Raw genomic sequence first — 72,089 nt, forward strand, 5'->3', positions numbered from 1 at the left:
ATACAAGTTGGTTCACCCTCATCGTCCACCAAAGTGGTGTCAAACAAGTTGGTAAACCCACATCTTCCACCAAGGTGGTGTCAAACAAGTTGGTTCACCCACATCTTTCACCAAGGTGGTGTCATACAGGTTGGTTCACCCACATCTTTCACCAAGGTGTTGTCAAACAAGTTGGTAAACCCACATCTTCCACGAAGGTGGGGCCTATCGAGAGTGTCAACCCACATCTTTCATCAAGTTGGGCTCGAATAAATTGGTTCACCCACATCTTTCACCAAGGTGGGGTCTAATAAGATGGTCAACCCACATGTTTCACTAACGTGGGGTCTAATGAGATTGTAAACCCACATTTTTCACCAAGGTGGGGTCTAATAAGATGGTAAACCCACATCTTTCACCAAGATGGGGTCTAATGAGATGGTAAACCCACATCTTTCACCAAGGTGGGGTCCAATAAGATGGTAAACCCAAATCTTTCACCAAGATGGGGTCTAATAAGATGGTAACCCACATCTTTCACCAAGGTTGGGTCTAACAAGATGGTAACCTACATCTTTCACCAAGGTGGGGTCTTATAAGATGGTAAACCCACATCTTTCACCAAGGTGGGGTCTATTAAGATGGTAACCTACATCTAATCCAAGGTGGGGTGTAATAAGATAGTAAACCCACATCTTTCACCATGGTTAGTATTTCATGCCAATGTCACTGTGCGCCGGAGATGCAATTTAAGCATCTACTTCGATTCGGGGCCTGATACAGCATTGGTTTCAATGAAATTTACAAATATCAAATCAAGATGGGAAATTTAATACTGTCAGCCCGAGAACATATCGGTCGGCCACGGGCCTACGGTCCAATGTCTATTTCGAAGATAGAGTACAGAGGAGATGACTTTGTTGACGAGTTTGGGTGGATAACTGTTGAAGTGAGTGAAGACTGGGGGGGCTGTTCGATCGCAGGTTAGGGTTAGCAGAAGAAAGGTTGATGGCTCGTTTGGTGAGGGTAGAGATGAAGCTAGTCTAAGGTGATTGTTGGAGTTGAACTGGATGTACTGATAAGTGTGGGGTGGGCTTCTAGTAGACACTGGTTTGGATTTTGTTGGTTGTGGTTCTGGAGACAAGGACATCTAGGGAGGGTAGCTGGTTGTTCTGCCCTGTATTAATATTGAACTGTACTCGGGGGTGTTGTTCCTGGTCTTGGCTTAGGATGACAACGGTGTCGTGGACTTTTCTATACCAGCAAATGGTTTGGATGGGTGATGTGGTGGGGGCTTGCTGTTATAAAATTATATAGATTTCATTTAGGATTGGAGAGAGTAGGGATCCCATTGGCAGGCCATGTATCTGTTGGTAGTACTCGTCCCCCAGGGTGAAGGAAGTAGGTGGAGGAGATACAGGCGGTGGTGTTAATCTCGCTCATGTATGCTGTTGTTAATCCTCCACCTATATTCATTATTCAGCCTTGCTTGACAACAGTAGAATGATCTAGGAGAAGGACGGCGACTTTAGTGAGTGAGTGAGTGAGTATGATTTTACGCCGCTTTTAGCAATATTCCAGCAATATCACGGCGGGGGACACCAGAAATTACGGCGACTTTAAGTAAATACAGAAGTTGTTATCCATAAGTTGTCTACTTTGTCATGTCGAAATGTCTTAGTTTTCTGAAAAAAAATGTTTTCCCCCTTGTACAAACTTCAGCAAAACAACTTCAGTTGACAAAATGTTTATTTCTTGTCGTTATAGCGATCGCTTTTGTTGACGTCTGAAGCTGTCACATTAAACTGTAAACCACATAAAGAGGTGAGTCACAGTGTCGTGGTTCTATTTGCTTATTTGTATGGCACTGGTTGTTGCTATCAGTATTTGTTATTGATATTCGATTCACCACTAAAGACAAAGAAAATAAACACCACGTGCCTAACAACTGTTGTATATTTAAACCATCCGCGCAGGACCAACTGCGTACTTTCGTCGTCATCATCAACCATGAAGTACCTTCTCCATGTCACAGGTAAGTGTCTGTCTGTCTACTTTGCTGTGAAACACTTAAGATTGAATTCTGTGAACGGGGATGGTTTTATCGCTGCTTTTAACAGTTAATTCACGGCGTGTTATATTTAACTTCCAAGACTCTTACCATGGTGAAGAAGTGATGATGGAGTAATACTTTAAAATAGAGGCGATGTTCAAGGGACGAAGTCGTACGTTCATACACGCTGAAGTGAAATTAGCAGAACCCTCACTATACAGTTTAACATGATGGTTGGGCGGTTTCACTTCATTTAACTGCATGTGTTAGCTGAAACTTTATAAGTGTCATTAGACTTCTTTCATCTCTCACGCATCCGTTTCTATTCTGTGTGTGTGAGTGAGTGTGTGAGTGAGTGTGTGTGTGTGAGTGAGTGAGTGAGTGAGTGTGTGTGTATGTGTGTGAGAGAGTGTGTGTGAGTGTGTGTGTGAGATTGTGTGTTTGAGAGTGTGTGAGAGGGTGTGTGTCTGTGTATGTGTGTTTGTGTTGGTGTTAGTGTTAGTGTGTGTTAGTGTGAGTGTGTATGTGATTTATCTATTTCTTGATTGATTACTTATTTACTATTGCCTTAAATGTTGTTACCCTGATTAAACAACTTTTCGTATGACGCTCTTTGAAATCGTCGTAGAAAGATCATGCTCGATTGAACCTCAAACGTAGGAGACATGTGGAAATGTAAAACACCAGAGGCTGTAGCTGCTAGAATAGTGCCCGACATAAAGTTAATGACTGTTGGAAAGTTTGTCTCATCCCTTTCTTAAATAGTCTTGTGTAGGTTTTAGTCACTTTTAAACTTTCTACAAAGATCTAAATATGAAGCAGATGGGGAGAAGTCGTTGGTCTCTTATTTCCACTTCAGGTGGGTAAATTACGAATTCAGCAAAGTGGCTATTTGACTATAACAGAACGTTATCAGATTATCGATCTACCCGAAGCTTACCTCAACCTTCTTCTCCAAATTCCCTTATTCTGCTTTTGTCATCCGATCTGAAATTCAAACACAAAAAGAAACAGGTCAGAATTATAAGTCCTGGCCATGGAGATGCCATGAATCGAAGACATTGCCTTAAAGGCGATGAAGAAAACAATAAGTTGCCAAAATAAAGTAAAACCTGCCAGTATTATTCCGGAAACAACCGAAAGTTAATGAGGAGAGTTGTCATTACGTGTCGTGACATTATAGCGGATTGTTGACTTGAGTTAGGACCAGACAATCCAGTGTTTGACATCATGAGCATCGAGCTACGTAATTGGGATTCGATGACATGCATCAACCAAGTCAGCAACCAGTACATCGCTCTCCACCGACAGTTAAAACATTTTTTATTTTTTTTAAAAACAACTAAATCCGTCTCTTCTCATTAATAAACGATAATAAACATATACCCCAACCAAACCAAACCAAACAAACCCATAAACTGATACCTTTTTTACCTTTATATTTATCGGGAAAATATATGGCAAATACATGTACATACTACTCGTTTTTTCTTCTTAAATTAATGGCTAAAACACCTTCATTTATATTAGTTACCCTGCTTTACATATATGGTGTAGTGAGTGAGTAAGAGTATAGCTTTACGCCGCTTTTAGCAATATTCCAGCAATAACCACTAGGCTACCCGACCGCCCCTGCGGTTCATCCTGCGTGTTTTGTGATTAAGGTAGGCCTTTACCCCCGAAAATCGGAGAATAGGTTTACCAAAGTTGTGCCAAATGTATTGCCTGAGGATTGCAATCTGATCAATTTAAATGGTCCTTTGTAATAATTAAACGATGGTAGTTATTTTTGAAAATGAATGCAAAATTTTGTTTCGTAACCAAGATATTCATGGACAGATGCATTAAACACAGAAAGGCATTTCCAGTAGGTTTCCATTTCTTTCATGTTTAGACCCATAAAAAAAATATTGGGAGAGACACCACTCTATGCAAGACTTTGTATAATAAGAGGGATGACTTCAGCCTTCTAAAAATCAAGCTTCTCTTTGTGTCGAGCAAAATATTCCTGCTGCTGCAGCCTTCGGTGGTTACATTTCACGACTTTTGAGTACAATGAAGCATGCTTTTGGCACCAAGATTTCAAAGAGCGTCATGTCACTTTTGATAAAAAGTTGTTTAGTCAAGGTTACAACATCCAAAACCTCAATGAAGCTTTAAAAACTTGCTCAGGCAGACATGTGGAGGACATCTCTAAATTTAACGCATCAGTGACAAAAATGATGCCCGTTGCAGTTCTTTATTTGACTTGTACCACATGTTCCCATGTTTTTTTAGGTGAATAATTGACTTGTATTTGCATGTGTTTGTGACGGATGCCACCGGTGGACATATTACGCGAACACCTTGTATTATACCTATATGATAGCGATCCATAAACACCTGGTCATGATATAATCGGAATCGTACAATCGACTCTGCTTTTAGCAGAGTTTCTTATGAATATTGATTATGGTTCTGTCGCTTTTAATTTGTTTACATGTATTCATGCGCAAGTTGGTATGTGGGTATGCTTTTCTATATCTAGTGACATAATATATCGAGCAAATTAATGACAACATATGTGACAACTCCTAAGTATCCCTTTCCTTGTGTCCCCCGCCGTGATATTGCTGGAATATTGCTAAAAGCGGCGTAAAACCATACTCACTCACTCACTCCTAAGTATCCCGAGGATAATATCAACACAAACTGATTTTGGCAGATATTTCTTATGAATATCGCAAGGGTTTTGTCGCTTTTATTCTCTCCACGCTGACATCGATGTATATGCAAACTTTCCTCATCGCTAATAGTCCTTTCCAGATGGAAATTTGAAGATATGACTTGTACTTTTGTTTGAAGAACTAGTACACCCCCACGCAACGAACCATAATACTCCATTTCATATCTTCAAATCACTTCATCGCTATGCAGATTAATGCACTGTTAACAAAGGGAAATCGCGGGCGTCTCTCCATTGTGACGTAACAGCAACAGCTCCGCCTACAACTAGAATGTCGCTATACATACGCACTGGGGGTGGGTCAAGGCAGTTGCTTGTTGCTTTTTAGATAACAATGAAATCACACATGACTTTGTTTTGGGTTGGTTGGATGGTTTGTTGTTTTACGCCGCGCTCAGCAGTATTCCAGCTATATGCCGTCGGTCTGTAAATAATCGCGTCTGGACCAGACAATCCAGTGATTAATATCATGAGCATCGATCAACGCAATTGGGATCGATGACATGCATCAACCAAGTCAGCGAGCCTGACCACCCGATCCCGTTAGTCGCCTTTTACGACAAACATAGTCGCCTTTTGCTGCAAGCATGGGTAGATGAAGACCTATTCTACCCCGGAATCTTCACGGGTCGACTTTGTTTTGGGTGTGAATACTAGTACACACAATGCATGACTATTAAAAATGTTTTAAACTGTTTTGATGCCATTATTGTCCTATCCCCAAATCGCACAAATATGTTATCTATGGGAAAGTCAAGCAGCTCACACAATGTTTTTTTAGTTAACTTCAGATGACACTGAGACATGGTTCTGAACCTCCAGAGATCCAGATGAACAAACATTCAACGTCCTCCTGAGAATGTCAAATGGTCTGCCCTTTTCAGATAAACAATGACTTATTTGCCAGTTTTGATGATTGAATACATGTGACGATTAAACGCTTTAAGTACAACCATACATGTCTTTGATGTCCTTTCATACTTTATGTGTAGCGCTGATATCGGTGGCGCTTGTCACCTTTCAAAACGTAACGTCCTCAAGTACAGTGTCCTCAAGTACAGTGTCCTCAAGTACAGGGTCGACTGCGACAGAGTCGACTGCGACAGGGTCGACTGAGACAGGGTCGACTGCGACAGGGTCGACTACGACATGGATGAGCAGCACTGCTAATACCACCCAAGGTAAACTGACCTGATTTATGTACGAGATATAGCGCATTGCAGCGTCTCCTAATTCAATTTCTGAATAGTTGTTAAGTGGACTAAATCAAACGCCATGTCTTTAGGCACTTTTGCATTCATATATTTCAACCATATAGAGTAAGGAGCAAGGATATAACTGTCAGTTATCTTGTGAGTCTTGACATGTTTAAATGTGACGTGAAATGGGGTTATACGTCGCGTTCAAAATTATTGCACATATATAGCGACGTGCAAGCACTGTTGTGTTGTGCTACACGCACGGAAACAACCAGTACCATTTTTAACGTCTTTTGGTATGACGCGACCTCTAATTATGGTTTTGTTTCAGAGAATGGAGCTCCTCTTCGTGACTTGTCCATCCTCTTGGGGCTGGCTGCAATCTCCTCGGCCATGATCTTGAAATGATAGCTTGGCTTTGCTCCTGAGATAATACAGAAATAATTCGTGTTCAACTATAACTAATTCTTGACGTCCATGCAGTGGAAAGTAACCATGGTCTGAACAGCTGTCCTGTTCCATTCAAGATTTCTCCTCTATTAACACATATAACTGTAGGGCTGGGTCTAGTCCAAATGGTGTGTTCCCGTATATATGTTTTGAATTTAGTTATTATTTCCACGTCGTGAGTTAATGACATCATGGCTAACTGTCTTGATTCAAACTAGTCTTATCATAAGACATTGACAATGTTGACGAAAAGTCCTCGAAGAAAACTAGTGACGTTGATTTTCCTGAACATTTGAACCTACAACAAATCAGTCACGTATTTTATGTCATTGCTCTTCAACACCTGACATTGGGTATTTCTATCACAACGCGCACACATTGTACTCTCAGCCCTAACAGCCGCTTAATGTCTGTCGCTGCTGCTGACAATATTGCTGCTATGACGTGCACATGGACAACACAGTTTGTGTCTCTGATTGCATTATTGTCAAACCCTTTGAACGTATATAAACCTTATTGCATGTTTCAAGTGAACTGTGTTGTGTTTTCTATAAAACGTGCACGAATCCAGTATGATATGAGTTTGGAGTGAAGAACGTAACATTTCCAAATGAATTCATGAAATCCTTTACACAGCGGTTCAAAGATGTATACTTGCTGAAATAATCTCAGTCTGTGTATTTATCAAGCAAATGTATCTATTTAAAAATCATGAAACCATACATTTACAAAGGACATTACTTATCTGATCTCAATCAAAATAAATTTCGGATTGCTTTAGCAAGGCTCCGATGTCCATTGCACGATCGTTTTATTGAAACTGGACGCCTGTATTAAATGAGAAATTTTCAGCTAGGTTACTTACATACCGTTGAAGATGCTCACTATCTCGTATGACCAGTTAAATCTAATCTAAGAAAGACTTGTTACCATGACTACTGTGTCCAGTTTATAGATTTTATTTATAACTATAAAATTTTACTATTGTCTACGTTTATCTATGTGGAATCAAGATTTTGCTTATCTATACAGTTACTGAAGCGAATCTGATCTGATCCAAGCGAAGGTTGTGAAAAAACTTCAACTGGCCAGTACCAGCTCTTGCTGTCAAGAACATGAGACAATTGCACAGTGGTGACTTCGTTGTTCATCGTAAAATGGCTGATCAATTGAGGGGGGCACGGGTGGCCCAGTCGTCTAAGGTGCCGTGATTCACTGTGCAGAGTTGCATCCCTTGGGCACGCCAGAAACCTATGATTGTGGGTTCGAATCCCGGTTCGCCCCGATTATGTTTCTACGTTTGTCAGCACCATACCCGTGCTCGTGGGTTTCACCGAAGTGGTAAACGTCTGAGACCTGCATCACTTCGGGCTTTCCTCCCACATTAAGCTGACACGCCGTGATATAACTGGAATACTGATAAAAGCGGCGTAAAACCCAACTCACTCACTCACTGATCAATTGAAAGCTGCATTACTCATGACAATCGTGTGTGATATTCCATTTAATGTCACACACCTAAAAGCCTCTCTGAGAGTAAAGGTATTATTTAAGACGTGGTAGCACATGCCCTGTGCACAGGTCACAAATATTAATATTATTATTGCCCCCTCTACACGCAGCCCAGACAGCGAATGGGACTTCGCCCAGGAAACGCTGCCTTGTCGAACCCATCCAGACCTTTTCGGAGAATGTGAAGACTCCCCAACACTGCAGCTTTCTGCATTACCCAGATTGTCAGAAGGGCTGTATTTCTGGCAGCAAACCCGGTTACTCTCCCAATGTCAGTCAACAGATTGGGAGGTACCAAACCTAAGACACCGAGAACAATGGGGAATCGAACAACTCGGTACTTAGGATTCAAGCGTGATATTTCGAAAGCGAGGTCCACATATTTGCTATGTTTTTTCCTGAATCTTGTCAATCACATTAGTGTCAAAAGGGGAAAAAATCCAATAATATCAATAATTTTTTATTTGATTTATGAAAAGGGACAAGATCAGATTTGGTAGCCAGGATAGGTCTGAGGCTGTATACGTGCGTTCCTGATCGTGACAACTAATTACTGCCCAAATGCAACGCAATTAACTTTTACTGAATTTCAACAGAAACAATGTAATACAGTTACAATAATTGTTTGTTTAACAATAAAATACACTGCCATATCACAAATATTCCTGCCCCCCCCCCCCCCCCCCCCCCCCCCCCTTTGGAGAAATAACGTTTGAACACAGTGAGAACTTTCTTCGCTAATGAAAGTACAGAAACTGATAATAGTGATGATACCAGGTGTTTGCGAAAACACTTGCGGGATGAGGGGGTTAATGTGGGTATTTGGACAATATCTACTCTGGCCTTAACACTTGAAACATCATCAACAGCTTAGTTTTCATCATGAACCTTCGGGTATTGATCACTTCCCAGCATTTACAAAGACATCCTCTCGTCCTTTGGTCCAATGGTCACTTACCAATTTTAAAGTTTATATCAACAGAGTTATTTCGACTTTGAGATGCGACATTAATACCAGATGGTTTAAACGAGGATATTGATACTACCAATGCAACGTTACTTCTGAAGCAGTTGCTGTTGCTAAAAAAAAGATATCATATACGCTTGGTTGCAAGTGATATGGTATCCATTCTTCGGCAGATGTCGTAATAATGATAATAACAATCAAGTAAATTTGACATTTAGATACATACTTAGATATTAATTAGTCACCTCTAACTAAATAAAGAACAGTGATACACAAATTCAAATATAATAAATATAAAAATTCAAGTTTCAGGATACCCATTCATAGAATGGCTGTCAATCTCGAGTAGAGTCATGACAAGAACTGAATGTGTCGCCCAGAGAGAGAGAGAGAGAGAGAGAGAGAGAGAGAGAGAGAGAGAGAGCGAGAGAGAGAGAGGGAGAGAGAGGGGGAGAGAGAGAGAGGGAGAGAGAGAGAGAGAGAGCGAGAGAGAGGGACAGAGAGGGGGAGAGAGAGAGGGGGAGAGGGAGACAGAGAGAGAGACAGAGACAGAGACAGAGAGACGGGGACGTAAGGATAAAAGACGGGATACGAGTCACAGGGAGCTGCAGTGGTGACTATGTGGCCAGGGCCTATATACAGATTTTACTGCTCATCAAGAGAACCCATCAAAATAGAGAAGCAACAGTAATAATAGCTTCATTAACTTTTTCTTTGGGAGTGAGTTGGGTTTAACGCCGCATTTAACAGTATTACAGTTATATCGCGGCGTGTCAGCTTAATGTGGGAGGAAAACCCGATATGATGCACGTCTCAGACGTTTACAACGTCGGTGAAACCCACGAGCACGGGTATGGTGCTGACAAACCTAAAAAACGTAATCGGGGGGAACCGGGTTTCGAACCCACAATCAGATACAAGGGACGTTGTTCTTTTGGAACGTCTCAGGCATCAAATGATAGTTAATAGACATTGGCTTTGTCAATTATGTGAAAACATTTTATATGACTTGTGTCGCAGAAACTTGGTTGGATAATGTAGAGGATGTGAAAGACACTTTCACGGACTTTACTCTTTACAGTAAACAGGATGTAAGACTGACTAATACAGGCAGACTTTCAGGTTGGACAACAGTACTTGTAAAGAAGCAACAACATCGATATATTAAATGGTTTAAAATAAAGAAAGTTTGTGTATGTATTGTTTTGTGGCAGTGTATTTTAGTGTTGTAGCTATGTTGCATTGTTTCTGTCGAGATTCGGTCGACGCTCATTGCATTGTATTTGGACAATGATTATTCATCAGGAATGAAGTACTATTAATGTAAGCAGTCGTCAGGAAGTTACTATATTTAGATGCTTATTGTTGTGTGTTAACTTCCGGTATACTGCGGACGGTCAAAGTGAGTTATAGAAATATGAGGAATGTTTTAGTGGCGCTATACTTGGTGAGAGCACTGTGTAGAAATTCCAGGAGCTTGTTTGGCTGTATATAAGGGGGACAAGAGCGTGTTTACGCAACTTCGATTGAAGAAATTAGAGTTCGAAGGAGAAAAAATGGCTATGAAATTTGAATTTTGGCTTAGAGAAATGGAAGCAGAAAATGAGAAAAAAATTCGTCTAAAAGAAATAGAAGTTGAGAAATATATAACATAAAAAATAAAAATAAAAAGTGAGAAATGAAGCTTAGAACGAAAAATTGAGAATGGTAGCTGATAAAGAAAATAGTCTAAAACAACTTGAATTACAGAATTCGGACATTCGCTAACTCACAGGGTTAGTTTTAAGCCATAGTAATTGTTGTGCAGTAATTTGTATTGATTTTGTAAACCTAGTTAATTTTGTAATTCATTTGTTTATTATTGCCTGTTGTCACTGTCCGACTGAGACACCACTTACCTCCTGACGTAATATTTGTTAATGCGCACATTCCAGGAAACTTGTAATATTTAGGTAATGTTTGTGAGAGATGGGAAGAGCGTTTTCGAACACAGAATTGAAGAATGGCATTATATGATAAACAGTTTGTATTTAGCTCGCCAAGGTTTGCTAAATACAATGTTTATTACAATACAGGATATTTACCATCCCCAAACCTCTATGTACGGAGGCATGAGAGGAATTAACATAAAAGGCAATTTATGGAGAATAACACTAAGGACTCAAAGAATTTCTTGTTTCTGATTAAAAGTTGGAATAGTAAGAATTATGTTCTTAAGAATATTAAGATTGCTAACTGTTGAGATTTGATTGCCGCTGGGCAAACATCACCTGTGCCGGGCGACTTTCCGAGTATTTTACAAGATGATTGTACCAATGATGATTTCACATATATCAGAGGATAAATATAACAAAATATTTCCAAATTTAAAATGGAACAAATCTCCAGGAATAGATGACACCATTTCTGAATTATTTATAAATTCGGCTGATCTAATTGCCCCATAGAATTTTTATATAATGTGATGTTTGATGAGGGATACTTCCCGGAAACATGGTCTATTGGTATTTTAATTCCGCTTCATAAAGCAGGTGCTTGTAATGATGTCAACAACGACAGAGAGATAACTCTGATGTGGATCTTCAGTAAAATATTTATTTGATTTTATTAATAAGAGTGAGTGAGTGAGTGAGTTTGGTTTTACACCGCTTTTAGCAATATTCCAGCAATATTCCAGCAATATCACGGCGGGGGGCACCAGAAATGGGCTTCACACATTGTACCCATGTCGGGAATCGAACCCGGGTCTTCGGCGTGACGAGCGAACGCTTTAACCACTAGGCTACCTGACCGCCCCTATTAATAAGAGGATTGTGTCTTGGGTCAATACTATGGATAAAATTTCTGAATCGCAGGCTGCATTTACTGTTGATAATGTCTTTATATTGGAACCTCTGATACAGCACTATATCAGCAAGACATTGGGGAAGTTTTATGCATTATTTGTTGATTCTGTACACAGGTGTAAATTATGGAGATTATTTACTGTACGTGGACTCAGCTCCAAAGTGTTGAAAGTATTATGTAGTATATATGAAAATGTTTAAACGCGCGTACATTTGTTAAAAGTCTATATACCTTAATAATGCAAAATGTAGCCATAGCACCTCTCTCATATGTACTTTTCCATGTGACCTCTTAAGTGCTGGCTGACTACCTATTGTTGAGATATCCACAAATTTTGAATTAGTATTTACGACATTATATTTTCTAACATTTCAGATTAGGTCAAACAAATTGGAGGATGTAGATTTGGTGAACAAATTATGACAGTATTTCCTTTCAAAATATTGCAGCTGTCGTAGGTCCTGCGCATCTTGATATTAAAAATTCCTTCCGATATATTTGAATGATAATATATATGAGACAATACATCATAATCATATATACTCATAGATATATGAACTAACGCATTTTGTTCACGAGCAAACATGCACGATTCGCATGCATGTATCTTCAATCAACGTTACATTCGAATTGGTCTGTTTTGGGTTGTAGTACTACCATAACGAAAATAACCTGTTCGAATTACAGATAATTGAATTTTGATAACATCGACGTGCGTGCTTTCAGAGGTCAACTTAAAAACAAATATCAAAATACAACTGAACCTCACTTGTCCCGACACTTGCGTTTTTTGTTTTATCAAATTGGGTGATGTGGGTATGGAAGATCCCTCTCATGAATTCTTAAGAGGTTACCACGGGGGTCTAAAAACAAAACAAAAACATAGATGCTAGTGATACTAGGTTCATTCACAGCATTATTTGCCATGTTTTATTTGTCTGTATGAACAATTTGTTGTTTCATACTACACAATCATATGCATAAACTGTTTCCCGTTTAACTATAACTATGCACCATTATGCATAAACCAATACTCTTAAGAAATATTGACGTTTCTTAACATTACAGTAAAGGCTGGGCACTGCGACCGCGGTTCTGACCATCCCGAAAGCCACCCCTGCACCAAACAATACCGTTGCCATGCATGCCACCATCCCACACCTTGTGGACCCAAGGAAGATCATGGTCTGTCTTGCTTGTCATGCGGGCGGTCGGGTAGCCTAGTGGTTAAAGCGTTCGCTCGTCACGCCGAAGACCCGGGTTCGATTCCCTACATGGGTACAATGTGTGAAGCCCATTTCTGGTGTCCCCCGCCGTGATATTGCTGGAATATTGCTAAAAGCGGCGTAAAACCATACTCACTCACTCACTTGCTTGTCATGCAAAGGATGGTTCCGAAATCAGCGCTGTTACACTCGCCATGTTCAGTCACCCCCAGAGTAAGGACCCAGTGCCTGTCAAGCGACCTGTTTTCAGCGTGTCCATGTCTTGGTGACACCCATGGCCCAACACGTGTGCTGAGAAGACCGTCCTCCATGTCAAGTGTGTCAAGAACCAGTGACCCCAGAGCATCGATGCTACATTACACCCCTCCGTGAAGCATGGATGGAGCAAACAAACCCAGCGAGACAACACCAAATTCCTCTTCTATGATTTTGAATGTATGGAAGACACGGGTGTGCACATCCCGAATTTGTGCGTAGTGCCATTTAGGATGTGGATGGTGCATGGGTCAAGCGACAAGCGAGTTGTGCGAAAAATGTCCATGGAGCCAAGAAGGTCAAGGTCCCAGCAGAGTGAAAGTGTTTCAAGGTCTCACCACGTTAGACGATGTGCGTGCATGGTTGCTGACCCTGGCCGAAAAAACCAAGATGAAGAACCCTGAGGAGGAGGATGAAGCTTGCAAGGGGGCAGCAGCACATCCTCCCATGGAGGCAGACACGTCCGCCCTGCTTGTGGAGGAGGCGGAGGAGGTGGACCATCCTCCCACCTCAAGGCTACCGACCCGAGAGAGGCTACTCCCTGGCCTGTTTGCACTGGTTACGAAGAAGACCACTCCAGATCTGCACATTCAGCATGCCAGAAATGGGGGTGAAAGGACTTTCATGTGTGCAGAGGGTAGCCATCATTACAGTGTGGATGGATACGATCCACCGACAGGCACCGTCTTTGGATTCATGGGCTGTTTCTGGCATGGGTGCCCCACCTGTTACAAGACCGCACGTGGAGCACCTCATCCCGTCCTGGGCACGTCTATGGTCGGACGCTATGGCCAGACTCAGTATCGCCTGTCCCTCTTGAACCTACACCCTGATGTGAAATGTATCATTACCCTGTGGGAATGTGACTCTAAAGCCCAGCAACGGGCAGATCCAGCTTTGGGTGCTTTCTTGCATGGACCCCACTGTGACGACTTACCTGACCCGCTAGACCCTTGTGAGGCCTTCTATGGTGGACGAACCAATGCCACTCAATTGTACTGCGAGGCCCAAGGAGGTGAAACCATCCGGTATGTCGATGTCTGTTCGCTTTAACCCTACATGTGCAAGTACGGTACCTTTCCCACAGGACACCCAACCCTCCGCGACCATCCTCCTGTGGAGACCTTGTTTGATCTGCACGGTCTTATCCAATGCTGTGTTCTACCCCCGACACATCTCTACCATCCTCTTCTGCAATTCAGATTGGGTGGAAAACTGCTCTTTCCTTTGTGCCGCACTTGTGCCAAAACCCAGTCAGTGACGTCCTGTGAGCACACGGACGAAGAGAGAGCCTTGGTGTGTAAGGTGTTGGTGATCATGAACTATACCCCCAAGAAAGAATTCCACACGCCACATCCTAATTCCAATGTTGCCGTGGCTGCTTGGGTCACCACACAAGCGCGTCTCAAGCTGTACAGCATCCTCAAACCACTGGATCGCAGGTTCTTGTACTTCGACACGGACAGTGTCATTTACGTCCATCATCCAGAGGAATGGAATCCACCCCTGGGGGGTACGTTTGGTGATTTAACAGATGAGCTGGACGGAAACACCATCAAGACGTTTGTGTCAGGGGGTCCCAAAATCTATGCCTATGATTTCATGCACAAAAGACCCGTTGGAACTGAAAAGTGCGCGGTTTCACCTTGAATTACAGAGTCCTACAACACCTCAACTTTGACAACATGAAAGGCCTGATTGTTGGACAACGGTCTGGGGATAAAATCAGGATGCATCACCCTCATCGGATCATCCGTGCAGGACTTCACCACAGGAACGATCTCCTGACCCAAGCCACCACAAAAGACTTCCGCATCATCTTCACCAAGCGACGCATTCTGTCCCATGTGGGGAATGTGGGGAATCGAACCCGGGTCTTCAGCGTGACGAGCAAACGCTTATCCACCGCCCCAACTCTGTAAAGCGAATCGCGTCGCCTCAGACGAGTAGGCTAACCTTGGACTTGTAATAATAGTTGATACGAAAATATGTAACAAGGACAAGATATGATTTATATACATTTAATAAGGATTATAACAAAATTAGTACATGAAAGGACTAAGAACAAATGCAGTCTATAATAGTTGATTGATATACATGTTGTAACAACAGAAAGAAGCCAACTGTACATGACGGGATACTAATCGACAGTGCTGATGGATTTATTAGAGATGACAGCTGCGGCGTGGAGCAACGAGTCTACCTTAATAGATATCGATGGGTTTGAATCCTATTCTAAAACTAGAAAAAGGAAGAGGGGTGCTAAACGAGATTCTGGTGGGTTTTTAGTTCACATTTCATCTGATGGTGGATGTGTTCCCAAGGACTTTGTTGTGATACCTCAGAATTCGTCAAGAAGAGGCGTGAACCAAGGACTGGACATCTGAGAGTATCTTGCTGAACATACTGCTGAATATAGGCAGAACAGAGACATTATTGTTGTTGGAGATATGAACTCAAGAACGTGTTACAGACCTGATTGTATTGAGTATGAGACTCTAACTCATTATGAACTTTTACCATTGCCACAAGGCTGTATAGTGGATGATTTAGAAGCTGACAAAACATTTCTTAACTTATGTAATTGTCTATTCAAGCGATGTTCCAAAGACACTATTGTTAATGAAAATGGTCAAAATTGTTAGACTACTGCAAAATGTGTCAATGTAGAATAGTGAAAGGCCCTGGTTGGAAAAGACAAAGGGATTGGTAAATGCACCTTCTGCAACAAACGAGGTCAGAGTGTTATTGACTATGTTCTTTCTACTATTGAAATGTTCCCTAACATATCTGAGTTGGAGATTGGGGAATGCCCAGAGTTTTCAGATCAAAATTATGCTAATGTGTCTTTGTACACAAATTCACATGAATCAAATGAATTCGTGACTTAAAAAAAAGGCTTTCAAATGGAAACTGAATAAATTAACAGTTTCGTAGAACTGTTAGACTCTGATGCCACAGCAGATAAAAGTTGAGGAAATATATAGTATCCTAGACAGAGAAAATGTAAACATAGCTGAAATTGACAACTGTGTCAACTGATTGACGGCGATTTTAGAGAATGCTGGGAATTATCCCGTGGTCGTGACAGAGGTCCACGTGCAAGTCATAGAAAGGCATAGTTTGACGAAGAATGTGATAGGCTGAGGTCAGAGTTCAAGTTTGCCGAGTTACGTTATCGGGATTCTGTTAGAAATATCGATCGCTGTCATATGATGGATTGTCGGACTTCATATAAGAAGATGTGTAGATATATGTGTAAGAATAGTTCCAAGGAGAACTAAGTAGGGATAATCCTAAATAGTTTGGGATGAAGAGAAAGCCTAGTTCTTATAATTGTAACACTCCTGTTGTATGTAATTTTGCTGACTATTCGAGAAAATGTCTAATGCCGCTAATGTTCCAGAATTAGGGAGTAGGGATAAAGACGATCTAGATAGGTTTTATTATGTAAATATTGAAAGATGGGTAAATGAACTTGATGGAAGTGTCATGTTGAGTGAAGTCCATACGGCAATAAGAAATAGGAAGTCTAATAAATCTGATTGCTATGATGGAATTTAAATTGATTTTGTCATCACAGTGAGAATGTTTTGGCATCAGTTTAAATTGTTTAAAATTGGTCAGGAATTAACCTAATGGGGCCTTTACACAGGATGGCGACCTTTGTGCCTCCCGTGTGCGACCATACAATTTGCCAGGTCGTCGTTGGAGGCTCAAAGGAGGCAGAATGGTTGCTTAGGTCATTCCAAGGTGGTACACGGAAGGTTCAGACATCGCCATGGACGCCATAGTCGCCGTGAATTTTTTGAACATGTTCAAAACAGTCGCACAAAGGTCGCCGAGGCGGCTGGTTGCTCAAAGGAGGCAGAAGGTAGGCACAATCATTGCCGTTGTTGAACGAAGGCACAGTGGTCGTCGAATGGTCGCCAGGTAAAAGATGCGTTCTGTTGCAAATTTTCCCCGTCAATCTGGGCGATGCTTCTGCCTCCCTTGTGCCTCCTTTTGGCGACCAACAGCGTGCATTGAACAATGACTGTGGCGACCGCTGTGCCTCTATTCGGCGACCATGGCAACCCTTGAGACACCATGGCAATACTCTTTTCTGCCTCCTTTGAGCTACCTGTAAAGCCTCCTCAGCCTGCCTATAAATAGGGGGTTTGTACCTGCAGTGTTTCACTGTGGTTGCAGACGTTGAACAACTCGAGCAGTTACTGCTGAACAACTGCTGGAGCAGTTACACAGATACATTATTTTCTGGGTTCAGGCGACCATTGAGCTCCCTGGCCAGTTTTTGATCGCTCAAAGGTTGCACAAAGGTCGCAGCCTTGTGTAAAAGGGGCTTAAGAAAATGGACAGAGTGAGTAATTATTCGAATTCATAAGAAAGGTAGTAGATCTGTCGCGGGCAATTGGAGAGGTATCACCCTTCTGTCGTGTCTTAGGAAATTATTTGCTAGTTTTTTTAATAAAAGAATTAAAGAATAGTGTGATAATTATTCCTCATTGGTTAAGTACAGTCTGAATTTAGAGAAAACTATAGAACAATGGACTGTATATTTCTGCTTCATGGTTTGATTAACATAACTCGAAGTAAAGGTATTACATTATAATGTGTTTGTAGATATTCGTAAGGCCTTTGTTTATATTACTAGACGGGAATTATGGTACAACTTATATACGTTAGGAATAAGGTCTACGTTTTAAATCTTATTCGAAATACCTACAGTGACGGAAAGTCGTGTGTATGATGGTCTGTCCTAAGTATCAACGATATCTACTTGATTATGATCATGTATTTAAGTCTCTGAATATGCTAAAATTTGACAATTTATTACAAGATGATCACCCTGGAACTCTTTATAATTTATCTAAATTTGTATTTTATATCTTTAAAGTTCGAGATAATTATATTAATTATACTTGGCAACGAACTATAGGTGATATCCATATTATCTAATTTTGTCGCCAGGGATCGAGTGTATAGGTGGGTCTAGAATGTTAACAGTAACTTCTTTAAGTGGCATTTACAATTTGGTATGTTAAAAGTATCCACATATGTATGACATTATCTACCCCAAGGTGTTGCTTTACTTCATTTGACTCGAACAACGATCAGCTCCTGGCGTTCTCCATAATTTCTGCACGTAAAATCAGAACATTGACAATGCAGAGATCGAGGCCATCTTTAATTATTCACCGAGCATTGATTTTGCTCAATCTTCAAGATTTAAGCTATCAACATGTACTTGCTTTGAGCTTGAAGGCGTCTTTGCAGGTATTTATCTTTAGATATATATGTTACAGGAAACAAGTATAATCAGTGATTAAGTCTAATAACTGGAAATTTCAGTGATTATGTCTAATAACTGATTCACTCGGTGGTTATGTCTAATTACTGAAATCTTCAGTAATTGGACATAATCACTGAAATGAACCAAGGGATTTTATACTTGTTTACTGAGTACTATCCCTGCCGTTTTATAATTACTTGTGAGAAGGCTTCATAATCCTGTCCTAAGCCAATCTCCTGTAAACAAACAGAGTCATGTGTTGTAACAACATTTGAGAAGGCTTCGCTAGTTGTCCAAAGAAATCAAAACAGAACATGCTTCTCTTAAAAAGCAGAAGCAAGTACTATCATAACTTGTGAGAAGGCTTCATAATCCTGTCCTAAGCCAATCAGGCAAACACATATAAATGGTTCACCTTGACCAGATACCCTACTACGATCAGTAGCTATCACTAAAATTCAAACTACCTGGGACAGCTGGGCCCATATATACATTGATGGATCCAAAAATCCTATCAACAACAGTGCTGGTTACGGGATCCATATCCACAGCTCCAAACCCCAAGCACATTCAGTTCGCTTGCCTGATGGTCAGTCAGTATTCACGGCTGAATCGGAGGCAATTCATCATGCAATCAAACTCATACCGGAACTCCCGGAAGCAAAGGCAGTCGTCCTATCAGACTCGCTTAGTGCACTTCAGGCCATCAGTGGGAGAAACTCCAAGCCAAACACAGTCAACAATATTCTATACGAATATACAAAACTATCGGACCAAGGGCAACAGGTGGAGCTGTGTTGGATCCCCTCTCACATAGATATTCATGGAAATGAAAAAGCAGACTCACTGGCGAAGCTAGCTCTAGACAAAGCGGATATACAGCCTATTCCCTTTAGTAAACTAGAGATAGAGATAAAAATCCTCCATAGCAAAAAGATGGCAAGCCCAATGGGACGCAAGTAAGATCGGCAGATGGCTATACAAAATTCAACCCAAGGTTCAACAAAAGCCAAACTCAAATGAAAGGAAAATTGAAACTGCTATCTCACGCCTCAGACTTGGTCACAAAAAGCACTATGACAAGGTTTGTTCATCTTGCAATCAGGCTGAAACCATTGACCACCTGTTACTAGAATGTCAAGACCATGCCCCAGCCCGGGCTAGGTTAAAACAAGAATTGCAGTTAGATCCGCTATCTGTCATAGATCTCCTAAAGCCAAGAGATTCAATAGCGAAGGCCAAACTAACTCTATTTCTGAGAGATGGACAGCTGCTCGAACGTATATAAACAGAGCAGCCAAGGATAAAAATGAAATCATATCAATATAAGAAAATAGAAATCATATCAATGCAAAAACAGAAATTATGTGAACACCGAACTCACAATAGATATGTGAACCCTTCTCACACACAGGAGTCCCAAAGAGGGACAGGTCAGCCGAAATTGCCTAGGCAGAAGGCGACCTCTTAAACACCTAATGCAACAACAACAACAGATTCCTCCTCCATCCCCTTCAAAACATCTAAGACAGGCAAACCGACGGTACCATGGTGGAATGAGGAAATAGAACAGACTAGAAGAAAACGTAAATCAGCCTTCAATAAAGCAAAACGCGACTACAAATTTTTAAACATAGCCCACGAACTAAACCACCAGGTTCAAAACTAGTCCAAATAGCCAAAAGTAGAGACTGGAAAAAATTCTGCGAAGGTATAAATAACCGTACAGATGCCAGAATGGTCTGGCGCAAAATCCACGCCATCAGAGGCTTAAAACGACATAAAAAAAACCCCTAACATTGACAACTCAACCAACCCCGCCCAAAAAGCAAATAATCTCGCCAACCCTTTTCGGCCGTTAGCAGTAACACCAACTTCAGTAAAAAATTCCAAGATAAACTTAAAACAGAAAACAAACCCACAAAAGAACCAAACAATAACAATCTAGAAATAAATCAACCCTTCAAAATGGAGGAGCTCCGGTCCTCTACGTAATCCAAAACAGGAAAAAGCGCACAGCCCCAGGATTAGACCTAACTTCTTACCAAATAATTAAAAAACTCCCCCTTAAACTACTCCAGGCACTACTCAAACTATACAATCTCATCTACCTAAACGGACAGGTTCCTACTCCCTGGAAACAGGCCCTAGTCATACCAATCCCTAAACCTAATAAACCAGCTAATCAAGCTAACTCATATAGACCAATATCCCTAACTTCAAACTTATGTAAAGTAATGGAATCAATGGCTAAATATAGATTACAACATTACTTAACCCAAAATAACATCATAAAGCCAGATCAAAGCGGTTTCACTCCTGGCCGCTCAACCCTAGATAACCTCGCCCGACTAGAACAAGATATTAAGACAGGACAACTAAATAAACAATATACCACAGGCATCTTCTTAGACTTCTCTAAAGCTTTCGACATGGTATGGCACGATGGGCTAATACAACATCGACATGCAGTCAATGAGTCAAGGCCAGTATAAGTGGATCATGGTTTACCAAGATCATCTTACCAAGTTTGTTGTGTTGCGTCCCCTAACGTCTAAACGTGCTTCTGAAGTCGCCTATCAACTTTTGGACATATTTCTCCTACTTGGCGCTCCTTGTGTGCTCACAAGTGACAATGGATCTGAATTTACAGCACAGGTTGTAACTGAATTGAAACTTATGTGGCCCTCATTGGTGATCGTGCACGGAAAGCCTCGACATCCCCAAAACCAAGGTTCTGTAGAGAGGGCGAACTGTGACATTAAAGACATTCTAGTTGCTTGGCTTGGAGACAATGACACCAGTGATTGAGTCATTAGAAGGGCCCACTCCATCATCCAGTGACGCGTCAGAAGTATCTACTCAAACATCGCCCGCCTCCCAGGAAGATCAAGTAGCAGCACAACTTAACAGCATCATGCAGAACAGAAAAAGTGCCAGAGAAGAACAAGAAGAACAAGCCCAGGGCATGGTGAAACGCAGCAAACGTGTTTTTCGGCCTGTAAGTGTTTGAGACAATGTACCTGTTCCCAACCCCCATGTCGACAGAGGAAGAGGTGATCCACGTAACATAATTGGTGTAGTTATTGCGTGTAGTCACAAGTGCAGTCAAGGGTGGTGTGCTACATGGGAAATATTTCCGTAACCAGTTTGATGTATGTGTCACCAAACTGTATAATGCTGACGATTTCAATACCGATCGAACACTCTCTTTGCGTCAAGCGGTTCAACTTGACTCAGTCTGTGGTGGTCAAGGCTTTGTAAGGTGTAATTGTGTTGGAACTAAACGGTGTCAGACCAATCGCTGCAAATGTTTTAAGGCCAAGATGCAATGCAATTCTAGATGTCATTCAAGTCTTTCATGTGCAAACAAACATTCCTGAGTGTCCATCTGACTGCTATTTGTCATACCATTCATGTCATACCATTTTATGAAATAACAGATTGAACTGTTTAAGCTTATTTCTGTGATTTTTGTGTAAGGTATCTGATTACAGGAGGTTGTATTTACTTTGATAGCTAATCTAATTTCAAAACTAGCACACATTATAAAAACAAGGCAGGAATATGCTTTCAGTAAACAAGTATAAAATCCCTTGGTTCATTTCAGTGATTATAAATTAATAAATGACTGACGTTACAAAGCACGGCTAATACGTTTCAGAGATTCGTTCTCAGATAATTTCCACTAGTTTGGCTTCTACATCCAATGGATACTGTTTGGACAGATAATGGAGTGTGAGTTTTCTCTGGTGTTTTATATTTCCAAAGTGACGACGTCAAAACATTACAAAGGAAAGGGAAAAAGCCACTAGCGCAAAATACGAGTTAATGCAGTTATATTGCCGTAGTGTTTGCATCCTGTCGACATCCGCCAGTTGAATCTGGTTTAAACTGGATCACGATGAAAACGTAGGTGAGGAGGGTACCGATGATCTGTGTCAACAAAAAAGCAATATTAATTGATTTATAATTTGCTCACTCAAGTTACATGACGGGGGTCTGTAAAATAATCGGGTCTGTGTGTGTGTGTGTGTGTGTGTGTGTGTGTGTGTGTGTGTGTGTGTGTGTGTGTGTGTGTGTGTGTGTGTGTGTGTGTGTGTGTCTGATTGTATTAGTCCATGCTAATGTCAATTTTATAGTGCTTGCCAACTGAGATACCATGCCGCAGTTTAACATGAATACTCCACTCAGACACAGTATACGGACTCTGAGCTGACCAGTCCTTTGTTTCTACCCTTAATGCCGAGCGCCAGACAGGGTAACAACAAGTACCATCTTTTAACGTCTTTTGGTATGACGCGGCCGGGCAACTAACCTCGGACCTTCCGCTCTCCGGGCGAACGCTCTTCCACTAGACCACGGAGGCGGTCTGTTGACGAGCGAAGAAGACGAGTGATGAATGTCCTTTTCAGTATTTTCCAATGTGGCTGCTGGCAGCAACTTTTGATTATCTCTATCTATTGGACCACACAGGCGGTCATTGTGCTGAGGTGAAGCTACTTATGGATATCCTGAAAAAGGTTTCAGTGGAGAATAGAATTGTATTTCATTGTGAAATATGGCAAATTGTGGACAAATATGTTCAACGTACCGTTAGGATCGTGTCCTTCGTGATGGTCATTAGGCCTAAAGCACTGATTCCGATCTGACGTTGAGACAACTTGTAGGCGAAAAGTGTTACCTGTGTGTACAGTTAGTAAGAAAAACATGATTGTGACAACACAACATAAACATTTCATCACTTATATATTGTTTAATAACAACATCCAAATATGTTTTTCCAGGAACGTGAGTCAGGTTCTCATAACATTGATATCATAGTTCATGGTGTTACACGTCCACACACCACACAGGATGGTCATCTCCAACATTAGATGTGTCCCCAACACACGAGCGTCTCGCGTTGTTATATTCATCAATCCCACGAAAGACACGTCAAGTTGATGTAAATTATAAAACAAAGTTATTTATAGCCAGTTTATTAAATTTGTGTGAGTACAGTTTTACGCCGCTTTTAGCAATATTCCAGCATTATCACGACGGGGGACACCAGAAATGGGCTTCACACATTGTACCTATGTGGGGAGTCGAACACCTTTTAACCACTAGACTACCCCATTAAATCTATTTAACTATGTGCAGGACCCCTGAAGATCCGGGGTAGAATAGGTCTTCAGCAACCCATGCTTGCCCTGAAAGGCGACTATGCTTGTCGTAAGAGGCGACTAACGGGATCGTGTGGTCAGGCTTGCTGACTTGGTTGATGCATGTCATCGTATCCCAATTGCGTGGATCGATGCTAATGATGTCAATCACTGGATTGTCTGGTCCAGACACGATTATTTACAGACCACCGTCATTTAGCTGGAATACTGCTGAGTGCGGCGCTAAACAACAAACGAACGAACGAAAGAAAGAACTTCACATGTATGTGCAGGCTATTCCAGTGCCTCAGTGTTATACATAAAACCAGCTTGGCAGTGCCTCGTACGTGTCACGGTATCGGTCAATTTCACAATCGAAGTGTGTAGTTTCTAGTGAGTGAGTGAGTTGGGTTTAACGCCGCTTTTAACAGTATTCCAGTTATATCACGGCGTGTCAGCTTAATGTGGGAGGATAGCCCGAAGTGATGCAGGTCTAAGACGTTTACCACTTCGGTGAAACCCACGAGCACGGGTATGGTACTGATAAACCTAGAAACATAATCGGGGCGAACCGGGATTCGAACCCACAATCATAGGTTTCTGGCGTGCCCAAGGGACGCAACTCTGCACAGCGAATCGCGGGGCCTTAGACGACTCGGCCACCCGTGCCCCCTGTGTAGTTTCGATGTTGTCAATTGTATGTATTTAATAAAAATAACACAAAAACGTAATTTATTACCACTGGTCGTCGTTGACCTTTTGGTGTACAGGCAGTAATGACTATGCTGGATGTTTACAAAGGCTACCGTGTCGCTGGTCGGTTATTATACACTACATATCACTTTATTTACAGTGCATTTTCCATCTTACGTTTTCACGTGAATCCACCACTGCCTCGCACAAACGCAGCCGTTTGCAGGCTCTGTAATGGACAAGCTCGTTTAATGTTATATTCTTTGAGAAAATGTTACTTTCTCTTGCGCATGAATGTTGAGTGATCCGAATGGGATACTGCGGCAAAAATCTGTACATTGTACCTCAGGGAAACCTTTTTCCTTTGTTTGCATCTCAACAATATATTTAAAGATTTGTCCCTAAATGGATTGTTATAATGTTTTCTTACCAGTCCAACAACTCTATCTGGCATATTTCTCCCAGCCAAGTCATGCAGAATATTCAGGGGTCGGTGTGCCTGCATACAAACAGTTTAGTTATTTCATTTAAACTTATTTAATCATAACACAACATTTAAATTGACACAAAATCGGATTAATAATTCATGTTCTGTAACAAAATCACTGGTGGTCCAGTAGTTAAATCTTTCGCTCGTCACGCCTACTACCTCTGCAATACTCACCTCCATTTGTAATTCCACAGGAATTAGTATTATGACATGCATTTGACTTGAGAAATTGCAGAATCATGATAAAAGCTGTTTACCACATAGATAACTGAAAAATTATAGTTGAAACCCTGCTAATTCTAAAGGTCCAGACACACTAACCATCGTAACACTTTTTTTTCTACAGACATCCATTTAGGTCTAACGGGGTACATATTCCAAAACAACATTCTAACACTTACTGCTTTGTTCAGTCTGATACCGATATAGGTGAGAGCGATGAGATGCAGAGTGGACATGTACACAGTTCCTCCAGTAATGCTCAAGTTCACAAAGGACTTGTCGTCGTTGATGACGCTGTACAGGCAGAAACACACAATGAGGAAGGAGCTGACGTAGCCAGCAGCCACGTGTCTGGACATCATGGAAGACACATGTTCCACAATGTCTGTTAACGATGCATGGTAACCTCGAATGTCCTCAATATCCTCTTCTTTGACGGACCCTTCAGATGCCCTTAACAGCCTCAGCGTGCAACCATCATACTCGTAGGTAAGTAGAAGGGAGATGGACAAGAACAGAAGTAATGACGCATGGCTTAGCAGAAAACTATAGCTATTAACTATCAAAGTTAAGACGAGTAAAGGCCAATAGAATTCACTGGATGTTTCACCCATCATGCTTCCAACGAATCCACCGACCAAACAGACCAAACAGACCAAAGCCGCGAGGACCACAAAACAAACCAATGCCCTCGTCACCCTCTGCCTCAAAGTATTGTTTGTAACAAAACTGTTGCAGTTCAATCGTGCTTCACACAGACGTTCGCAGAATATGCGTACCTTGCTGTGGATCTTGGTACTGAGACCAAAATAGGTTAGACACAACAGAATAAAAATGTTACTTGCTGAGGGGATAATTGTGTCCGTGAAGGATTCAGCTTTCAAATAGGAGCGTATCATCTGGACGAAAATTAGAACATAAAATATGCACACCAAAATTGAATATACCCGGGAAGCTACAAACAAGACGTTACACGATTTTGCTTTCTTCGAGTGCTGATAGTCCCATGATAACCCGGACAAAGCTACGAGTCTCTGAACACTTGTCAATGTTTCCTGTACATCATCTGTATCGCTGGATGAACCAACGGTAATTGGGGAAACCTTCAGCATCTTCGACAGACTAGATAATAAATATGGTGCGTTCTCTTCGTAAGCTGGACCGTCATATGGTTCTGTTCTCAACTCAATCTAAACACTATTAGTCATAGTCTCCATGACAGAGCATCCGTCAAACTTGTATTCCGATCGTCCTTTCAATTCCACAAGAGGTTACACACGGAACGTGGTGAGGCGAGCCATTATGTCATCCAGCGTCATTAAACACAACACTATTTATTTCTTTGCTTGCACTTACCTGGCATAAGCTGTAAAAAGCTTTTAATGGACATTCGGTAGATGGGATTATCTAAATTGATTAATCAATAAAGCTATGCAGCATAATGTTTGGTGGAAATATTCTATAAGTATAATATCAAACATGAAGTTATATTACAGTGTTTGAAAGGTAGGAAAACGATGACTGCGTCAACTATTTATTTTGAATTTGACGATGTAGAACACCGCTCAGTACTCAGGTTTAATTCCAGATGTAGTGTTCATCTCTGCAGGGTAAACAGAAAGGGAAAGGAGAAGAGAGAGACAGAGAAAAAGAGCCAGAAATAGATGTGACTTATTCAAGACAAACATCGGTAGTGTAATGTAATGTTTATTACCTTTTAAATAGGTTCCTTCGGGTTAAAGTGTTCGCTTGTCACGCCGAAGACCCGGCTTCGATTCACAGGTACGATTCCCATTTCTGGTGTATCCCGCTGTGATATTACTTGATTATTGCTAAAAGTGGCGTAAAAAGAAACTTACTTGTACCCGATGAAATATTTGATCAGAAAAGTTTGGAAGGGTAAAATAGTTTGGGGGGAGATTTTCGTTTTCAGCGTCTCAAGCGATTGTTGTCTTTCTTGATAAGCATCCTATCACTTTATGATGTATTGACATTGATAATAGTTTGTTAATGCGTAACTTGGGAGAGCTGTACAATGGAAGAATTTACCTGGAAATGTTTCCCCTTTTCCCAATCCATGACTGGCGTCCGCTAGTTCTTGAGTGTTACTGAAGCCAGATCTCGGATCACAGTGACATTTAAGTTGCATTTTCGCTGAAGATGTAAGGTCGTTCATTCACGTAATATTTGTACAGGTATACATGTGTGAAGCGAATAAAGATTTTTTTTACATTGTTTTGAAAAGCGCTCATTTCTATTTTTGCGTGAGCTTGGTTTTAAAGCCAATTTGAACAGTATTCCAGTTATATCCCGGCGTGTAAGCTTAATGTAGGAGGAGAGGCCAAAGTGATGCAGGTCTCAGACGGTTACCACTTAGCACGGGTATGGTGCCGACAAAACGAGATTTATTGTTCGGGCGAACCGGGCTTCGAACCTACAAGCATTGGTTCCTGGTGTGTGCAAGGGACGCATCTCTGTAAAGCGAATTGTGGCGCCTCAGACGAGTAGACCACCCTTGGACTTGCAATTGTAGTTGACACGAAAATATATTCTAACTGGAAGTTCGAACAAGGACGGGAATTTTATGGACTTCTTTATTATCCCCCGCTACGAAGTGGGCCAGAGGATATAGGACCGGAGTTCGTCAATCCGTGCGTCCGTCCTTACGTCCCTCCGTCCTTACGTCCGTCCGCTTCTTAAAGGGGACAAATTTTCTCAAAAACTATTTAAGTCAGAGAAATGAAATTTTACACATAGATTTTACTGGTCACGATCTCAAAGGAGTCCGAAGACTTGTGTCGTTAATATATTTTTTACAGAATTATTGTCCTTACTCCGTGCTTTTCAACTTAATGCATACTGTGTGAAATGGGGACACGTTTTCTCAGGAACTACTGAAGTTACTTGAATGGAACTTTGGCTGCTTATTTAAGAGATACTTGTCAAGACAGAGTTCGACAATTGGTACCGTAAATTATCTTTTGACAGAGTTACGGCACTTGATCAAAGTTAGTATACTTAGTGCATAGTGTCTGCAATGGGGACAAGTTTTCTAAGAAACTATTGAAGTTATCTTATCTCATAATTAATTATCTATGAAATACTTATGAAGGCTGAGATATTTATTTCCAGAGAAGGGGCTTTTTGTGTGTATTCATTTTACATTTAATATTTTTTACTGATTTACACAAAGCGACCCAATGCAAGTTCTCATCTCTTCCTTAGACTTTATAGGACTCTTTTACTGTTTACATTTACTACTATATGAACAAACAAATTCTAATCTCCCACAGGGCGGTGGATAGTGTTAATGCTTTTTCTTATTCCATTATGATGTGAGGTTTCTGCATAGATCCTTATCCTGTTGTCAAGTAAGAGTGAACTAAGACAGCACAGTATAGGCGTATATGTACTAGTATCTAATTAGGATAAACAAAAACAACAGGAGGGTATACATGAAAGGACAAATGCAAAGGATAATAGTTGATTGTAATAGCAACAAGAGAAGAAGCCAACTGTACATGACGGGGCACAACTATACAGTGCTGATGGATTAATTAAAGATGATAGCTCGAGCATTCTATTGTTTTATCAATTTATTGTACCATTATAACCTAGAAACATTCGGGGCGAATCCAATTATTGAATTTAAATACAATGTTGACAGTCATTTTTTAAGTGGCATTTAGAAGTTGCTATGGTAACGGTTTCCACATATGTATGTTATTGAACTTATACTCCAAGGTGTGGCTTTACTCGAACTACGGTCAGCACTTGGTGTGGTCCATGACTTCTCCACGCAAAATCACTGAGGCGATCGAAGCTATCATTAATAATTCACCGAGCATGAATTTCGATCAAATCACAATGTGATGAACCTTTAAGACGTTGTCCTGCTATCAACGTGTACTTGCTTTTGGTTTACTGGCGTCTATCTGTCTATCTATCTATCTATCTATCTATCTATCTATCTATCTATCTATTGGAAAAACATTGGGCAGATAATCTAGGGTGATTATTCTCTGGCGTATTATATTTCCAAAGTGACGACCTCAAAACAGTACAAAGAAAAGCTAAATAACCATTAGCGCAATACCCCCGTTAAGTTCACTACAAATACCAGATGATGCAGTTATATTGCCGTAGTGTTTGCATCCTGTCGACAGCCATCAGTGGATTCCGGTTTAAACTGGATCACGATGAAAACGTAGGCGAGGAGGGTACCAATGATCTGTGTCAACAAAGAAGCAAAGTTTATTCATTTATAGTTTGTTTAAAGCCACAGGCAGCAATGTACCAACTATGTGATGGGAGTCAGGAAGAAATCGAGCATTGACAAGACAATCCAGTGACTAACATCTTGATGGATTTACGATGATATGAATCAACCAAGTCGGCGAGCAAGGTCTGCTGACATGTGTCATCTTCCTAAGGCAAGAGAGTTAACTGACTATAAAAGTCACATTTCCACCCTTGCTGAACTAGGCTGGTATTATGGAGTTACATTTTGGGTGGAATAACTAGTCTGTGCATAGTCTAGTCAAATTCGCGCACCGAAATCGAAATCCAGTTCAGAAGCTGTCGTGCAGATTTCGGTCGATTGCAGGATTTGCAAAACCTCAGCACCGCCAACTCGTTGTCAGCAGATATTTTCCAAATCTTTTCATGTTTTTTTATCAAGGTGTTCGCGTGATTTCATGTACTTCCTGATGTAAGACCCGTTTTATCACAATATATAGATCGTGATTATCGATCAGAGCGTCTTGACTGGGTGCCGCCATTTTGTTTGAAACAAATGCAAGTGATGGAATCTGATTGGTCCATAGGAGAGGCTCAGAAGGGACGTAACTCATAATAACCACTGGTTGCGCTACGATCGAGCCAAGTAATTCCAGCCTAGTTCGGCAAGGGTTGAAACTGGACTTTTACAGTCAGTTAACTCTCTTGCCTAGGGAAGATGACATGTGTCAGAAGCTAAGTAATAGGGTGACAAGTACTCTTTTAGGCTGTAACTGATTTTCTGTAAATGGCGTCAGTGGAGAATAGTATTATGTCTTATCTTAAGAGTGACAAATGTCAGTGTTGACAAATATCCTTTCACCTATATTTATTCAACGTTATTGTGTCCTCAGTGGTGGTCATTAGGCCTAAAGCACTAGTTCCAATCTGACGTTGAGACAACATGTTGGCGAACAGTGTGACCTGGGTGTTCATAAGAAAGATATGATAGTGACAACACAGGAAACATGTTTGTTCAGGAAGGTAGCGTATGGTTATGATATTATAAATAAAATAAAACTGATAATATTACATTCAAATATGCTTGACACAATATAATTTATCATAACATGTACACCCCATTCACAATTGTCTTTCCCAGCACAACTTTTTGTCACACAATAACCCGTTAAAAAGACCCTGGATCCGCCTCTGACAGATCATATATAATAATATATCCCGTATAATCTTTTTCACATTGTAATTTACCCGAAAAGCTTCCTAAGGCAAATTGAAGTATATATTTCGTCAGTGTATTTGGAACATTTTCAATTTTTTATATCAACAAAATGTGTGTGGTGTAGTTGATGGTGTATATTAATCATCATTATATCAATATTGATATTAAATATTTCTCTCTCATTTTCTTAATTTAATTAAACAAGTTCCTTTAGTTAACCTGGATCTCTCTCATAGGCATAACCATCAAAATGCAAGATAAATCGTTGTTATTTTTCGCTTCGAAATTTGAAGAGATGACACTTGGTACTTTTTTATAATGAATTTGTACAACCCCACATAAGACATTATGTTGTATATAAGAAATAACGGCAATGCTCGATGTTTATAACAGCTGTCGTCTCGCTGGTCGGTTTATGTGCTGTATATAATTTTGTTGGAAAATTGTTTCCCATGCTCTTATATATCTTAAAGTTCCATTTGAATTGATCACTGCTTGTGCTAGCTCTGTAATCAATAAGCTGGAGTGTCACTTCCTCTTGACTTCGAGGGTAGATTGATGTGGTCTGAGATATTGGTTAAATGTCAAGGTGAATTGTTTTAACTGGACATGGACATGCGCAATGACAAACTAGTGACAAACAGAAAAGCATATTTCTCTACTAAGAGAAAAGGGTCCGAAGTCACCACCTGCCGCTGTGAATTCACCTCAAGTTCAGTTGACCAGCAATTCATTAAAGACTTGAGTCAAACAAGTAGTCACTCGGGGAGGTCAATACATTCCAGTGACCTCAAAATCCATTCGGGAGATACAGAACCATAACGTTTTCTGTGGTCTATCCAACACATTAAGAGGTAACGATGGTAAGTTTTAAACCTCTTTTTTTTTAAGGATAATTTTTTGAACTAGCAATTGATCATTACAAATCCATTATCCCTTTCTGGTTCCTTTCTGCTCCATGAATAATGCCATCTTAAGGTCTGTAAAACACCCTGTAAATATTTTGTACTGTGTATTCAGACAAGATTTTAGGGTCAATCAAATCACCTTTCTGTGGGAGAAGTATTGTTTGACCTTTGCAGAACCAAGGTGGAAATCCCCTGTATCCACAAGAGAATTTAAACAGTGAAGTAATGGTGTTGGGACACATGGGAACCAATTTCATTAAAATCAGATCTTAGTTCTCGCAACCGCTAAACAAAGATCTGAGCACATCCCATTAGGGGTCACGTCAGAACGACCTTTCAACCGACCAATCAGAACGTCGCTTACCTGATCATGAAAGTGACAGTCGAAATGTGATTTCTAATCATGCAACCTCGAAAACTTTAACACTGGGTGTTGCGAACGATAATTACGGCTTTAACGACTGAATACATATAATCTAGACCATCTATTAGCCATTCCCGAAACTTCTTTCGTTCAGGTTTCATATGTTTAATAGAGAATTTGTCAGAATATGTTTCGAAACGTAGTCGCCAATTTGAAATCAGTGCCGTAAAGCACGAGAAAGCTGCCTTCTGATTGGCTAATGTCGACTTCTTGTCAGTCATTCCACTGGTCGGTCAAAGGTCGCGCAAGGACGGTCTAACATGAGCCGTAATGGGATGTCCTCAGATAATTTTTTAGCGGCAGCGAGAACTAAGATATGATTTCAATGAGACCGCATGGTGACAGTTTCCAAAACCGGTTTCGAATACCATCATGCCCTTGCCCCGTAACAGACTGGGACTTTTGAACTTCCTTTTTCATTCATTTGGGTGTAATGAAACACAACAATGGATACTTTATTTTGTCATGTACATTATCATTGTAATCCCCTACAAATGCATGGTCCCCCAAGGTTGCAGTTGCCGGGTACAGACCACAACTGTTTCCAAAACCTTTCACTGAAATACATGGTGGGTCTTTCCTCATTACTGCCGTTTGTTGCATTTCATTACCTTTTAACTGTTTTTTATTGGATTTGAACAGTTTATTTTGGTTTTTGCAATTATTTTCTTATCCCACTTTCTTTTTCTTTCAGTCCCAACCTTTAACTTTGCCTTCAAGGAATCAAGACTTTGATTAAGAAATTTCTCTTTTGTTGTCTGTTTTGTTTTTCATTTTTTCCAAATTGATGTTTGGCGTTTTGACATTGGTTAAAGCACAGTTAAATCCAGGACTCCTGGCATTGTGATGTACAGACCTCTTAAACTTTCTTTATTATTATGTACAGATTAAAATAACAAATGCAGCAAAGAGAGTTTGGGTGATCCTGGCACAGTCAGGCTGGTCAGGCTCATCATCAGCTCAGAGCCCTTGCCCCCTCTACACGCTACCCAGACAGCGATTTGGACTTCTCCCAGGAAGCACTGCCTAGTCAAACTCACCCAGAACTTTTCAGAGAATGTGAAGACTCCCCAACACTGCAACCTTCTGCATAACCCAGATTGTCAGAAGGGCTGTATTCCGGGTAGCAAACCCAGGTACTCTCCCAATGTCAGTCACCAGATTGGGAGGTACCAACCCTAAGGCACCGAGAACAATGGGAAGTCGGACAACTTGGTACTTGAGATGCAAGCGTGACATTTCGAAAACGAGGTCTGCATATTTGCCATGTTTTTCGAGAATCTTTTCTATATATTTGTAAAACTCCATGTGAAGCGACGCACTTTGTTTTATTAATTTATGGTTAGATTTTTCAGGTTAACCTTTGCTAAGGTTGCTTTGACTGTCTCATATGTGTGTGCGTGCGTGCGTGTTTCCAGGATTAGTCTTCATGACCATGCATCAGTCAACAAGTACATTTAAATCCCCAGAGGTAAAACGTGGAACATGGTGAGGCGGGACAATCATCCTTCAGAGAGATTAAAAGCTGAACAATTTATTTGTTTGAGACAGCTGACAAAAAGCTTGAATATTGCTGAGTGTGGCGTTAAACAACAAACAAAGAAAACATATGTTTGAGAGTCATGTATTGTGCCTAAGCTGTAAAAAAACTTTGATGGACAGTCTATAAATGGGATTACCTCAACTGATTATTCAATCAAGCTATATGACATTATTCTGTGTTAGAAAAGCGCCAATTCCAGTTATCGAGTGTGTGAGTTGGGTTTAACGCCGAGCGTGTAATCTTAATGTGGGAGCTAAGCCCTATGTGATGCAGGTCTAAGACGTTTACCACTTTGGTGAAACCCAAGAGCACGACTATCGTGCTGACAAACCTCCAAACATAATAGGGATGAATCTATTTATTGATTTTCCGGGAGCAGAACAATGATAAAAATATTCACATGTGTATGTTATTGGACTTATAGGAGTCTTTGTAGGTATTGAGATTAATCTGTATACATTCGGAAACCATTACAACAATTTTATACATCACAAAGCACGGTTACTGAGCCTCAGTGATACATACAAATAATTGTCATCACTCTTTTACCTGTTTTGGCAGATAATGAAGTGTGATCAGTGAAGCTAAATAGTTATTCGAGTCATAACAATACATTATAAAGTAAAGCTAAAAAGCCAGTAGCGCATAAAACGTAAAGTTCACTTCAAATACGAGTTAATGCAGTTATATTGCCGTAGTGTTTGCATCCTGTCGACATCCACCAGTTGATTCCGGTTTAAACTGGATCACGATGAAAACGTAGGTGAGGAGGGTACCGATGATCTGTGTCAACAAAGAAGCAAAGTTTATTGATTTATTGTTTGCTTACCACCCACAGACGAGTATTACAGCTACATGACGACGGTCTGTAAATAATCGAGTCTTGACAAAACAATCAAGTGACTGACATCATGAGTATTAATTTACACAATCGGGATACTATTACATAAATCAACCAAGTCGGCGACCTGACCGACCTTTCCAAGACCAATTCTAATCCGGACCTCCACGGGCGAGAATCAAAGTAATGGTATAACAATAATTACTCATTGGTTTTTGGTTTGGTTTGTTGTTTAACGCCGCACTCAGCAATATTCCAGCTATATGACGGCGGTCTGTAAATAATCGAGTCTGGACCAGACAATCCAGTGACTGACATCATGAACATCGATCCACGCAATTTGAATCGATGACATGCATCAACCAAGTCAGCGAGCCTGACCACCCGATCCCGTTAGTCGCCTTTTACGACAAGCATAGTCGCCTTTTACGGCAAGCATGGGTTTTTGAAGATCTATTCTACCCCGGATCTTCACGGGTCAATTACTCATTGGGCTGCAGTGAAGCTACGTATGAAAATTCAGTAATAGGTTCCTGTGGAGAATATAGAATTGTACCTTATCTTATGATTTGGCAAATGTCATTATGAATATATACCTTTTGACCTATATGTATTCCACGTACCGTTAAAATAGTGTCCTTCGTGATGGTCATTAGACCTAAGGCACTGATTCCAATCTGACGTTGAGACAACTTGTTGGCGAACAGTGTTACCTGTGTGTATACATGAGAAAAATATCCTAGAGTCATGCATTTCATCACAATATATATTGCTTATATCAGCACGAAACGTGTGTTCAGTAAAGTAGAGTGAGGTTCACAGTCGACTATGGCAAGGGTTTTGTCGCTTTATTTGCTAGATGATATCCAATTTAACAAGGCCAATACGAGTTGTCGGAAAACTATATTAAGCATTTGTGATTTGTGTTTCAGTGATAAAAAACGCCATCAATATTGGCGAATGAGTTTAAGTTTGATGTACATGCCTTAACCAGATGAATTTGCTTCATACAATCTTGATCAAAAGAATAAACCAGTTAAAAAAGTAATTCATATATTAATAAAATGTCTGCGTCCAATAGGCCAATGCATGACTATCTCGCGCATATCTCCTCCAATGATTGAAATGGGCTTAAGAGTCTAAATAGATGAGTAAATCCTAGCATATTAAAACAAGTATCTTGAGGAAAAAAATGCCCAAAGCCATTATTCATAGCCATGAGACGTTAAAAACCTTTAGTGTTCGGTTGATTCATAGCGTTCGCCGTGACATGAACAGACAATGACGCCGATGATCACGTTGGATTTGTGCCCAGTGGCCTCACACATATTCTGGGGTATTGTATTGTTGGCCATGGCATTATGTGCGGCCGGAGGTGAGCATTGACGACTGGTGCAAGATGACTACAGTCCGTTTGGCTCCAAATGAGAACGACAAATTGCAAAATAATTATGACTGAGCAAACCCAACTCAATATTGTGCACGGAAGGGTCATTCGGAACAACCTACTGACACCCTTTGGTGTCCTGTTTGCAAGGCATGTGAGTCGACGTCTTGTCAAGATATACAACGGTCCGTTTGGCTCCTATTCCAAAATATCTCAAAATCGGGAAAAATCTATTAAATGTCAATACGGTACAGCAATGAATACCCTGTACCCTGTACCAACAACATCTATTTTTATTCCCACCACTTGGAATAGTTGTTTAAGAAACTATCATGTTGTTATGTGTACAAGTTTACATCTTGAACGAAGCGGATCACAGCGGTAGGAGGGACATCGCAAACACTCACTGCACTAAGCGCTACTGAGCTGATGTGAAATAGCTGATATTTAAGGTGTATGATTTCTGTCGGTGTAAAGCAGAAAGAGGAAAACCTTTTTTTGCCATTAATAAAAACTTGAAACGAGCTTCTAAAGCTCTTGGTATGTCTCCTAACAAGCTGAAAAATTGTTGTCCGTCGACGGGACTCCAGCAATCAGGCGAAGCAGGTGGGGAACATATTAAAACCATGTTTGTGTGATAAATTAGACAGTTATGAGAACAATCAAGACATACGTGCAACTGTTAAACTGCATTCAGAAAATAAATACATGTCACTTAGACTCTTGAAGAAATAACTTGAAACTGAACATGCTTTAATTGTTACAAAACAGTTATGGCAACTTTTGCATCCATTTGGATACAGATGCAAAGAGATAAGTGGTGAAAACAGGGCTGTGTCATGTGAACGATCTGACATCCTTCGTCTCATATTCTTCAAACCATCAAGCCAAAACGTGAAAAGTATATGTGCCTGTTTTCCAAGATGAGACGTGGGTAAATGCCTCTCAAACAGCCAGCAGGGACCGTGGGGTAGCCTAGTGGTTACAGCGTTCGCTCGTCACGCCGAAGACCCGGGTTCGATTCCCGACATGGGTACAATGTGTGAACCCCATTTCTGTTGTACCCGACCGTAATATTGATAAAATCGTCGGAAAACCATACTCACTCACTCACTCAGCCAGTGGGTACTCAGTGGGGACTGTAAGTAGCCTGGGTGAAAGTTATCAACTGGATAAGGTGAAAGTTTGCGAAAGACTTATCGTTCTCCATGGTGGCGGTGCTAGTCAGGGTTTTTCCCCAGGCTGTGACCTCGTCTTTCGAGTCAAAACCAACAGGGACAACCACACAGACATAATCGACTTCCCATTCGGGCTCACGACAGAACGACCTTTCATCCGACCTTTCATCCGACCAATCAGAGCGTTCGCTTACCAGATCATGAAAGCGACAGTCAGAATGTGAAATCATTTCTAATCATGCAACCTCGAAAACGATAGTTACGGGTTTAACGACTGAATCCATACAATCTAGACCATCTACACTCTTCAAAATAAGAAAAGCACAGGTAGTATTTAGTTCATTGAACCTGACTACACGAAAAATCCGGTATATAAATTGGATATCTTATTGGGAAAAGTTGGTGACCTGATATTCGACAAACGGTGCGTCAAATCATTATCGATTTGCAATGTCTGAACGGCACTGTTTTCACACTTGTTCAAAATCTCATGGAGGAAAACAAAAAAGCAAAATGCACGTGCATGTTATGGCATTCGTAACTCTTGGTAGTGGCTATAAAAAGGCAAGCGTAAGCCAATAATTTGTCATTCGATCATCAACATTTTTCAAGTTCGAAAATGCTGAGACTCTGTGCTGCCGATCGGAACATCGCCATAGGACGTTTCCAAAGAAGTGAATCGCAGTCTTCTGTTGCACGCCACTTCAACGTCCACCACAGCACCATTTGCCGCCTTTGTGTCCGAAACACAGTTCAATTCCACTGTAGACCGTCCGAGAACCGGCCGACCAAGAGTTACCACACCTGCACAGGATCACTACATCCGACTGTTCCACCTTCGTCATCGTCATCGCAATGCCACAGCTACGGATACAGCAGGACGCATCCTACACCACGAGATCTGACTTGGTTGTACTTTAGGGAAATTTGACAGCAAATCGCTACATGAGTCAAATTCTTCAACTTCACCTTCTTCGAATCATTGACCGCCAGACGAACCTGTTTGAACAGGACAACGCACCACCGCACACAACTCGTGGGACACCTCTGGGATAAACTCGATCGACGTGTACGTCAACGTCGGAACACGCCGCAGACATTCGCACAACTGGCCAACGCGTTACAAGCAGAATGGCGCAGAATTCCGCAGGAGAGAATTCATACACTTATCCAGTCAGTGACGAGGAGATGCAGAGCCGTGAATGCTGCCTGGGCGGTCACACGAGATACATCGCAACCTTGGGGCCTTATGTTACATGACAATAAACAGTTTTCAATGGCTTTGTACAACGACAACGTGTGACTATCGAGCTCCAAACTTGCCTTTAATCGCCTTTATCAGGTACAATAAATGTACTAAAAATCTACCTGTGCGTTTCTTTTTTGGAGAGTGTATTAGCCATTCCAGAATGTTCTTTTGTTCAGGTTTCTCATTTTTAATCGAGAATTTGTCAAAATATGTTTCGAAGCGTAGTCGCCAATTTGAAATTAGTGCCGTAAAGCACGAGAAAGTTGCCTTCTGATTGGCTAATGTTGGCTTGTCAGTCCTTCCATTGGTCAGTCAAAGTTTGCGCAAGGTCGGTCTGACGTGACCCGTAATGGGATGTCCTCAGATCTTTGTTAAGCGGAAGCGAGAACTAAGATATGATTTTAATGAGATTGGGTGAATATGTATGATAATCCCTGACTTCAGCTATCCCCACTGTATTTTTGTATTTGATACTGACCCCTGCCATCATATTATATAGTGTTATTGACTATTGTACTACCACTCCATTATTTACTGCCTTTGTAATTTCTGTGCAGTAATTGGTATTGATTTGTAAACCAAGCTAATTTTTGTAATACATTTCTTGATTGTATACACACTTAATTGTGTTGGTTGTTTGTTGGTTTCGTACTAGGTTCTTTTACGTACATATTTCTGGGTGAACATAGTGTTTCAGTTTGGGAATCGACACCTAACAACACAAGGAACTGGAAAGGGCCTAGTACGATCTCGGCGGTGGGTTTAAGGCTGAAATAGTTAGAAAACGTCAGTTTCGAATATGAGAGTAGATTCTAGCGGATTGAAAGACGAAATTGGCAAAGTGTGGGTCAGAAATGAAACCTGAAAACAGGAAATTTGTGGTTACTGAGAAAGTCATATATGTTGTTTGTTTTTTTGGTTATTTTTTGGGGGGGTGGGTGGGGGGGTGGGGGGATGGGGTGGGGTGAACAATTAGCCGTCATATAGCTGGAATATTGCTGAGTGCAGCATTAAACAAAATAAAACAAACAAATAAAACAAACAAAACTAATCAGGTGAACAATTGACTTGCCTCCGCGTGTATTTGCGCCTGTGCCATCGGGTCAGGATATGCTTTTCGTGGTATCGTCACTGTTTTATAGATTCACGAACACATGCTCATGATATAGTTGGAATCGTACAATCGATCTGGAAGTCTAAAGGACAGTGGTCTGTTCGGTGGGCGTGGCTTATTATTCTACAATTCCTTGGGATATAAATGCAAAAGAAACTGACTATCAGACTGCAGGAATAACAATGAAGAAGCACAAAAATGAAATATAAGAATATAATTAACTTATCAAATACGATAGATCATATTTCAAGGTTTATTATACACCTAATTAAGGTCGCATAGATTACATACTTTTAATAAAATACAACTGCCTTTGTTTTATATATAAGCATATTAGGTGATTTGTGTAAATGTATTGTTATAATATTTTCTTACCAGTCCAATTACTCTATCTGGCATAGTTCTCCCAGCCAAGTCATGCAGAATATTCAGAGGTCGGTGTGCCTGAATCCAAACATTCTAGTTATTCCATTTAAAGTAATAATTGAAAACAGTTTCTAATAACACATTTTAACTCACAGAAAATCGGATGACATAATTGGTGGAATGTAACGAAGCAACTGGTAGTCCCAAGGTAGCCAAGGTGTTAAAATTCTTTGATGGTATCATGTCCATTCCTCTTTTATATTGGATTCCAAAGCTCCATAAAAATCCGTACAATAGAAATACCACACAATCCCTGCATCAAAGATTAAACTAAATCCTTAATACAATCAAGAAAAGACTTTGTTTTATGTGAACAGAATACACTGCGATGTCATGATAAAGGTCACAGTTGGGATCGTCTAGGTATTGGTAATATGAATTGATAACTTTACCATCGTCGTGGAAACCCCGCTACGCTCAAATGTCTAGACAAATCAATCCTAGTACCACTGTCTAATCATATAGACATCCCATATGTGTCTAATGTAGTTTAAGTGTACATTTTTGACAACAACATTCTTACACTTACCGCTTCGTGCAGCCTGATACCAATATAGGTGAGAGCGATGAGATGCAGAGTGGACATGTACACAGCACATCCGGCGATACTCAAGTTCGCAAAGGACTTGTCGTCGTTGATGACGCTGTACAGGCAGAAACACACGCTGAGGAAGGAGCTGACGTAGCCAGCAGCCACGTGTCTGGACATCAGGGAAGACACATGTTCCACAATGTCAGTTAACGAAGCATGGTAACCTCGGATGTCCTCAATATCCTCTTCTTTGACGGACCCTTCAGATGCCCTTCTCAGTCTAATTGTGCAACTATCATACTCGTAGGTAAGAAGAAGGGAGATGGACAAGAACAGAAGTAATATCGCATGGTTTAGCAGAGTGGTACAGCCACCAATTATCGACGCCAAGGCGAATGAAGGCCAATAGTATTCACTGTATATTTCACTTATTATTCTTGCATCGAATCCACTGGCCACACAGCTCAAAACCGCAAGGATCACAATACTTACACATGCCCTTTTCACCCTCTGCCTCAATGTAGTGTTTGAAACACAACTCTTAAACTTCAACCGTGTTTCACAGAGACGTTCGCAGAATATGCGTACCTTGTTGTGAATGTTTGTACTGAGACACCAGTAGGCTAGAGACAACATAGTAACAATGTGATTTGCTATGGTAAGACTTGTATCCGTGAAAGATGCAGCTTCCGAATATAAAGGTATCATCTGGATACAAAACAGTATGTAAAATATGCACACCAAACTTGAATATATCCGTGAAACCACCAACGAGGCGGTGAACCTTTTTGCTGACTTCGACTGCTGATAGTCCCATGATAACCCGGACAATGCCATGAGTCTCTGGACACTTGTCAATGTTTCCTGTACATCATCTGTATCACTGAATGTATGAACGGAATTTTTGAAAATCTTTAACATCTTTGACAGAATGGATAATAGATATATGTTGGGCTCTCTTTGCAGGCTAGACCTTCATATGGTTCTGTTCTAAACTAAATGTTACCAGTGTTAGTCATAGTATCCATGACAATGCATCAGTCAACAAAGTATTCCGAACGTATAATGAAATCCCTTAGAGGTTCGAGCTAGGAATTGGTCAGGCGAGTAAGCCAGTGCTATTCAGCGTGATTAAACACCAAAACATTTATTTGGTTGAGAGTTGGCCTATGCTGTAAAAGCATTTAATGGACAGTCTATACATGAGATTGATCTGCTCAATCAATAAAGCTATATGGCATTCTCAGTGAAATGTGAAATGTTCTGTGAGTATGACATCAAACATGAAGTTATATACAAATGTGTACAGTTTTTGCCAGGTAGGAAAACGATGAGTGTGTCAACTACATTTTTTTATGTGACGTTGTGGAACACTGCCTTCTGTAATAAGGTTTAATTGCAGATGTATTGATCTTAGTGTACAATTGCGGGTCTATGATGCCATTAAAATGTAGAGAGAGACAGAGAGACAGACAGAAATAAGGAAATACATTGGAGATTTAACAGTTATTCCAGCCATCATTCCATATTCATTCCCCACTAAATACTTAGCTATAACTGTTTTGTAGGGGAAAACAATTTGGGATGTGATTTTCTTTGGGACCGAATTTCGTATTAAAACGGTAACTTGCAACGAATGTCTGTTATTCCATGTACGGCGAATTATAATTGACGATAGTTCATTATTTCAGGATGCGTCAGCTAAATGTGAGGGGAAAGTCCAAAGTGAATCAAGTCGTTTCTGCCACAACGATTCAAATGGAAATAAAAGCAATAGAATATAGAACATCCACACGTAACACGAAGACAACGACCTTCACTTTGCTGGCTACCGAGTTGAACAGAAGTTACATATTTACTGTAATCCTTCGAGCATAATACCAGAATGACAAACATGTTATAAAGAAGTCCCAGTGGAGCTTCGTGGGTGGTAGAATAGGTTCGTGTAACTACAGTCTGCAACAAAAGGTTAGACATGGTTACAGATTAGGCTGATAAGGTGTCTACAACAGGTCATTATTCCAGCCCCTGCGTCTTGCCGTCCGTCCTTCCGAAGACGTTTTTAGTGCGACCTATAACTCATAAACTACTGCATAGATTCATTTTAGACTTTCGAAACCATTAAGAGAGGTGCAGTGCGAAGTTAGATTTCAATATTTAGAATTTTGTTTTACTGACACATTTGTACTGCTGCATGGATTCTTTTCAACTTTAGGGAACAGTTTCCGTCCGAATAGAAAAGGTGTAGTGCAAAGTTAAATTTGGATATGTGGATTATCTGTGAAAATACGAACTGTTTTGAACTTAGAATTTTGTTTACTTCAACATTTGTCCGACCTATAGCTTAAAGATTACTTCATGTGCTCTTCTGCTATTTGGGGTACATTTTCCTTATTAACAGTAGAGGTGCAGTGCAAGATTATATTCCGATAAGGGGGTCTTCTGAGAAACAATCGCTTCCTTCGTGTTTTGAACGTCGAAATACGTTGGAGTCGAGGTCGGGGGTATAAGTGAGTCGTGTTCACATTTTTTTGGGTTAAATTAATATTTGTTATATTAATATCTGTTTTGGCTCTGTCAAATCAAACGACACGTATTCCATGAATCATAAAGAATGTAGCATGAAAAGAAGGGTTTGCTTTCACAGAGGGTTTCTCGTCCCGTCTGTTCCATTCTGACTGGCGTTTCTGTTGTTGAGTGAGTGGATGTCGTTTTTGCCATTTTTAGAAATATTGAATACGAATGTGTTGGACATCAAAGTTTCATATGCTGTCTAAATATAATCTGGGGATTGAAACATATGGGTTGATGAACCAATGCTTAAAACCCATCTCCAACTGACGCTAAAGTATTTTGTTTGTTGCTTTCCGACATTCATACAACTAAACACATATGCGAGTGAGTGAGTGAGTGTGGTTTTACGCCGCTTTTAGCAATATTCCAGCAATATCACGGCGGGGGACACCAGAAATGGGCTTCACACATTGTATCCGTGTCGGGAATCGAACCCGGGTCTTCGGCGTGAAAAACACATATGCACATGCATCCCGTTATTCTGCTAACATCGTGTATTTGCTTGTGGCTTAAGGGCGTCTTTGTAGGCATATATCTATTTGTAAACATTCGGAGCCCATTACACCAATTTAAAACTTGACAGACGTCACAAAGCACTGTTTCTGATTTTCGGCGATCCTTCAATTAACTTTCACCAACACTGCCTTTAGGGCAGGTAATGGTGTGTAATTGTTCTCTGGTGTCTGCTCTTAATATGTCTGTTGAGGCGATGTTAAAATATCACAAAGTAAAGCTGACTAGCCATTCGTGCAAAATCAAATACGAGTTGATGCAATTATATTGCTGTAGTGTTTGCATCTTGTCGACATTCACACGTTGATTCCGGTTTAAACTGGATCACGATGAAAACGTAGGTCAGGAGGGTACCGATGATCTGTGTCAACAAAGAAGCAAAATTAATTGATTTATAGTTGGTTTAAATCCACAATCAGCAATATTCAAGTTACACGAAGGCGACCTGTAAATATTCGACCAGACAATTCAGTGATTGACATCATGAGCATTGATGTACGCATTTGGGATACCATGACATGAATCAAAACCAAGTCGATCTCAATAGTCACGATAAGCTGGCTGAAGATCAATTCTTACCCTGATCTTCACGTGTGAAAAGAAACGTAATGGTATAACAAAGGGTAATTTGAATGTAATGAAGCTACGTTTAGAAATACTGTAATAAGTTTCACCAGAGAAGAGAATTGTGTCTTATCTTAAAATTTACAAATATCTCCAGAGCTATATGATTTCAACGTACCGTTAGGATCGTATCCTTCGTGATGGTCATTAGGCCTAAAGCACTGATTCCGATCTGACGTTGAGACAACTTGTTGGCGAACAGCGTAACCTGGGTGCACAGTTCGTAAGAGAAATATGATAGTGACATAGACAGAGGTGTGTTCTTTCAATGTGGTCAGATGTATGTATTTAATACGAATATAACGCAATGTATAACCACTGGTTGTCATCGACCTGGTGGCGGACAGGAAATAACGCGTCCAAGCTCGATGTTTATAACAACCACCTTCTTGCTGCTAGGTTATAAAACACACACACACACACACAAACACACACACACACACACACACAAACACACACACACACACACACACACACACACACACACACACACACACACACACACACACACACACACACACACACACACACAATTGGTATGACATGGGAGGGAGTTTTGCATATTACTTGCCGTTTATAACTATTTTAAATTTTTACTGTCGTATGTAAATAGACAGACATCTATGCGATTCAGACTATAATTCGACTGAATGTAACAGAATGATACTTCAAATACATTAAACGTTGACAGGTATTAATAAAATGTTATACAACGGCCTACATTTAGAATTCAGGGTCTGTTCCACATAGATATCGTAGCGCTTAGGTTATCGTAACTCCTGTACTTAACGTAGACTAACGACTGTCGTTGCGCTACGATCGCCTTGTGGAACGGGGCCTTCTACCTCAAAATTAATAAAAACACGTCACAATACCCTTTGATGATATTTTGTTAAATTTTGTTGCAAGACACGCTGGCGGAACAAGGCCATGTGACGGCAGTCTAGCAAAAGGCAACAGGGTTGTTGTGGCCATCGTTGTAGCTCCTCTCAGTGATCTATCAACTCTACACGTATTGTCATTGAATAATGCCAGGAATGTTGAGAGTTCTCAAATAAATACTTCAAATGTTCGATTGGCATTACTTAGAAGTTGACGGAAGACAAATTAGACTCAATTGATGGATAATATTTTTATCAATAACTGTAAAGGTGACGTTACAGTGTAGATCCTTGTACCGTTGACAAGAGCAGCTGAATAGTACATTGTAGGTGGAGGTTTGTAGGTTGGTTGGTTTGTTGTTTAACGCCCCACTCAACAATATTCAAGCTATATGACGGCGGTCTGTAAGTAATCGAGTCTGGACCAGACAATCCAGTGATTTACATCATGAGCATCGATCCACGCAATTTGGATCGATGACATGCATCAACCAAGTCAGCGAGGCTGACCACCCGATCCCGTTAGTCGTCTTTTTATGACAAGCATTGTCACCTTTTAAGGCAAGCATGGGTTGCTGAAGACCTATTCTACCCCGGAATCTTCACGGGTATTTAGGTGAAGGATTGACAGTAACAACAATGGCATTCATGGGGGGATAAACCAGAGTAGGTTAAGTAATGACATCAGAACAATAACGTAACAACATGATGGACAGAGAACATATGATGAGGAAGGTAATAAGATAGGAAGCAAATTTAACAGGATAAGTATACATAGGTGGGGTGATGACTGCTTAATGAGTTCATAGTATGCGGATATGATGAAAGAGACTTGATCGATGTTCTGGCGGCCAATGTTGACTGCTTCTTTTAGTTCCCTTTCATTGAAGTCAAGGCGGTTGTTGGACAGAGGATTTGGACGTTTTCGCCGCTGATGTTGAGATTGGGGTAGTCGCTGATATGGTCTGAGATGGCTGATTTACTCTCTGATTTTGTGATGTTTGATTCTGGTGTTGATTGGGCGAGATGTTTCACCTACGTAGGATTGTCAACAGTTATAGGCTCTTGGCGTGTGGTCCTGTTTCTGCCGTTGGCTCTTAGTAGGGTATTGAGAGCGGTGGAACTGGTGTGTAAATATTGGCTTACTGTTTGAAGAGGCAGCGGATGATGTAGGAGGCTTGTCTTATGAATGGGAGGGCGATACGGAAAGACCTCGATTCAGGTTTTGGGGTGGCAGATCTGGGTGTGGGACGGAGTACAGAGGAGATGACTTTGTCGACAATATTCGGTTGATAATTAATCAGGTGAGTGAAGATTTGGTGGAGATCTTTGATCTCAGGTTTGGGGTTAGCAGAATAAATGGTTGATGGTTCGTTTAGAGAGGGTAGAGATGAAGCCAGTCGTAGTTCTAAAGGGATGGTTGGAGTTGAACTGGATGAACTGATCAGTGTGGGTTGGGCTTCTGGCAGACAGCAGGATTAGATCTTTGTCTTGCTTTAAGACAAAGGTGTCGTCAACTTTTTACAAAAAAGTACCAGCAAATTGATTGAATGGGTGATGTGATAAGGTCTTGTTGTTCAAAGAAAGTTATGTAGATTTCACTTAGGGAAATCAGCTGACTCTCTCCTAGCCTAAGGGGGAAGGATTCTGGTGAGGTGTTGGGCAGTGTTATAAAAGACAATGTCTCGGAAACACACAAGTCAATGGACAAGTCTGTTTCATCACATCCCGCTACTATGATCTCATTAAGCATGAGTCACCCCACCTATGTATACTTATCCTGTTTAATTGGCTTTAATAGGAGGCAATTCATCATGCACTAAAAGTCATACCGGAACTACAGGAAACAAAGGCAGTCAACCCATCAAACTCGCTACGTGAACTTCAAGTGATCAGCTGTAGGAACTCAAACTCCAGGCCAAGCACAGTCAATAATATTCTATACGAATATACACAATTATCGGACCAAGGGCAACAGGTGGAGCTGTGTTGGATCCCGTCTCACATAGACATTCATAGAAATGAAAAAGCAGACACACTGGCGAGGCTAGCTCTGGTCAAGGCGGACATACAGCCTATTCCCTTCAGTAACCTAGAGATAAAAAGCAACATCCAAGCTTCCATAGTTCAAAGATAGCAAGCTCAGTGGGACGCAAGTAAGATAGTCAGATTGCTATATAAAATTCAACCCAAGATCCGCCAAAAGCCATAAACAAACTCAAATGAAAGGAAAGCTGAAATAGCCATCTCATGCATCAGAATCGGTCACAAAAAGCACTGTGACAAGGTGTGTCCATCTTGCAATCAACCTGAATCCATTGCTCACTTGTAACGGGAATGTCAAGGCTACGCCACAACCCGGCTCGGCTAAAACAAGAATTGCAGTTTGACCCGCTATCTGTCGTAGATCTCCTAAAGCCAAGAGATAGCAATAGCGAAGACCAAACTAACTATATTTCTGGGAGATGTACAGGTCCTCCTGTATATAAACAGAGCAGCAAAAGACAAAATGAAATTATATCAATTTTCGAAAATAGAACTTCCATCAATACGAAGAAAAGAAATTCTATGAATACCAAAACTCAATGTAGATATGTGTACCCAACTCACACATATGAGTCCCAAAGATGGAGGTCAGCCTAAATTGCTATGGCAGAAGGCGACCTCTTAAACACTTAAACCAGCAGCAGCAGCAACAACATCACCATTCAGTCTTGATGGACAACAGAAAAAATAATCTCAACCAAAACGTCGCCTTTACAGTAATTAAAGAAGTTGTTATCCATAGATAATGTCTACGTTAATAAATACTTGTATTGTATATTATTCCCTAAGCTTCTATCTATAAGTCCCTATTTAACTCATGTTTGCTCGGTCTGCAACAGATTAGCTAGAGTACACAAGTTTTATACTTAGAGAAAGTCGACACTTTCTTTTGCGCAGGAATGGTGCTTCATGTGATTTGAGATATTGGGTAAATGTCACATGTGCAATGACGTTTTGTCCTTATACAAGGAAACCATTCCAGAAAGGTTCCATATATGGCACATTGCAGGAAAACCTTTTTTCACATACATGTAAGCCTTTCCAGGGAGATAACTCTTCCGCTCATGTTGACATAGTTGTTTGATCAAGGCCCCACACAGCTTTCAAAAAGTTAACGACAAGGTGTTCGTGAATACGCTTGTCGTTGGAAACCTTTCCCAACATTAACAGTTCGCATTTAATCAGAATGGAACTTTGTTTGGAATATCATCAGTTGGTTAAAAGTCTTCCTTAACGTTATATAAGCCTATAAAATATTGTGATTCCTTTCTGCTCTAGATGTCGCCACATGAATCGCCTCAGTTAATGTAAATACCTCAGTGACAGAGGTAGAGTTAGATACCTTGGACAGAAGATCACCTAACAATTACTGTCTAAATATATCCCTATCAGAATTTGGAAAGAAATGAAGAGAAACAAGATGACCTGCAGTTCAAACAGAGCACATTCGCATGCCATAGAATAGTTCTTGAACACTCAAGAATCCAAAATCAACGAGCATGGACAGTAATACAGTATTGTGTGCTGCAAATGTGGCACACACATGACAAGAGAGTGAAAGTATTATGACGCAATGGTTGGAACAAAATGGGCTCAAATGTGGCTCGAACGTATCTCGAAAGTGCCGCAAACGTGTCACGTTTATGCCCCCAAATTAATTTCAAATCTATTGTATCAAATGTTATTAGGATTTCCCTATGAGGCAGTATTAGTCGCAAAGAACACTTGTATATTGAGCGTATGTTTGAGTGAATTTTGTCTCTTGTCATCAATATTCCAGCTATATCACGGCAGCAAACATACATGCACACAAATAAATCGTTATTATGAGATATGAATCGTAACACAGATGTGCCAACTGTGTAAAACCCAACTGCCACGCTCTAATGACCCAGGACAAACCCATTAGGTCAGGAAGAGGGTGGCGGATTCAAGGTCCAGTAACCACATGAGAGTTTATCTTTCAAACCTTTTTTCGAAAGATGAAAAGCTTGAAAGCTCCAAGCTGCTTCCTTCTTCTCTCTTCCGAAATATGGTTTAAAAAGATGGAAAATTAAATACTCATGATCAATACCTCTTCCAACCTTTTACTTCCATACATCGCTTGGGAAAGATGGACATTCTAACAGCTGTACCTCGCGTCTCACTTCCAACTTTATAGTTAATAGTTTGGAAAGCTAACATTACAGAGACGTCTGGCTCTCGTCCTTTTAAAATGAGAAAAATAGGACATACATTCTTGTTTACAAAAAATTAAATGCAATTGATTTGAACTGGTTCTGCGGTTTGTAGGCGCAATTAGTATACCCCAGCCAGCATGCCATCGTCCCAAAAATAATCTTGATTCTTGACACATACCATTTAATGGCGTACAGTGCCCGTCGGGTATTTCCGACGAGACCTTACTATTTTTAGTGAAAGTATTTCTTAAAAGGACATGACTTCTCTATTGACAAAAACAGTAAAATTCACCAAAGGGAAGGTGCGCACCCATTTTCTATATATTACGTTATCATTAAATTTATGGCATTGCCAATATTTATTTCAAAGTCATAGACAATATTTCACAAAAAGAGCCGTACCGTTGTCAAAGTGAGCATTCCCATGAAAACATTATATTGTTTAAAGTTCTATGTGCAAATATGTGTTAACTGTGTCAGCTCACAAAAAACAGTTTATATTAATTATGCATCGCGTAATATATATGTAAAATATATGTAAACGCTGTTCACAAATGATGAGCAATAATATACTTGGTACCTGTCTATTATAAGCGAGTAGACAGGCGAGAGCCAAATTGAAAATATCAATGTAATTACAGTCCAATCCCATGCCCAGAGAGAGCCGTCTTGTAACTTCGAGATATCCGGACATTCGCAAAAAATAGGCACGAAAGGGTGCATACACATGGAATTAAGAGCCCGGCACGGTTATGCGATGACAAATGTAAATGTATTTCGTTGGCAATAACCAATAATAATTATGTACCGTGCTACTTCAACCTGTCCACTGGACAAAACCAAGGTGCCACTCTCGCCTCCAGGGCCCCGTTCCACAAAGCGATCTTAGCGCTACGATCATCGTAAGCCTATGTTAAAGTATGGGAGTTACGGTCATCATAGCGCTACGATCATTGTACGCCTATGTTAAAGTATGGGATAATTTCGCTTTGTGGCACGGGGCCCAGGTTGTCAATCCACAGCTTGGATATTGCGACTAGAGGCTTTGATTCCTTTAATCCGATTTTGATTAGCACTTTTTTATGAAACCAGGAAGTGCCCGTCATGTTTTCACTCATGTCACTCACGTCACCACGATGTTTTATTTGTCATTAAAGATTATCATTTCTGTCGGATTAAAACACCAGTACATAATTGGTTGAACAACGGTAATAGTTGCATTGTACTTTCACAGTAATAGTTGATTCGATACAAAGGTACAAATACAGTGCAATGTATTTTTATCTCAATTTCGAATGTGTATGTATTTACATAGTGAGGTGGTCGAGAGCGGAGAATAGCTTCATAGAGGGGTTCGAGACAAAGAGGCTCGACTGCACTAAAAACTGAATATAATGTGCAATCTGCAACTGCTCGTCAGTCATTCATCACAAATAATGACAGTCTAAACGATTGTAAGGATATATATTTTGTTTGTAATGCATTTTCCCTTTAAATATTTTATTAATTTTGTGAATTGTCAAGTGTTACCATGACATTCCAGCTGTCTGTATCCACCAGTATCAAACAATAGAGGAGATTCCTGCGAACAGTGAGACATATATATACATGTACTCATATTCGAGTTAAAGATGAGTGAGTGAGTGAATATGGTTTTACGCCGCTTTTAGCAATATTCCAGCAATATCACGGCGGGGGACACCAGAAATGGGCTTCACACATTGTACCCATGTCGGGAATCGAACCCGGGTCTTTGGCGTGGCGAGCGAACGCTTTAACCACTAGGCTACCCGACCGCCCCGAGTTAAAGATGAGGTGTTGTCTCTAAATATGTTGTCAGAATGGTTTCTTACCAGTCCAATTACTCTGTCTGGCATATTCCTCCCAGCCAAGTCATGCAGTATATTCAGAGGTCGGTGTGCCTGAATACAAACATTCTAGTAATTTCCTTCACTTCAAAATAAAACAAATAGAAACAATCGGATAACATAATAATACATGGACGGTAACGTGTCACCAGCGATACCAAGACAGCCAAGTAGTTAAATTGGTTGCTTATCACGACAAAACATCTGCAGTGAAACATCATTGGAACTTAATATAGAAAAAAATGATACTCACCCACGTTTGTAATCCCATAATAATTACAAAATATACATTCATTTGCAATTGAAACATTGTAGAATCGTGATGAAAGCCTCACAAGGGTTCGTCATGATTTGTTGGTCTTTTAACGCAGCACTCAGCAATATTCCAGCAATATTACAGGCTCTGTCAATAATCGGGTCTGGACCAGATAATCCAGTGATTGACATCATGAGCATCGATCTAGACTATTGGGATACGATGAACCAAGTCACAAGCCTGTCCACCCGATCCCGCTAGTCGCCACGTACGCCAAGCATGGGTTGCTGAAGATCTGTTCTGGAATACAAAACTAAACCACTGTGGTTGAAACCCTGCTGATTCAAATTGCTCATTCAGACGAGGGGGCACGGGTGGCGCCGAGATTCGCTGCGCAGAGTTGCGTCCACTGGGCTCGCCAGAAACCTATGACTGTGGGTTCGAATCCCGGGTCGCCCCGGTTTTGTTTCTACTTTCTAGGTTTGTCAGCACCATACCTGTGCTCGTGGGTTTCACCGAAGTGGTAAACGTCTGAGACCTGCATCACTTCGGGCTTTCCTCCCACATTAAGCTAAAGCGTCGTGATATGACTGGAAAACTGTTAAAAACGGCGTTAAACCCATCTCAATCACTCATTCATATGAATCATGAAATCTCTTTGTAAGCATAAAGACATTCCATATACATTCAGAATGTGTGATATTCTGTCAAAGAGGGTTTCACCGTACATCTTCCACAACAACATTCTAACACTTACCGCTTCGTGCAGTCTGATACCAATGTAGGTGAGAGCGATGAGATGCTGAATGGAAGAGCAAACAGCATATGCGACAATACTCATTTTCATAAAGGACGTGTCGTCGTTGATGACGCTGTACAGGCAGAAACACACACTGAGGAAGGAGCTGACGTAGCCAGCAGCCACGTGTCTGGACATCAGGGAAGACACATGTTCCACAATGTCTGTTAACGATGCATGGTAACCTCGAATGTCCTCAATATCCTCTTCTTTGACGGACCCTTCAGATGCCCTTAACAGCCTCAGCGTGCAACGAATCATACTCGTGGGTAAGTAGAAGGGAGATGGACAAGAACAGAAGCAATAACGAATTGTTCAGCAGAGTGCCAATGCCACCAATTATCGAAGACAAGATGACATTTGACCAACCGAATTCATCGAATGTACCACCCATCATGCTGATAGATAATCCACTGGCAACAAAGATCAAAGCTGCGAAGATCACAATAAATAAACATGCTCTCTTCACCCTCTGCCTCAGTTTAGTGTTTGAAACACAACTGTTAAACTTCAACCGTGTTTCACGGAGACGTTCGCAGAATATGCGTACCTTGTTGTGGATGCTAGTACTGAGACACCAGTAGGCTAGAGACAACAAAGTAACAATGTGATTTGCTATGGTAAGACTTGTTGCAGTGAAGGATTCAGCCTTCGAATATGATCGCATCATCTGCACACAAAACAGAACGTAAAGTACACACACCACACTGGAATATATCCGGGAAGCCACCACCGAGGCGGTGTACCTTTTTGCTGACTTCGACTGCTTATAGTCCCATGATAACCCGGACAATGCCAAGAGTCTCTGGATACTTGTCAGTGTTTCCTGGACACCATCGGTATCATTGGATGTACCAACGGTAACTTGGAAAACCTTTGGCATCTTCGAACAGATTGGATGAAATTACAATAATATATTGGATATTATATTATATGTTGTGTTCTCCTCGCAGGTTGGGACTTCATATGGTTCTTTTTTTAACTCAGCGTTACCAGATTCGGAAGTAATAGTTTCCATGACGATAAATGCAACTGCGAATGTACGTTTAATACCACAAGGTGGTCCAATTGGGAATGACTAAGGCGAGCCAATATCTGCTTAACCGTGACATCATGCGTTAGCATTAATTTGTATGCGTGTAATTGTGAGTGCACGTTACTGGCCTAAGCTGTAAAAAGCCTTTAATGCACATTCTATAAAATCATCTGAACCGAATTGTCAATCAAGCTATGGCACACAACTGTTTGTAGACCAACTTTTCCACAACGGTTCTAATGGGTTCTTAATGCAGTAGCTAAAAGGACTGTTGTTATACCTGGCAATAATTGTCCACATTTAAAAACTACAGGATGCCATCCCTTTTGAAAATGTTCTGTGAGTATGACGTCAAACTTGAAGTAATATATAGAGTATTTGCGAGGTATGTGCCAACTACATATTCTCTAACAAAGCTTTAAATTTGATGTTGTGGACACTGCTCTCAGTGATCAGATTAATTGGTTTTCTGTTCCCGATGTATTAACGATCTCTATGTGGTGGGGGAATGAGTGGATGAGTGTAGGGTATTGTCGCTCCTGTTAACTACCATAACGGTCAACATTGGCTGCACGATTGAAAGCCAGCACTTAACACAAAGCTCCCGTTGTTTTTGAAACGTTGGCGCTATCACATACAATCATCTCATTGTTAGGCACGGTGCTGACAATGCCCTTATTGATTTCCATCTTGCCATGTTTTATCCACAACATCAGGGCGAATTGTTATTGACGACACTTCATTATCTCAGGATGTGCCAACTTATTGCGGGAGGAATGTCCAAAATGAAGCAAGTCGTTTCTGCCATCTAAAGTCAATGTAAATAAACAAATGAAGCATAGAACTGTACAGAAGTTATATTTTGTAATCCCTCGTGCATCATGTAAGAGTGACATGCATGTTATTATTTGTTTGTTTGTTGTTTAACACCACACCCAGCAATATCCATGCTATATGACGGCGGTCTGTAAATAATCGAGTCTGGACTAGACAATCCAGTGACTGACATCATGAGCATCAATCCACGCAATTGGTTATCGAATTGGGACATGCAATTGGGACATACATGAACCAAGTCAGCGAGGCTGACCACCCGATCCCGTTAGTCTCCTCTTACGACAAGCATAGTCGCCTTTTATGGCAAGCATGGGTTGTTGTAGATCTATTCTACCCCGGACAGGTTGCCTTTGTGAACGATGATGATATCGATAAGGTCTTAACTGCTAATGAAAATGAAAACACAATGAAAAAGACTAAATCTGACATGAATTTAGTTCACAAACTTATACAGGAAGCCTTACATGGCACAAGAAATATGGAACTATCCATACTCTTTGCAAATAGTTCATTTCCGCACGCAAATCAGATGGTTCTTGATCAGAATTCAATCCGCCTTTGAAGGGATAGGATAAGGGATACCTTTGCGACATGATTACAACATCTGCTTACGAAAACGATGCACATTGCTAAATTCAGGGAGATTATGAAATGAAAAAAACAACTCATTAAATAAACAAGGAAAAGGAAACTTACCCCAGCTGATCCTGTGTCCGATATTGAACTAATTAAAGTCCGTGAATGCCTTTGCTAATGTATAACGACGGCTGTCTGTCAATGACGAGACTATGTCGTACAAACTTGATTAAAAAACCTTTGGAACCTTTTATGGAACTTGTCTTCTTTTTTGTAATGCTAGATAGTGTGCGCTGCATAAATCAGGCAGACATATGACTGCAATAAAGTGAATTTTAAAGGGTTTTTTAACAGAACTATCATTTCACGCGTAATAATACGTTAACCTTAGTAATTCGGTTGGAGTGTGTGTCCCGTGGTTTTTTCACACGCGGGATGCTACAAAACAGCTGATTCCAGATCGGCGACAGATTTATTTTCTTGAAGCATGTCTTTCATATGACAATGGGAAAAAAAATAGAATTACCCACTCGAAAAAGCTCGGAACTAACAACATTAATGTCACTCGTGACATATTTTCCATAATCACTCGTACCTAGTGGGTTTTTCTATAATTAAGCAGCATGTTTTCCAACAACTACAAGGGGCGGTCGGGTAGCCTAGCTTTCGCTCGTCACACAGAAGACCCGAGTTCGATTCCCGACATGGGTACAATGTGCGAACCCACTTTCTGGTGTCCCCTGCCGTGATATTGGTGCAATATCGCTGAAAGTGGGCGTAAAACCAAACTCACTCACTCACAACATTACAACCACCACTATTTTAGCGTAATTAAGAAGGAGAAGAGTTTATCCGCACAGAGGGTTTCCCGTCCCGTCTATTCTATTTTGATTGATGTGTGTGTTGTCCAATGGTCATGAGTGAGTGACTATCGTTTAAGCCATTTTTAGATATATTAAATCATTATCAACGTGTCGGACACAAAGGCTAAATTGTCTAAATCTGGGGCATTGAACCCCTATCTTTGGTGACAAGCCAACACGTAAACCACTTCACTGCTAAGTCAAAGATACTGTTTGTTGATTTTCGACATGCATACAATTAAACACATCTGCACACAAATCCCCATCAGAATTGTGTGTGTATAAACTATGATACTATAGACAATAAGACATGTTTGTAAGGCAGCATCTCTCTGTCGAGATTTTCCAGGCTGCGTTGATACAAATCAACTCGTTCACTGCCATCAATGTCATTGCTATGTGGCAGTATTTAATGTTTATTCCTGATGATTGAAAGTGACAGCAAATTGACCATTATTATTATTATTATTATTATTATTATTATTATTATTATTATTATTTTGTTGTTGTTGTTGTTATTGTTGTTGTTTAACGCCGCACTCAGCTAAATGACGGCGGTCTGTAAATAATTGAGTGTGGACCAGACAATTCAGTGATTGAATCATGAGTATCGATCAAGGCATTTGGCATAAGCTACATTTGCGCTGAGGATAAAGAATGGATTACATGATATTATAACCAATTGGGAAATTCACACATGGGAATCAAATTCAAGACTTCAAGACTTCAAGACTCTTTTATTCTGTAATAAAGGCCTCAAGCCCAGAGTACATGTGTATATAATCAGGTCACAACAATTTTAAGTTACAAACAAAAATTACAATCATTAAGAAGAGATCTACTATAATCATCAAGAGGAGGTGAAGCATTCGTAGACTGTATATAGAGTTGTCTCCCTTTAACCTATGAGATAAACCTGCCTTGCCTGCGTGCATTTAACAATATAAAGTGCTAAAGATTCTGACAAAGAATTATCTGTCATAACTTTCTCAAATTTGTCGAGAGTACAAAGATTACTAGTACAAATACTTGGCAAAAGCATATTTCTGAATTTGTTATACAAGTAACATGATGTAATAAAATGAACTTCATCCTCCACAATTGATACACTCAGATTATCAAAACAATATTTACATACTCTATCCTCTCTAGCAACACCTCCCCACCGCCCAATTTCAACAGCCAGTTTGTGGTTACCACATCTGAATCGACTAAGAACAATTCTTAAATTTTTACTCTTCATATTGTGCAAATACCTTTCAGGCTCCAACACTGATTTGATAATAGAATAATTATAAAGCTTACTTGTTTCACTTATAGATAGTGCCCATGTTTGTTTCCAACAATCCTGCAACCTTTCCCTACAAATTCTAAGGAAATGGGTTATGTCACCAACATCCTGTTCAAACCAAACTAGACCAAATCCAAGTCTGTTCAACAGATATTTTATTCTAGTTGCCCATGTGGCTCTACCAGCCCCATCTAACTGATATAACATCAGATAGCAAGCCTTAGGATACCTATTTGTGGACATGTTTAATATTTTCAGCCAATACTTAATTGAATTGAACATGGTTATTACATGTAATGGATACCGTCCCAGCTCCCCATACAAGACTGCTGCTGGAGTGTTTGAATTAACATGGAGAACTTTTCTAAGAAATTTGCAGTGCACATTTTCTATAACTTGGACACTTTCAAATCCCCAAACACATGATGCATAACATAAGACTGGAGAAAACATCCTATCAAATAGAAACAAGGACTCTTTAATGTTAAGCTTAGACTTTTTCAAGAATCCAAACAAAATAAACAGAGCTTTTTCTCCTTGTTGTGCCAGGGTACTTCTTGCCAAACTCCATGAGAGCTTAGGGGTGAAAAACACGCCAAGATACTTATATCAAATCAAATTAAGCATTTATCAACTACATACAGATTACTGTGCGTTTGTGAGTGTGTTTTGAGCATTAATCCAGCTATTTTACAGCGGAGGAAACGTGTAATGGCCGTGTCTTCAATGTTTCGAGCGAATGCGATAACCACCAGATCAGCCTAACACTCTGGTTTCAGGATGACTTTGTACAGTAAACTACCTTTACAACGAACTGATGGATATAATGAATTGTCTTATTGGGACCGGCAATTTGCTGTATACTGTATACGTGTTTATTACGAACTACGGTTATAACGAACTAGAATTAGAGCTTCCTTTGAGTTCATTATATCCGTAGTTTTCTGTAGTGAAACAATGCAGGGAAACATTCTTGTACATGCATGAACAGTGCTTTGTCACATATACTGTCACGTCGCACCTTTTCATCATCTGTCGACCATTAATTTTATTCCTGACACCATATATGTTTTCATCTCTGCAAAAACCAATAATGGTGTCCACTCACGGTCCCACACTGAAAGTGTGAAAACATCTCAGTCTTTAACAAACAGAAATACAGTAAACTACGGATATAACGAACACAAAGGGAGCTCTAATTCTAGTTCGTTATAAACGTAGTTCGTAATAAGCACGTATACAGTATATATACAGCATATTGGACAGTTCGTTATATCCGTCAGTTCGATATACACGTGTTCGTTATAAATGTTGTTTACTGTATAAATAATATGGTATGACCTTTTTAGCCGATCTAAATTTACACATATACACGACAGCACGGGTGGCCCAGTCGTCAAAGGCGCCGAAATTCGCTGTGCAGAGGTACGCCAGAAACCCATGATCGTGGGTTCGATTCCCGGTTTCCCCCGATTATGTTTCTTAGTCAGCCAGCAACCTTCTCGTGCTCGTGTGTTTCAAGAAACTAGTAAACATGAGATCTTCATTACTTCGAGGTTTCCTCCTTTATTAAGTTGACCTATTGTGATATATTAGAAACTGGAATACTGCTCAAGGCGGCATTAAACCCAACTCACTCACTAAAACACACACATGTTATTGTACAGAAACTTCAAGGAGTGGCGTTACTTCGTTTGTCTCAAACTACTGTCAGCCCTTAGAGATATCCTAACTCCCCCACATGCAATCAGTGCATTATCTTTATTATCAACAGAGCTGCGTTCGCTGAAAACACCGTGTGAATAAGGATTCTTAAAGTGTTGTTATCAATGTGTGTTTGCTTGTGGTTTAAAGGCGTCAATGTAGGTATTTATCCATGTAAATACATTCGGAGACCATTACAACAAAATAATACATTATAGACGTTAGAAAGCCATCTTCCCGAGGCAAGGGGGTTAACTGACTCTAAAAGTCAAGTTTCCACCCTTGCCGAACTAGACTGGATTATGGAGTTATAATTTTAGCTGGACAAACGAGTCTATGCATAGTCCAATCAAAATCGCGTAACGAAATCGACATCCGGTTCGTCAGCTGCCGTGCAGATTTCGGTCGATTGCAGGATTTCTAAAGCATGTATACTACCAATTCGGCGTCAACAGATATTTTCTCAATCCTTCCATGTTTCTAATCAAGGTCGTCAAGTTTTTTGATGCACTTCGCGAAGTACGAGCCGTTTTATTACAATATAGATCTTGATTATCGATCAGATCGTCTTGAGTGGACGCCGCAATTTTGTTTGGAGCAAACTGCAAGTAATATGAGAGGTGGAATCTGATTGGTCAATAGGACGGTCATAGAAGGGACATAACTCGTTATAGTCAATGGTAGCGGTACGATCGAGCCCAGAAATTCCAGCCTTGTTCGGCAAGGGTGGAAACTGAACTTTTACAGTTAGTTAACTTCCCTGCCTCGGGAAGATGTTAGAAAGCATGGTTAATGATTTTCTGCAATCTATTAAAATAATGTTCACTTCTATTTTGCCTTTTACGGCCAGTGGAATCTGTTTCGGCAGATAATGGAGGCTGTCAATAACGTGTTATATTGACATAGTGACGATGTCAAACCATTACAAAGAAAAGCTTACTATCCATAAGGGAAAAAAACGTAATAAAAGTTGAAGTCCAATACGAGATGATGCAGTTATATTGCCGTAGTGTTTGCATCCTGTCGACACCCACCAGGTGATTCCGGTTTAAACTGGATCACGATGAAAACGTAGGTGAGGAGGGTACCGATGACCTGTGTTAACAAAGAAGCAAAGTTTATTGATTTATTGTTTCTTAAAAGCCGCACTCAGCAGTATCCCAGCTATATGGCGACAGTCTGTAAATAATCGAGTTTGGACATGACAACCCAGTGAGTGTCACCATGAGCATCGATCTCGCAATTGAGAAACCATGACATGAACCAGCCAAGTCAGCAAGGGGGACAAACCGATGCCGGTAGTCTCCTGTTAGGTACCGACCGATATTCTGGGGAAGGGGGCATTGGAATTTATCGCAAAAAATACATTGTCCCATAATTTGTTAGAAAAACGTAATGAGACTGTTGAAAAACAAACAAATTGTGTGCCAAACAAATTACATTGTTGCAAGGTGTTTTCATTAGAGAAATATTCAGGCTCATAGTTTTATTTATTTTATTTATTTATTTATATAAATATCTAGTTTTGCAGCTGTACCTGAAAAGATGTCCATACAAGATCCAGCCCCTCCCCTCCCCTCAGAATACCAAATAGTCGGTCCCTTAGGTGGGGTGAAATTGGCTTTAACGTCGCGTCCAAGATTATTGCACGTATTTAGCGACGTGCATGTACGTATGTGTGTGTGTGGCTGCTTACACTTGTCCGGACTGATGTCGATTTATAGTGTTAGCTCACTGAGATACCATGCCGCAGTTTAACATGAATACCCCGCTCAGACACAGTATACTGACTCCGAGCCGACCAGTCCTTGTTTAAGCCCCTTAATGCCGAGCGCCAGACAGGGTTACAACAAGTACCATCTTTTAACGTCTTTTGGTATGACGCGGCCGGGGACCAACCCCAGACATTCCGCTCTCCGGGCGGACGCTCTACCACTAGACCACGGAGGCGGTTCGGTCCCTTAGGACAAGTACGGGTTGCTGCCAATTTCTAATCCGGATCTTCACGGCTAAGAAGCCAAGTAATTGTATTACAATTGGTCATTGGGCTGTAGTTAATTAACGCATGGATTTCAGTTGAGATGAGATATGATTGTTTCTTATTTTAAGAATTAGCAATTACCATTGTGGATAAATATGGTTTGACCTATACGTATTCAACGTACCGTTAGGATCGTGTCCTTCGTGATGGTCATTAGGCCTAAAGCATTGATTCCGATCTGACGTTGAGACAACTTGTTGGCGAACAGCGTAACCTGGGTGTGCAGTTCGTAAAAAACATATCACATTGACAACACAACATATACAATTCATCACATTTTATATTGTTTAATCATAACATCGAACACCTATGTTTAGGAAAGTCGATTGACGCTCTGATAAATTGGATATGACAGTTCACGAGGTCCACACATAACACCCACATATAACCATCTCATGCGTGAGTGGTCGGACAGGATCCATTGGTAGGTCACATTATTAACTAAACCACAAGCGACTGTAAATGTTTCGACGATAGTAAGAACGAACTTTGGATGGTATCTGTGTCCTCCAAAGGTCTCTACCGACGTCGCTAAACAAGAGCCAAGTCTTGTATACGCTACGGTTTCTGTGAGATACCCAATGCATGCAAAATAATGCAGTATTATTCATTTTGCCTCTCTGAGAGATAATATTTGGCCCAAAACCCTTTTTCAAGAGTGCTGTTAATATAAATGTGAACGTGTTTCTACAGAAAAGGGGTCTGTGTTTGGCTTCAATAGTATGTTGCAAAGCCCATACGTAAAATAGATGTACATGTCTTCACCGGAAGCTTGTGCTTGAGACAGTTTTGAGGTAGACATGTCGAGGACATTTCCAAATTTGTTTTTGAATTGAAATTTGAAATTGTTTTTTCAGGTGAAAAATTGACTTGCTTTTGCATGTGTTTGTTACGGATGCCACCGGTGGGACAGGATACGCTCACCTTTTCTTGAACACCTGGTATAATTACTATTTGATAGTGATTCATAAACACATGCTTGTGATATAGTTGGAATTGAACACTCGACCCTGCTTTATGCAAAGATTTCCAATCGATATGGAAAGGGTTTTGTCGCTTTATTAAATTAATTATGCAATCAGAAAGTCAGTCATGAAATTTGAAATGTTTCGTGTCCAACGGGCCAATGTATGACTATCTGGGGCACAAGTCTTCAAATTATTCTTAAAGCATTGGTCGTCGTTGACCTTGTGGTATAAAAAAATAAGAAATAACGAGTAAGCTCGATGTTTATTACAGCTGCTGTCTCGCTGATCGTTTTTTACATGCTACATTTATAATTTTATTGCAATATAGTTTCTTATGCCCTTATCCTAAAGTTCCCTAATGTTTGCAAGACCTTAGGTGTTCGCATGTTGTACACAACGAGAAAGTAACCCCTGACACATTCCGGGTTAGAACTGGTCTTTAGCAACCCATCGCTTGTCGTTAGAGGCAACTAACTGGGGTGGAGAAGCCTGTTACGTACACCATCAACTCATCAAAGACACCAATCGGTCATAATCTTTTTGTTTATATTACTTGATTCACCGGCTAATATTTTTACCCCTTTGTGTACATAACACGTTTCCCCATCCCAGTGTAACTACATCTTAATCTCTTCTACTGTATAAACACTGCCTCCTATCTATATATATATACTTGTGAACAATACTCTGTACATCACTTGCATGAAAACGTTGTTAGAACCTACACCAAAGCGTCGCTCCTAATTGTAATAAAGAAGTTGTTCATCCATACACCTTAGCCTCACTTGGTACTCCAACTTCTAAATGCCTCGTGAAAAACTTAAGGTTGAAATGTTGTTTCTGAATGAGTTATTTTCTTACCAGTCCAATAACTCTGTCTGGCATATTTCTCCCAGCCAAGTCATGCAGAATATTCAGAGGTCGGTGTGCCTGAATACAAACATTTCCTTTAAAATGAATAATAAAGAATAGTCATAATAAAACTTACACAAACATGGATTAGATGATACTTTATCTGTAACGAAGACATTAGTGGTGCGAGGGCTGGCTGAAAAGTTCTAAGCCTAACTGTGAAAGACCCATACCAAGTCGATGGTTTTCATGTATTTCTCCACATAGTCCTCTTCCAGGATTACACACTTTTGCCAGCGATGCTGCAAGGCCTGGGTGCCGGTGAAGAAGAAATTTTCTTCAGCCACCCTAAAAAAGTCATTCACAGCGGAAAAAACGTCATCATTACTAGAAAAATGGCGACCGGCTTTGATCCTTTTTCATTTTGGGAAACAGGTGGAAGTCTGGCGGGGCCAAATCGGGTGAAAAAGGGGGATGATCAATAAATTCGAAGCCAAAATCATGGATCGCTGACACGGCAACCACCGATTTTTGAACAGGAGCATTGTTTTGGTGGAATAGGACTCCTTTAGTGAGCATTCCCCGTCGCTTAGCTTTGATAGCTTCACGCAACTGTCTCAGTAGGTCAGCATAATATCTTCCATTGATAGTCTGGCCTTTTTCAAGACAGTCAATCAGCAGAATACCCTTGGAATCCCAAAAGACTGAAGCCATCACCTTTCCAACAAAAGGAACCGACTTAGCTTTTTGTGAGGCTTGAGATTCCGGATGCTTCCATTGTTTAGACTGAAGTTTGGTTTCTGGCTGAAAGTGGTGAATCAAGGTCTCATCCATGGTTACAAATCGGGCCAAAAATCATCGGGATCTGCTTCAAAACGGCATAAATTGTCACGGGACGTCAGGAATCTGACACGTTTCTGATCCGCTGTCAAGAGCATTGGCACCCATCTTGCAGAAACTTTTGTTATTCCCAACTCGTTGGTAATAATGTGCTCAACCCTCTCATGAGAGATTCCCACAACACTGGCAATATCTCGAGTGGTCAATCGATGATCAGCCATCACCATGTCATGCACCCGGGTAATGTTTTCCGGAATGGTTGCTGTTGAAGGCCTTCCTGGACGCGGGTCATCGTCAAGGCTCTCTCTGCCATGCTTGCATTCCACAGCCCACTTCTAAACAGTGGAAAAGGAAGGGTCTTCATCCCCTAAAGTGGAGACCATGTCAGCATGTTTCTGTGTTGGAGTTAGCCCTTTCAGTTGCAGGTACTTGATGACTGCCCTATAGCCAGTTTTGTCCATTTCACCTATGGTGATGGATAGGTTCACAAGATGGTCTGGTACAAAGACAATAATAACACTACAGTTGCAGTTCTTATGTCTGTGATTCATTAAATGATTATACTTGTTGGTGGCAAAAGTTTGTTTCAACCCGATTGAGATATCCAACTTTGGCTTAGAACTTTTCAGCCAGCCACCATAGCCCAGTAGTTATATCGTTCGATCGTCCCGCCTGCAACGTCTGCAGTGACACATCATTCAAACATTGCTACAAGTGGCAACTGAACCATCCCATCCATTTTGTAATCCAATAGGAATTAGTAGAAATTGTAGAGACATTGTAGAACCAAGATAAGAGCTTATGCGGGTTTATGATATGGATAGATAACCATTGTAGGGGAAACACTGATGATAAAAAGATGTCCCGAACAACGAAGCATAGAGCCTCTATGTGAGGTGAGGTGAAATGGGGTTTAAGATCGCGTTCAAGATTATTGACTACTATAGCGTGCACGTGTGTGTCCGGACTGATGCCGATTTATAGTGCAAGCTCACTGAGATGCCATGCCGCAGTTTAACATGAATACCGCACTCAGCCGCAGTATACTGACTCCGAGCCGACCAGTCTTTGTTTTAGCCCCTTAATGCCGAGCGCCAGACAGGGTAACAACATGTATCATCTTTTAACGTATTTTGGTATGACGCTGCTGGGATCGAACCCCGGTCCTTCCGCTCTCCGGGCGACCGCTCTGCCACTAGACCACGGAGGCAGTCAGAACCTATTTTAATCACATATGCATCCCATACATTTATTAATCAGAACATAGGATTTTCTGTCTGAAGGGGCTTCTCTGTACATCTTCCGCAAACAACATTCTTACACTTACCGCTTCGTTCAGTCTGATACCAATATAGGTGAGAGTGACGAGATGCAGAGTGGACATGTACACAGTACCTCCAGTGATGCTCAAGTTCACAAAGGACTTGTCGTCGTTGATGATGCTGTACAGGCAGAAACACACAACGAGGAAGGAGCTGACGTAGCCAGCAGCCACGTATCTGGACATCAGGGAAGACACATGTTCCACAATGTCTGTTAACGATGCATGGTAACCTCGAATGTCCTCAATATCCTCTTCTTTGACAGACCCTTCAGATGCCCTTAACAACCTCAGCATGCAACCATCATACTCGTGGGTAAGTAGAAGGGAGATGGACAAGAACAGAAGTAATAACGCATGGTTTAGCAGAGTGACATAGCCACTCGCTATCAAAGACAAGACGACAGAAGGCCAATAGAATTCACTGGATGCTTCACTCATCATGCTTGTGGAAAATCCACTGCCAACACAGGCTCCAGCTGCGAGGATGACAATACTTACACATGCCACCTTCACCCTCCGCCTCAATGTGATGGTTGAAACACAACTATTAAACTTCAACCGAGCATCATTGAGACGTTGGCAGAATATGCGTACCTTGCTGTGGATGTTGGTACTGAGACTCCAAAAAGTTAGACACAACAGAGTTAAAATGTTATTTACTAAGGGAAGACTTGTCTCTAGGAAAGATTCCGCTTTCGAATATAATGGTATTATCTGGATAACAGATAGAATAATAGATACGCACACCAAACTTGAATATATCCGGGAGGCTACCAACAAGACGTTGCACCTTTTTGCTGGCTCCGGCTGCTGATAGTCCCATGATAACCCCGAAAATGCTATCAGTCTCTGAATATCTGTCAGTGTTTTCGGTACATCATCTGCATCACTGGATGTGCCAACGGTATCTTTGGAAAACTTTAGCATCTTCGACAGATTGGATAATATATCTATGTTCTGTTCTCTTTGTAAGCCAGACCTTCATATGATTATGTCCCCGGTTCTGTGACACCAGTTTGTGAAGTAATAGTCTTCATGAAGACGCATCTGTTAACATGGGATATCATTAACGTGCGTTTAGTTCCATATGAGGTTCACAAGGGACATAGATGAGTAGAGCAAATTTATACATTTCAGCGTGATCAAACACGACAACATGTATTTGTCTGAGAGAGATTGTTTGGCTACGCTGTAAAAAGCTGTTAACGAATCGATTAATCAATCACACAAGCTAAATGGTATAATTGTTCTTGGGTATTGCTTCCACAATTATTCTATTATGGGTCCTTAAATCCGAAGCTGGTAGGTCTGCTATAAATATCAAACAATAATTATCCACATTTGAAATGTGTGTGTCATGCCCAGTGAAACGTTTCTGAGAGTTTGATATCAAACACGAAGCTGGATATAAACGTATTTCAAAGATGTGAAATGTGAGATGTGATTTTGAATATGACGTTGTGGAACACCGCTCTCTGTTATGAGGTTGATTGATGTTTGTTTCAGATATACATGTATACTGTTTATCTCTGTGTCCAACTGTGGGGTCTATGATGCCATTAAAATGTATAGGGTGAATTAGTTAGTATGTATGTCAGGGAATTATCGTCTTTCATACCAACTGGTCTTTGAATACCAGCACATTACACACACCTCACTTTTTCCTTGAAACGTCGGTACTGATACATGAGAGAGAGAGAGAGAGATAGATAGAGAGAGAGAGAGAGAGAGATAGAGAGAGAGAGAGAGAGAGAGAGAGAGAGAGAGAGAATCGCTCCATGTCAAACAGGTACGATAATACGCAGTACTGTATATTAAGCGAACACGCCGTATGTCCGAGTTATTAATTTATTATTAAACAATCAAACAAAAAACCCGGATACCCATACACTCTCTACGAATGAAGTGCAATCAATGTATGAGGAAAGATTTGGTAATGGCCTGATATTGTTAAATATTGATTATTATATAGAAGGAAGATAACGGCCTCCACCCAGATCATACACATCGTATCTGATATTTAATCTTGACGAGGACACGTGACAAGGACGATCGAGATATGCAACAAGTCCGATCGATGTAATGTTTGTTAATTGTTTTTGATTAGTTTTGTTTTTCGGTACTGATATACGCTAATATCTCATTGTTAGACAGGGTGTTAATATTTATATTAATATTAATATTATATAAAGATAAAAATATAAACTGCAGCAAAGAGGGCTTCTAGGAAACGCTGCCTAGTCCAGCCCACCCTGATCTTTATTGGAGAATGTAAAAACTCCCAAACACTGCAACCTTCTGCATTACCCTTCTGCATTATTATTATTATTATTATTATTATTATTATTATTATTATTATTATTGGGAATAGATGTTGGACCCAATACTCCTGAAACTAAGTAACTAAGTATTGACAATAAACCTATTTACTACAATATTTCCAGGATACGCACACATACCGGAGATATATTTAACGTAACCATTCACCACCCCACCCCACCCTTCCTTCCCAACCACCACCCCCACACACACCAGACTCCCACTCCTCCACACACAACAGACCCCCACTCCTCCACACCCTACCCTCCACACACACCTCACACCCACCCCTCCACATCCACCCCTCCACACACACCTCACCCCCACCCCTCCACACACACCTCACCCAAAACCCTAATACACACCTCACCTCTCACCCACACCTCCACACACACCTCACCTCTCACCCACCCCTCCACACACACCTCACACACACACCTCCACACACACCTCACCCAACACCCCAATACACACCTCACCTCTCACCCCCCCCCCACACACCTCACCTCTCACCCACCCCTCCACACACCCCTCACCCCCACCCCTCCACACACACCTCACCCCCACCCCTCCACACACACCTCAAACCCACCCCTCCACACACACCTCACCCCCACCCATCCACACACACCTCACCCCCACACCTCCACACACACCCCTCCACACACACCTCACACCCACCCCTCCACACACACCTCACACCCACCCCTCCACACACACCCTCACCCCCACCCATCCACACACACCTCACCCCCACCCCTCCACACCCACACATCACCCCAACCTCTCCACACACACCTCACCCCCACACCTCCACACACACCCCTCCACAAACACCTCACACCCACCCCTCCACACACACCTCAAACCCACCCCTCCACACACACCTCACCCCCACCCATCCACACACACCTCACCCCCACCCCTCCACCCCCACACATCACCCCAACCCCTCCACACACACCTCACCCCCACCCCTCAACACACACCTCACACACACACCTCCATACACACCTCACCCCCACCCCTCCACACACACCTCACACCCACACCTCCCCCCCCACACCTCCAAACACACCTCCCCCCCCACACACACACCTCACCCCTACTCCTCCACACACACCTCACCCCCACACCTCCACACACACCTCACCCCCTTCCCTCAACACACACCTCACACACACACACCCATACACATCTCACACCCACACCTCCACACATACACCTCCAAACACACCTCAACACACACCTCACACCCACACCTCCACCCTCACACCTCCAAACACACCTCACCCCCACACCTCCACACACAGCCCACACCCACATCTCCACACACACACCCACACACACCTCACCCCCACATCTCCACACACACATCTCCACACACACCTCACCCCCACACCTCCACACACAGCCCACACCCACCCCTTCACAAGCCTCACTCTCACACACCCACACACACCCCTCCATACACACCTCACCCCAACCTCTCCACACACCCCTCACCCCCGCCCCTCAAAACACACCTCACGCCAACCCCTCCACACTCACCTCACCCCCACACCTCCACCCCCACCTCACCCCCATCACCACCCCTAATGCACTTCCTTCTGGATCAGGAAACAAGTGCAGAAATGCCCGGGTTCAATCAGGACGTGTTCTGTGTGATCTCTGACAGGAAGAAGTCCTTCAACCTAAAAAGTCGATAATGTTTGATGAATAATATTACGACATATGCACACGGGATATAGACGCGTAAACGCCTATTCACTCACTCTCTGATGGTTGAAAGAGCAGACAGGGTAGAAAAGTTCAATACCCTGCTTGAAACTGTGGCAAGCGATTTTATGAGCTTACCGTGTATAGGAGATTTACGCCTTTTAGGTTTTGGTTGAAAAGGAGGGAGGGGGATTTCCCGACTCCCGGGTGTTTACACTTTCAACCGAAACCGAGGGTTTTGTTTTTCTCTAGCTAATAAACCGTCAAAATAGTTTAATTTAAACCCTCTCTCCCTCCCTCACCACTGTCTCTCTCTTCCTCATCACTGTCCCTCCCTCATCACTGTCTCTCCTCACTCACCACTGTCCCTCTCTTCCTCATCAATGTCTCTCCCTCCCTCATCACTGTCTCTCCCTCCTCATCAGTGCCTCTCACTTCCTCATCACTGTCTCTCCATCCCTCACCACTGTCTCTCTCTCCCTCATCACTGTCTCTCTCTCCCTCATCACTGTCTCTCTCTTCCTCATCGCTGTCTCTCCCTCCCTCATCACTGTCTCTCCCTCCATCATCACTGTCTCTCTCTCCCTCATCACTGTCTCTCTCTTCCTCATCACTGTCTCTCTCTTCCTCATCACTGTCTCTCCCTCCATCATCACTGTCTCTCCCTCCCTCATCACTGTCTCTCTCTTCCTCATCACTGTCTCTCCCTCCCTCATCACTGTCTCCCCCTCCCTCACCACTGTCTCTCCCTCCCTCACCACTGTCTCCCCAACCCTCACCACTGTCTCTCCCTCCCTCATCACTGTCTCCCCTCCCTCACCACTGTCTCTCCCTCCCTCACCACTGTCTCTGCCTCCTCATCACTGTCTCTCCCTCCCTCATCACTGTCTCTCCCTCCCTCATCACTGTCTCTCCCTCCCTCCCTCATCACTGTCTCTGCCTCATCATCACTGTCTCCCCCTCCCTCACCACTGTCTCTCCCTCCCTCATCACTGTCTCTCCCTCCCTCATCACTGTCCCTCTCTTCCTCATCACTGTCTCCCCCTCCCTCACCACTGTCTCTCCCTCCCTCATCACTGTCTCTCCCTCCATCATGACTGTCTCTCTCTCCCTCATCACTGTCTCCTCCTCCCTCATCACTGTCTCTCTCTTCCTCATCACTGTCTCTCCCTCCATCATCACTGTCTCTCCCTCCATCATCACTGTCTCTCCCTCCCTCATCACTGTCTCTCTCTTCCTCATCACTGTCTCCCCCTCCCTCACCACTGTCTCTCCCTCCCTCATCACTGTCTCTCCCTCCATCATCACTGTCTCTCTCTCCCTCATCACTGTCTCTCTCTTCCTCATCACTGTCTCTCTCTTCCTCATCACTGTCTCTCCCTCCCTCATCACCGTCTCTCCCTCCCTCATCACTGTCTCTCCCTCCCTTATCATTGTCTCTGCCTTCCTCACCACTGTCTCTCCCTCCCTCACCACTTTCTCTCCCCACCTCATTACTGCCCCTCACCGTCTCTCTAACTCACTTATCCACTCCTGATATAACTAAACTACCATCGCCCAAATAAAAACAAAGTCAACATCTTTCAAAAGAAATGTTTAATTGTTTGAAAGAATGAAGACAACGATACTATCAGTGTTTTAAGCACACGGCTGTCCCACGTCATAGAAGCACCTATGTCTCCCCTTAGCTGGCACAGGCATTGACAGACGTCAGAGACCAGAGCCAGTCAGAGTCAGAAAGAGGTCAGACGTCCTGGTTCGTCATGCACAGGTTACTGGATGAGCAGCAGCAGGGAGCTGGCGATGAGGGGAACCAGTGACACAGTTATCTCCCTTCCTGAAACAGTCCACAATGGCTACCATTAATCACTGTAGGAAAATGCAACTTTTGAAACCAACTTCTTGGTTCACGGAAATATAAAACGTCAACGCCAGTGAATAATCAGTCTCTATTATGTGCCGAAACGAATCCCATTGGGTAATGAAAATTATAGTCTTTAAAATCGATAGGGGATATTTCGAAATAACTTGTAGTTGTATGATAATAATGAACGCTTTCGGAACACATTGAAGTATGACATTAAATGTCATGACCGTAAATGACCTTGAAGGACGATAAGGGGAGGGTAAAACAATTATAAGTTAACGTTTTAGGAACAGTGGTACGTAATAATCCCTCGATTTATCAAAAAATGAAATATTTTATGATCCCCAACTTTATGATTAGATCACTGAAAATCAGTGAAGACATGATACAGTTACATACGAGCACCTTAATGGAATTTGTTTCGTCGGTTAATGGACTGATTGTTCTTTTGACTTGACGTTTTGTACTTGATTAAACAGGGTCAGTGTTCCTGCTGGTTGACAGAAGTCTCGACCCGTGAAGATCCGGGGTAGAATAGGTCTTCAGCAACCCATGCTGGCCATAAAAGGTGACGATGCATGTCGTCAGAGGGGACTAACGGGATCGGGTGGTCTGGCCAATTGAGTTGATCGATGCTCATGATGTCAAACACTGGATTGTCTGGTCCAGACTCGATTATTTACAGACCGCCGTCATGTAGCTTGAATATTGCTGAGTGCGGCGTTAAACAACAACCAAACAAAACATTGGGAGAGTGCCCGGCTTTTCTGCTTGGAATACAGCAATTCTTACAATCTGGGTAATGTGGAAGGCTGCAGTGTTTGGGAGTCTCTTGGTTACAAACCGCCGTCATATAGCTGGAATATTTCTGAGATCGTCGTTAAACAACAAACAAACAAAACCAAATGCCAGAAGTCTCCAAGTTTCATCATAAGCTCGGTAGCATTTATCAACTACAAAAGTAATGTGTGGGCTGAGACATGAGAAATGTGATACGCGTCTCACAGATCACCTGCATTTATGTCTACATGTAGAATTCAACTCGGCTATTCTAGCATTGAACACATCGTGGTACGAAAAAGGTTCAGGACACATGTCTTTACAACACAGCAACAATACATGGTGTTATATGTCACAGTGACACGACATTAAAGAATAGACGGAAGTAGTTTAGTTGACAGCCCGAGATAATACCCACAAGGAAATAATGTTATCAAAACATGGTCGTATACATTACATTACAACTAAGGACAAAATAACAATGGGAACTGGTCATTCTTTTTGCGATGGATGCTTAACAGAAGTGTATTTGTAGATGAAGAAACAAACTGAGTTGATGCTATTGAGTTGATACGATTTAATGAGTTTTACGCCACTTTTAGCAACATTCCAGTTAAATCTCGCAGGACACATAAAAAAAGCTTCACGCATTATATTTATGTGCATACACCCTACAGAGATAAAAGCAATGCAGGGATGCCTGTATTTACGTCTGTAAACATTAACCCTGTAACTAAGGCTGCATAAAATGTTTCCCGGGCACATTGTTGTCATAGGCAAGGAAAGGAGCACTATTAAAAGAAATGTTTATGGAAAAAGAAGTATTGAATACTTTAAAAAATATTTTTTCCCACCAAGAATACCCATTAACACATCTGGGCACATAAGAGCCCTTCTCTTTGTACAACGTCAGTCTCGTTTGTGCTCAGACGGTGACGATATTTGGCATTGGATTTATATGACGTGATTCCCGAGAATTATATATATATTTTAACTTACCATCACTGGTTGTTGACGTTGGCTCAGCGGTTGTAGTACTATTTGCCGTTACCATTGTCTGGCACAGAATAACTGCAACAACAATCCCAAACATCCATATTGTATTTGTGGTATCAAATGATGCAGTGTATACAACTGCTATAAAGTACTGGTCTGTATTTTCACTCTCCCACTTATAGTATTTCAGTTGCATCACCAAATGTCAGCTCAATGT

The 72,089-nt window shown here is 41.2% G+C and overlaps 1 protein-coding gene and 2 long non-coding RNA genes across 3 annotated transcripts in view; all 3 read right to left on the reverse strand.

The window, feature by feature from the left end:
- Positions 1-34,031: 34,031 nt before the first annotated feature.
- On the reverse strand, positions 34,032-52,120 carry LOC124143189. The gene is made up of 4 exons (XM_048386561.1): positions 51,818-52,120; positions 39,536-39,604; positions 34,856-34,945; positions 34,032-34,174 (listed from the first exon to the last, which is right to left on the reverse strand). The coding sequence occupies exons 1-4, from the start codon at positions 52,118-52,120 to the stop codon at positions 34,076-34,078; spliced, it is 561 nt and encodes a 186-aa protein (XP_048242518.1). The 3' UTR covers positions 34,032-34,075.
- Positions 41,659-50,853, reverse strand: LOC125374735. Its single transcript, XR_007218735.1, has 3 exons — positions 50,790-50,853; positions 43,948-44,037; positions 41,659-43,566 (listed from the first exon to the last, which is right to left on the reverse strand). It is a non-coding gene; the product is annotated as an uncharacterized LOC125374735 (long non-coding RNA).
- A 17,692-nt stretch (positions 52,121-69,812) lies between the features above and the next one.
- LOC124143191 overlaps positions 69,813-72,089 on the reverse strand; it is a 3,026-nt gene continuing 749 nt past the window's right edge. Inside the window, exons 2-3 of the long non-coding RNA XR_006862263.2 lie at positions 71,876-71,947; positions 69,813-70,066 (exon numbers count right to left, since the gene is read on the reverse strand). This is a non-coding gene — a long non-coding RNA (uncharacterized LOC124143191). The remainder of the gene's footprint in view (positions 70,067-71,875; positions 71,948-72,089) is intronic.

Source organism: Haliotis rufescens, unplaced genomic scaffold (assembly GCF_023055435.1).
Source record: "Haliotis rufescens isolate VD_foot unplaced genomic scaffold, xgHalRufe1.0.p SCAF_6, whole genome shotgun sequence".
In the NCBI taxonomy this organism is placed as follows: Eukaryota; Metazoa; Mollusca; class Gastropoda; order Lepetellida; family Haliotidae; genus Haliotis; species Haliotis rufescens.

Coding starts and splice junctions, on each gene's coding strand:
- LOC124143189 (XM_048386561.1), bottom strand. CDS start 52,120: ATGATTCGTTGCACGCTGAGGCTGTTAAGGGCATCTGAAGGGTCCGTC. Junction 34,946..39,535: donor CAGATAGAGTAATTGGACTG/GTAAGAAAATAT, acceptor GTATACACACAG/GTAACACTGTTCGCCAACAA. Junction 34,175..34,855: donor CGAAGGACACTATTTTAACG/GTACGTGGAATA, acceptor TTGTTGACACAG/ATCATCGGTACCCTCCTCAC.